Source organism: Sinohyriopsis cumingii, chromosome 16 (assembly GCF_028554795.1).
Source record: "Sinohyriopsis cumingii isolate HCF-2022 chromosome 16, ASM2855479v2, whole genome shotgun sequence".
Taxonomy (NCBI): domain Eukaryota; kingdom Metazoa; phylum Mollusca; class Bivalvia; order Unionida; family Unionidae; genus Sinohyriopsis; species Sinohyriopsis cumingii.
Genome location: NC_142976.1, coordinates 61,034,825 through 61,106,913, shown reverse-complemented (window position 1 = coordinate 61,106,913; position 72,089 = coordinate 61,034,825). Strand labels below are relative to the sequence as shown.

At 34.4% G+C, this 72,089-nt stretch overlaps 1 protein-coding gene across 1 annotated transcript; it reads right to left on the bottom strand.

Annotated features, from left to right (window-relative positions):
- Positions 1-16,732: 16,732 nt before the first annotated feature.
- Positions 16,733-62,822, bottom strand: LOC149780538 (C-type lectin domain family 18 member A-like). Its single transcript, XM_089936393.1, has 9 exons — positions 62,673-62,822; positions 61,875-62,005; positions 46,187-46,447; positions 42,809-42,903; positions 35,682-35,767; positions 34,830-34,859; positions 32,491-32,592; positions 19,968-20,099; positions 16,733-17,269 (listed from the first exon to the last, which is right to left on the bottom strand). The coding sequence occupies exons 1-9, from the start codon at positions 62,785-62,787 to the stop codon at positions 17,148-17,150; spliced, it is 1,074 nt and encodes a 357-aa protein (XP_089792519.1). The 5' UTR covers positions 62,788-62,822; the 3' UTR covers positions 16,733-17,147.
- Between the last annotated feature and the right edge of the window lie 9,267 nt (positions 62,823-72,089).

Below are 72,089 nucleotides of genomic sequence, written 5' to 3'. Positions count from 1 at the left end.
GAAAATTTGTGTCAATAATATTTCTTAGTTCTTTTTTTATAAATGTTGGTACCATAAATGTAAAATCTTTTTTTTCATATTCCTTTTCTGTTATTCTGTAATGATTGATAAATGGCTTTCTAGGGCGGGGAAAAGAAAGAGCACGAGCAGCAAACTCTACTTCTGCATGATAACGTACTTCCTGAATGAAAGTTTCATTAACATAATTATAATCTGATTCCAATTGATTTAAATGTTTTATTGACTCAATGATCTGTTTTTTTATATCATCATTATAATGTTGCGATAACGACAAAAACAAATTTTGTGTATTGTCGATTGATTGTTTGACCTCAGACTTAATAGGGCCGGAATACATTTCATAAACCTCCAAATATCTTATTTCACCACTAAAAGTATAAACTTTATATTCACTAGTTCCATTCCATGTGTATAAATTTCGGTATTTAGGAGTTGTTATAAATTTCTTTTCATCTGTGACAAAATCATCCAGACGTGGTTCTGGTGGTCCATGATATTCTGGCGGGATTTCAGGCCAACCTAGTACTGATCTTATCGACGATTGATAAATATCAACGGCGTAATCAGGAGAATGTATCTCAACCACAGAAGATAGCGTCGGCTCGTGAACGTTAATTGATATTTTTGCTTCTTTTCCGGTTCTTCATCGTTGATTTGCTCAATCTCATAACTGCCAGTGGGTATCCCAACAACGTTCAAGTCAGGTGTTCCATCATCTTTATTTTTATTAGCAAATACAAACGAATTATTTGCTGGTGTACCATTAAATGATTTCGATTTGATATTTGGCCATCTATAATATAGTCGTAATTCTGCCAGTGCGATTTCTTTTGCTGGAATCGCAGTTGGAAAACTGACATTAAATTCAGGATTAGTCGAACTTACTGAGATCATCGTTGTTTTTGGTGGAGTTGTGTTTGTCACGATCTGTTGAAGTAGCTCTACTGACGTTGTCATTACTTAACATATTTGTACCTTTAATACCAGCACAGTTGTATATTTTAATTATTTCTGTAAACTCAAAATCAGATATAATTCCATCATTAAGACCTGTTGATAACAACGAAGATAACTTCGAGTATGCCACCGTGGCCGTGTGCAACTTTATCATGTAATTGGATAATTTTTCATTTATGCACGTGCATATTTATTTTACAATGATATTGAGCACACCTGTAATTGATGTTGTAGCTGAAATACAAATTGTTGCGGCTACTGACGCCATCATTGTTATCGTTGATAATAATACGCTGGTGGACACAACAACAGCGGATACTGAATAAACGATTAAGTCGACGATAACTAGTCGTCGTCGATATTTCTTTACTTTTACCGTGTATTGTTCGACTCGATCTTTTAAGCTTGTTTGCCATTCACGTGCTTGATTGTACCTGTATGCAACGTCGATTGAGGTACTCATTATATTTTATACAGTAACCAATTGAGGTGTTTCAACTACAAATTCTAGACACCACCAATAAGATGCTGCGGTTAATTTCTTATCAGCTGCTTCCAGAATAAATATTTCTTCGCTTCCTTTATTTAATATTATAGACACAACTCCAGAAAACTTGTCGGTGAAATGACGCCATGGGTACGTTGTAAATATCTCGAATTTTGCAGCACTGAACACAGACATTTTTTCGTCGCGGCATCTTCGTCAGATGTTGGATCTCTTAACACTGTTATCTTGTTTCCGTTCATGCTGAGTTCACCCGTCATTGTGTCGCCGGTATCTTTTTAAGCGATTAGCAACACTTTTTGCGATTTCATCTCTGATGGTTGTAAATGATATACTTGAATCCCTGATTCTACCGCCGTCAGTAAACACAGGAATGTTATCCGTGCCCGCACCAAGTACTCGTCGAACTACATCATTCCATTTGATGTTGCTCATTTTTAGTTTTCTGTATCGGTCCTGAAAAACAACAACTTCATCTCGGTCAACTCCAGCCAGGTTTATAACTTCAGCGAGTTCATCTTTAGTCGCGTACTTCGACAAATCAATGTTATCGGATTTTTTCTTATTGGTAGAAGAAGATCTTCCGTAGATATCAACCATTATAATTTAAGATCTGTTTAAAACGAAGCGGTTACTTGTATAATCATGCACGACTTTATGAGGTGCCGCGGAGGACTTTGATATAGCGTCGAGTACATTAATTACTTCACTGCCGCATATTGGCGGATCCGTCATTGTTTGTGTTGGTAGCGTTGAATACCAAACTGCTGCGTGAAGTGGCGCGACATACTTGATAAACTCACGAGGTGGAGCTAACCCGTACGAATCGAAATAAACGATTCCACGTGGATCAACCGCGTATGATACCCAATGAGTATCGGGTCCTGAATTATCATCAAGATTAATAATACCCGTTTCAGCGCTGTTTGGTCTGTCCGGCAATTGATCTCGCATAACAACACCTCTCAAGTTTTTTGTTTTAATTGTTTAGCAGCATCAAGTAAATCAAAATTTGATGCTGGAATAATTAACGAAGTGTTCCTGGAAGTCTCAGATCTCTTCCCCAACGAGATCCCGGTAATCTTAATCCGGTCCCTCTTTTTTCAATCCTCGCCCTGTTGCTTTCTTTAATGCCATTCCAGCAGCGGTTCCAACAGCACCTAATGCGGCTGCTTTTGCTACGGCAGGTGCGGCTGCGACAATTAATGCTGGAATATCCGCGAAAAGTGGAAAAATACCACCTGTTTTAACTGACTCTTTAATTGCACCCACAGAGAGATTAAGTTTGACGCCTGTCTATGATTGTTTAGCGCCGTTGAAATGCTTAAGTTGACGTTCTGATAATGATAATTTATTTTGACCACCCGTGATCTGATCTCGCTTTGATGATATTTTCATTCCGCAGTTTTTTGCTGAATTTGATTGAAGGTTTTTAATCTGATCAGGGGTCAGACTGACACTAACGTGATGATATGGCATTTTATGATAATACTCGTGTTTGTAAATAATATGATTAAAGATTTTCCAGTGGTGCATCAATAACCCTCATTCGTCCACAAACATCCTCAAGCAACATTGATTTGTCGCTAAATATAATAGCAACTGCTCTGTAAGCACCATAAATAACTGGTGGACCAGCTACGGCAACAGGAGGATGTGTTACCTGAGCTCGAAAGTGAATATCAACGACAGATTGTCTAGATAAATCAAGATGTTCCAACGAAAAGTAATAAATCAGATATAATGTTGTAAAATCTGGTTGTGATATTTGTAGACCAGTATCTATATTTTGATCACGTCCCATAAATGACATCAAACGATGATATGCATGCGCTACGTGATTTTGATCAAAATTTAACAATATATCTTCAGCTGGTACTTGATGTCCATTTATCCGTAAAGAAAGTTCATTAACTCCAAGTTTGTCAAATATCATATGACTGCGTGTTTGTAAACTCATTCGCGCAAAATCCTGAAAAGCAACAAATATATGTCGTGGTGCGGAAACACCCTGCTGTTAAGCTATATGCCATGTAAATAAACCATTAACAGAACTTTGGATACTGTCTGTGGTCACTGTCAGCCATGATAATAATGATTTACCGCCTGAATCCATAAAAAAGAGTAATTTTTGTTCCTCAGCAATTGATGGAGTCATTACTGGCATCCACAATGAAAGTTTTGTCAGTATTACTTTACCAGCATCATCAGCAGGTCTCCAGAGTGCATCGTTATCATCACCCTTTCTTACCAGTGCAATTGTATGTCTAGCCCGGAAGATAACTTTTCTAACATTTCTGCAAAATCGAAAGATATGGGATAATGGAATCGCGCATGAGAAATTTCTACGATTACCTCTTAACATCGATCGTCGTGATGAAAATCCTAAGTTGAACTCTGGATTAGCATCATGAACAATCGGCCATACATCAGTATCAGCGTTATTGGCAATAAAATTTTGGTCGTCTTATACTATACTGTCTGTGATCTGAGTGATCAGAAGTGTCTTTGGCGAACATCATTGTCGGACCGGCTGATCTTGTATAATCATCTGAATATCTTGCTAGACTTATTATCGCTGTGGCAACTTCAACGTCTTTTTGAATCGATTCAATATTTCTTCCATCAATCATGTATGTGGCACTGTCAAACAACGCCATAATACCGTTGTTAACAAAACCGATTCTAACATCACCTCCGTACTCAGTATCATCTGCTTTTATAACTTCACCTTCTACTTCAATAAACGCTTCGGTCTGTAAGAAATATCTACTTGTATCCTGAACTTGTAATTCGATTCGACCACGTTGATTTGGTTGTCGTGCGTCGTAGGAATAAAATTGATAATCACGTATCGATTCATCTTTGAGAACAGGTGCGTCTATATCAAACGCCGGATCGGATACACGTTTAAACATCTATTATAATTGCCATGATCTAAATCATGGTCACCTTGACTTGCCAAAGACACGAAGACCGCTTCCTGCTATTAAACTTGAAGCTACATTTTTTCTGCTTCTTCAGATAATTCCGCTAGTTTTTGATTTGCGGCTTGATTTATTATTTTACTGACATTTGCTGGCATAACTTCAGTGCTGGCCAGTTTTATTGGTTGTTGCGGGTTTTTCGTACTAATCGAGCTAGTCTGTCCTTGACTGTCGAGAACGCTTTACTGGCAAGATTACCAATAGCGCCAGGAATTTTATCACGAACAGCCTCAATAGCCTTCATCCCTAATTGTTTTGCAGTCGGTATTGTTCTTGGAGCCATCCTTCTAAATAGACCTTGAACAACATCACCAAGTCCATCTCCGTAAATTGTTTTGTAATTTGGCAGTCGTGAGTTTACTACCCTGACCATGATCGGTCCACGTTGAGTAGTGTGTGCAATCATTTTTATATACTGATTAATTAATTGTTTAGTCGCTGTGATAATCATCAGCAATTTCATCAATAAGAGAACGATAAATACTGCGATCCATAATACCGCCTTGAAATAATCTTCGACAAATATCAGATATTTCATTAACAATTTCTGAAGAAATATTTCCAGCTCGTTTTCCTCCAATCAGTATTTCTAGTCGTTCTACGTCAGAAAGAACATTGTTAGGACAAGTAAAAAGACCACTTCCCAAACCACTTCCGGTTGCTCCTTCTTCTGTTGTTTCCGTGTTTTTCTTAAACAGTCTTAAGGGTGATCTTTCTTCCCCTTCTGCTTTTTTAAGTAGCTCATCAGACTTTTTAAATTTCGACATCAACCTTTGCTGCGGTAAAGAAGATTGTTGTTGTTCTATCTGTTGCTGCTGTTGTTCTGTTTGTTTTACACTCTCTTTATAAAGTCTCCGTACTTCTTCAGAAAGACCTCTGTATTCTAAATCATCATCTTTGGCCTGTTTTTTGTTTTTATATATGCGATATATCCATTTAATAAGATTATTATCATTTACTTTTTCAAAACCGGGTTTTAAGATACTAGATTTATAAATATACTAATTAATATTTTTTCAGGTAATTTTTCTTTTTTAGTATTTCTAATATCTTCGACAAAATCCTCCCTAAATTTTGCAATCAGTCCAGTATTTTCTTTTATTGGTTTAGATGCAAGTTCTTTTTTCACGTTGGTAAATTCAGTACGAATTTTACCAATACCTTCAAGTACTTCTTCGCCGACGGGTGGATGTTGAGCTGCAGCTATGTCAGTTGGAAGGTCTCGTAAAATCTTTTTTGTTTTCTTGCTTCTTTCTGCTATTTTTTTAGTCTGCGCAGAGGTTTGTTTTAATACTTGAAGAATACCCTTCTTCTTCTTTTTCTTCTCCTCGTCCTCGTCATCCTCGTAATCCTCATCATCCTTAAAATCTCCCCATACAGCTTTTTCAGTAATTGTTGTAATGGGTTTAAATAACTGTTCTGTACCCGTAGCAAATTCAACTTGGGATTCTTGACGTTCTTGCAATTTTTGTCTAACAGAATCACGAACAGGAAGAAATGTTTTGATTGCTTTTAGTCTCTCTCGAGCTAATCTAGCAGTGTGAGATTCCTTAGCTGGTGGAATTATTAACATGACAATTTTTAATTAATAGCAGCAGAGGGGGCGGGACCTCAATGAGACGTCCGGTTGGTAAACACAAATTTCGATAAAAACTCTCGGTCAGGTTATACGCTTTGGTTCAGTGACCTTATCTTTTTGTTTCGGAAGAAGCTTATATTTTAAGCAAATGACGTTTCAGACAAGTGGTCTGTTCGCCCCCTCTGCTTCTTTGAGTTTAAGACCATAGAGTAGTAACAAGCAACTGTTTCAACCGTCTGGGATCGAAGTTTTTAAAAATATTTCGGCGCAAGACAAAATGCGTTTGAAATTTAAATCTACTTTGTTTCAAGCTTTTATTTGTACCTGATCAGGAAACTGATTTCACACATTGAAGAAATCTTTAGTTTTACAATCTCATTTAAAGAACTTTCTCTTAAATCCTATCCTGGAAAAGGACGAGTTGCTTGAGATGGCCAAACATTAAGATTTTTCATAAGGCTCCTTTAACGAAGTCAGTAATAATAAAACCATTTTGTTGCAGTGTTTGTTTGAAAAGAATATATATTTTTTTTAAAAAATATTTTGGGTGTGAATAGTATGTAGTTCCTATGTGAAATTAAAAGAATTCCAGATAAATAAACAGATGCAATTAGAGTTAAGACATCTTCAATTTTCAGAAGGAAATGGTGTAAATGCAGAAAAATGAAAGAGAAAACAATTACAGAGAGAGAGAGAGAGAGAGAGAGAGAGAGAGAGATAGAGATAGAGAGAAGTGGCATGCGAACGCACACATCCTTGACACGCAAGTTCAAGCTTTGATGTTATCAGATGCATTCAGTTAGTACTTCCTCTTAACGAAAAAGAAGTGTATTAATATTTTCCTCGTTTTGAGAAAATTGGTGAAAATTTGAAATGGCCAAGATAGCATTGGATTTTAGTATTACAAAAGATACTTATTGGCAAAGCTCGTGAAGTCCTTCCTATACAACAAAGTGCTGGTTATGGTGTAGCTAAGGTATGTATCTTGAAGGATTATGAACTGGTCTGAGGCATATCGAAAAAGGTTTAGAAATTGTAGAAAAGAACATGGACAAACCCATGTTGAACAGCTATGGAAATAGAACAACTGTTTAATAAGGTGGTGCCCAGCCAAGAAGATTCATCAAGATTTTGATAACTTCTGACACATCATATTGATTGAAGAATTCAAGAATTGCATCCCAAGCAAAACGTGAAAACTTTGGAAAATGCTACTCGTATAGAGGACGAGCATTCTTTGACTCGCATACTTTCATTTGTCAATAATTCTTCCTCTCAGCAGTTTTGGTAAAAGGGTCATCTGATATGAGTACTTCCAAATCTCAGTCTGGCACAATTTTGGGAATGAAACTTCTGATAAGTCTGATCAGAAATTATTATCTTTTTCCTCAGCCATTCTTTGTAAGAAAGGGCACATAATGTCCGATTGTTACAGATTGAAAACTAAGCAACAGAATAAAGACAGAGTTATTCCAAATGCCCTAATTTATAATAGGTCATAGGCATAGCTTTGAAATTAAAGCAATATATTTGTTGGGTCCAACAAACCCCAGTATGATTTTATTAAGGAGATTAATAAACCGTTTATTTCACTTATTGGTGATTCTGCCAAGCCTATCCTTATTAAAATATTAACGGACACATGAGCTTTTCAGAGTCTTAAAGTGAAAGTGTTCTTATTCAGGGAGTAGAGTGCGGCATTGTTAATGTTCCTCTTCATTGTGAAAATGTTCCATCGGAGGTTGTATCAGGACCCGTGACAGTGAAATAGTAACTTCTTTACCCACTGAGGGAATTCACTGGTTGCTGGGCAATGAACTAGATGAAGATAAATTTGTGGTTAATCTACTTGCAGCTGACAAGTCTTGTTTGAATCGATAGCTTGATGGTATTGAAAATGAAATCCCTGATTTATACGCTGCTTGTGCAGTTACTGGAACTATGGAAATAGGAGCTATTTTGAATGACGTTGATCAGGAAATTATTCCATTATCTGACACATTTATTGGTTAGTGTTTTGATTAGGTAACGTTTGCGCTTAGTATCGATCAATCAAGAGGTAATACCCATAGGATCCTCTTGTTACTACTATTTCTCTCTATTCTAATTAGGGTAAAAGTGACGGGTTATCAGTGATCTATCAATTTCCTGTTCGTAAGTCATATCTACAGGAAATTCTTAATTTAGCGCATGAAACTCCGGTGGCTGATCATTTAAGATTCATTAAGATGTATCACAATATCTTGAATCATTTTTATTGACCGAAAATTAAAAGTGATGTTTCTAAAACTGTAGATCTGGTCACACTTGCTAAATGGCAGGAAAAACGAGCCAAATATAAATCTAGCTCATCTGCAGCCCATTCCTGAATTTGGTAAACTATTTAGCAGGATAATCGTATACTGTTTATGTCTCTTACTAAAGACAATCGATAATTCTTGACCATATTGTGTGTGTCCACAAGATTTCCAGATGGAACTGCTTTGGGGAATATTAACAATGATACCGTAGTATAAGTTTTGAAAACGAGTTTTACACTTTATGGCTATCACCAATCTGTGCAATCTGATAAACGGTCCAACGTTTATCTTTAATTTAACAGCAAATTAGTCATGAATCAGGCATCCAAACAGTTTAAATCTTCGGCCTATTACCCTAAGACTCCAGGTGTGTTGGAAAGAGTTCATCAGACTTTGAAGAATATGATTCGGCCATATTGCTTTGATACAGGAAAATATTGGAAAGAAGGTGTTCGTTTTTGTCAGGGAATCAGTTTAAGATTCATTAAGTTTAATTCTGTTTGAACTAAAAACCAAAGATTCAGAAATTAATAATCTTGGCTATGTCTCTGAGTTCAAATATAAGTTGTCAAAGGCTTGTAAAGTAACGATCTTCACGCTCTACTCTATCAAAAATGAAATTAAGGTATGACAGAAATAAAAGAAAACAACTTTTCAAGCTGGTGATAAGAGTTCTGGCTCTCTTGCCCATACGTCAAATTCCTCTTCAAGCTAAGTATTACGGTTTTGATACAAATAAAATAGAATGTAAGTTACTTAAATTATATCATCAATACTCATGGGAGGAGGAAACAGATCAATTCTCCCGTATAAATGTGTCAAAGGAGTACGTTTATAGAAATACCATGTTAATCATTGATTCCATTTAGTGATACATGTCCCTCATAATAAGGACTACACAATGACATGCAAAGGAACTGTAGTGACTTTGGTTTAACCGATCTTCGGAATGCAGAAAAAAATAAACGATCTGGACCAGACACTTTCACATTTACAACCAGAAGAAAAGAGTGAATTAATACAGCCATTATTTGGATATGAGCAGTTGTTTTCAACTGTTCCAAAATGAATCAATAAAATCTACCATGACGTTGAAATTTTGGATTCTACACTTGTATAACAGCATTATTACAGGATGAATTCTACCAAGCAGAGACGTTTGAAAAAAGAAAGTCAGTATTTGCCGCAGAATGATTATATTGAACCAAGTACAACTAAATAGAGTTCACTGTGTATTATTGTGCCAAAACCAAATAGTAGTTTCCGTATATGTACTGACTATACAAAATAGATTCATTTTCTGCATGAACAATTGCACTTACATCGATTCAAATATTAATTAATTCTGTTTTCCACATAAATTAGACATGGTACACAATTTAATCTAAATCGATTCAGCTTTTATTTTATCTCTCTTTCTTGTGCCTGAGGAAGAGAATATGTGGAAATCTGTGGAGTGAGAGCGGAAAAGTATTTGAGCGTGACGAAACACGTGAAATTGAAGTTGCACCATGTAACCTAAGCGAACCTGGGTTGCCACATTCCACGGGACGTATCTATATTATTCACAATTCCAGTGATAGTGTAATCTTACATGACTTATATGTGTGTAATATACAATAATTCGTGATCTGTTTGCAAGAACACTTCCACGTGTTACACTTTCAAATTTCAAAGTATGCTTTCCTGATAAAGAATAATTTTGTTTTATAATAATCGTTTTCCTATCGCGTAGAAACATATACATATATTTTCAATTTTGGGAATATAGATAGGAGATCTGAAAATAAAACAAGCAATATGACCGTAGAAAATGGTGACAGCAGCAATGCAATACACAATTATGGAATCAAGTCCGTATTTTAAACTGCGGAGTTATTTAGAAAGGCAAATGACAAGTTTAGCTTTCGAAGTCCGATATATAGTTTAAACAAGACATTCTCTCAGTGTAATTAAAGGCATTATGTTCACCGAAATACACACGGAATCAGGGAAGACAATATAGAGATTAGATAATATTTCATCCGTATGATGGTCAGACAGACATATATAAGAAAATATCTCAATTCATTACAAATATAATGACTGGGATTATGATCCAAAGTCACTGGTACAGTTCGATACTTAATGAAACTGAAAGGGAACAGACAAACTGTGCTGAAACTGCAAAATATAAGGACTCAGCTTAATCAAGAATGCATCAAAATATAGAACCATTGCTTGAACAAGCACGACATATCCAGAAACCGAAGAAATGGGCATTTCTTGATGAAACTAATGAGATGATGCAATGTTATCCCATTACTACACTATTGTTGCATTGACGGACGCTAAAACCAGGCTGAGACTAATAACATGTGGTTCCATAGTTTTAATTGTGCCCAAACAATAGCAGTTAAAATGGAATCTCACAAATTAGCTGATAAACAGAAATATAAATTCAAAATTCCCTTTCTGAAAGAGAAAATGTCCATATAAAAAAGGACAATTTAGCCCGACAGGATAGACAATCGCTGAAATCAAAACTGCGGTAGAGAAATTGACAATCCAGCAGGCATGGGATCCTGCGTTGTTCTCACAAATACGTCTAACGACATTGCTAAGGTGAACGGACAACTTCAAGACGAAGTGCACATTCGACGTCACTGGCAACTCCTAATGCAAGTCACAACTCAACAATATATACAAGGCACACCACAATTTTAGAAAGTCGCGATTCTGATGATGAAGTTTGTAATGGTGTTTGTCCCCTGTGTACTAAAGGATATAGAACAGACCCGATGAGCACTCCTCCATGTCGCAATAAACAACAACAACAAACGGAACTTTTGGTTGTTGCTGATGCTTTTTTAATTCTACAACATAATCTTGTCCTGACATTAAATGCGTTCTCTACATAATCTTTTATGTTCTTTTAATGTTTCCATTATTTGAAATGTCCTAAACACTTTTTGCACATGAATGTTTGGGTTATGTGTTTATTTCCTTGGCTTGAAACGAGCCTGGTAACTTTCATAATGCCTACATGATGATATATTTCAGTTCCATCGACAATTATCAATGTATCATCACGCCGATTCCATTCCTTTTCTGAGACTGTAACGGGTTTGATTCCATTTCCCTTCAACGATCTCATGCACATTTACTCTTCCCCAAATTTACCGATAGCTTCTATTTCCATATGACATCTATTAAGCAAACGGCCGTATTTGTTTAAAAAAATGTGGTAAGTAAACCTTTGATGATAGTTGTTGTCTTTTTTTTTAAACGAACATTATTCATTCTGGTGAGCTTTCTTTTCAACCATTCTTTCTCTCATTGTCATATTTCATTATATCTCGGTTACTGCTTGTAAAAACTCATTGATTTAGCATACGTGAACTATTTTAACAGCTAAAAGTTAGAATTTTTTCAGGTTCTTTTATATGTGAAATTAATTGCACTTATAATGCGAAGAAATCGATAATATTTAAGTCTTGGAATCCAGTTAGTGTTGGTTTATATTGGTCACCAATAATATAGGACCTCACAAGTGTAACACCTTGTCGCATTTAAGTCTCTATCTCATTTTAGAAGTTAATAAAGTTGATGTGCAAATTATGTTCACCATCAATCTAGCAACTATCTGTTTTCAATCTAGACACAGAGAGTGAAGGTGAACGATTCTTCTACATTCACATACTGAATGTTTTCTAGTAATAATGTACCTAACAACTTCCATTTTATTCAGCAGTTCGCTTTTTAGCACATTTTGTCTATTGAATCCAACGAACATTCTCTTGAAAACACATCAGGATATGTTAGACTATTACACATCTTGCACACTTGAACAGAATTTCTAACAGTTCGCACAACGGTTTCTTACGATAGAAATACGAAACGGTATTTTCTTACTGTTATTGTTATTTAATTAGAGTAGACAAACAAAAATAATATACTGAGTGCTAATTTAGTTAGATTTCATAAGTTCAATATGTTTACGTTTTGGTACTTTTTTACGATCAAAACATTTAAAAATCTTAAGTATGAACACCCACATTTATCTGTGTCCCGGCGGCCAAACAAGAGCACGCGAGTTCGGAACTTGAGACCGCATCCATTTGTTTTACTTCTCCTCTTTTTATGTTAAAACTTTCTTTCAAACTCGCTCATTCAAATTGTTTTCCTTTTTTAATTTGTATGTTCAAACGTTCTTTTCATATCATTTATTTCATACCTCACTACTAAAAACTAAGGCATACAGATTACATTCTGATAGCATAACAAAATTTATAAATTGTAACGGAACTTTATAATTCGTACACATATTTTCCAGTTTCTGTTTTATAAACAAGAGCTAAACTTGTCTATACCGACATCATATGCACCCACATTTGTCATGTTTGTGTTTCCCGATTGCCACACAAGAGATCGCAAGGTCGAAACTCGCGGCAACATCCCAAATGTTTCTATTTTTTACATACTCTTTTGTATGTTTATGGTCAGGCTTTCTTTAAAAGTTGCTAGTCCCAATTTTGTAAAATATTTTTTAAATACATTTTTTTTGTAAAAAAAATTCCAGAGTTAGCATGGGCACTTAACCTATTACCTAAATAACGTCCACATTAGTCTCATAGAGATCGACAAGTACGGAGTTTAGTCATGTATATGACAATCAGACATCATGGCAAGTGACGTCAATAAACAACGAGCTTTAATGACAATCAGGCATCATGGCATGTAACGTCAATGAACAACGAGCTTTAATGACAATCAGGCATCATAGCAAGTGACGTCAGTCAACAACGAGCTTTAATGACAATCAGGCATCATGGCAAGTGACGTCAATAAACAACGAACTTTAATGACAGTCAGACATCATGGCAAGTGACGTCAATGAACAACGAGCTTTAATGACAATCAGGCATCATGGCAAGTGACGTCAATGAACAACGAGCTTTAATGACAATCAGGCATCATAGCAAGTGACGTCAGTCAACAACGAGCTTTAATGACAATCAGGCATCATGGCATGTGACTTCAATGAACAACGAGCTTTAATGACAATCAGGCATCATGGCAAGTGACGTCAATAAACAACGAACTTTAATGACAACCAGGCATCATGGCAAGTGACGTCAATGAACAACGAGCTTTAAAGACTTTGTCAGCAGTAATAGCAGTTGAAGATAAAGAACGAAAGACAAAACAAGGCCTGCTGCAGCAACAATAAGAGAAAATTAAACTACCAATTCTCATTACAAAAAAAGTTTTGCGAAAAAGCTGACAAGAACAGTACAAGAGATGAAGCTTATTATCAATTTCAAAATCGAATGTGTTAAAAGTTTGTTTTTAAAAAGTTTTTTGTACGATTTACTGGAACATCACTAGATCAGTGATGCTTTTGGAATGTATACTTTCCGATCGGGAAAAAGCACATTTTTTTGAAAACATGTAATTAGTTTCTTTTTATTTCAGAGAACAAACTCAACCCCTGGGTAAGTACAAAAACGCACTTTCTAAATACTCTACTATCGATTTGATTAAATAAATTTAACCAAATCCGATTCTGGTGTGTGTCCGAAAATCTCAAAATTCTACTACTGACATACATCTTTGATAATTATTGAGTGTGTGCGCACGTTGACTGATGTAACGGTATGAGCAACATTTCCTAAAATGTACAGGTGTCGATGCAACAATAGCATGGCCACTTGAACATTACGTACTGCTGGAAAACCGGATTGCAGAACTTGCCATGTTTGCTTTGTCGACCATAATACAAGGCCATTGATTCAATGATTCAGTTAGTATTTAGCATACTCCTTTCTCCTTTCTGTGAATATTGTCAAAGGTATATAACAAAATTTATATACTTATCCCAATGCATATTTTTATGGGATGTACATATGACAGCCATTAACCAAGTGAATGATGGCCATGTAGCTTTTCTTTCGTGGTCGTCTTTGGAGATAGATGCCTTCTCTCATGGGGTTATGCTGAAACAATGCAGGTCATATAGCAGCATGCAGTATGCATACACTTTGTACAGATGTCATCTTATATATCTAAACATATGAATCTAGGATTTTCCTCTATGTCCATCCTGACTCTCACAGACTTATCCAAGATACTTCAGTTGTTCGTAGTGTGAACGCGTAAACATTGAGGTATGTGTTGTATCTAACTTCGATTTTCAGATGTATTTGAGAAAAAAGGAATGTTTAATTTGCAGTTACCTTCATGCTTTAAGGCGATCTGTCGGAGGTTCCGCTTGAATATCATTATGGGCCTCCATTAAGTCTTTCTACGAGTTATTATTATCATTATTTTCTTAAAGATAATTCTTGAAATGCTTATAATTTCACATTTACAAGTAAATTTCCCATAAATGTATTCTTAATAGGTAATTAAAACTATATATGAAAACGTGACCAAAAGTGCCATGTTGTGGAGGCGACGAAGGGTAACATTTGGTGGAGGCGAATTTAATAAGTGACTTATCAATAAAGTTCACAAGGTCAAGTCGCCCAAAGCTCATTTATAACAAGTCATATAATATGTATAGCAGTGATTCCTACGCATTTCCATATGTTTAGAAATGGAAACCTAATTACGAGCACTTACTGTATAATTAAAGAGTGCCTATGTTTTGTTTAAATTGATAATTACGATATTATTTTTCGAATGCTTGTATTTATTCAGCACAATTTAATATTCTTTTTTCTGAAACACAATTGTTCATTAACCCATACAATTCTCAAACGCCATATGTTCTACATTAATGAAAAAACATTTCGCCCTTTACTATTTCCTTGATAGACTCAAGCTTGGCTAATTTTGTAATGATTCTGCAGTTGATTATTTTTATTTTTGCATCGTGAATCTCCATAATATGCCTTAAAATTTGCTTAGCAACGAAGATTGATATTAACGTTAAAAGTATTGAATTATTATATGGCCATCGAGATATGACAATTTACAGGGATTTCAAAATTATATTCTGTTTCAGTTGCGTCTCATTCCCAAAGTAACTAACAGGAAAAATATTGAATTGCCTCGTGTGGGCTTTGATTTGTGTTTTATATGCAATGTATAACAACATTTGCTTCAATATTTCGTGCTACATGCTCCCTCAATAAAAATGTTACATGAATAAAATGAATCTAATGTAAGTGACAGTTGCTCAAAAATGTTGTATATCTGCAACATATCAGACCGGAATCCATTTAGGCTTCGTTTGAGGCTTATTTTGGCTCCGTTCTTGCATCAATATCAGCTTTAGATGGACGTTTAATTTAACCGAATCCAGGTTAGAATTTTTTTTATCAGGGCTAGACAAGTGTAAAATTTCTCCAGATCAGGTTAAAATAATGGAATGGGCAAGATTAGAATTTGGATCTGGATCATGTTAGTTTAGAACTGGGTTGAATTCCAGTCTGACACGCGATACATATTTACTACTGCATGTCTGGCGGAGTTTGTTCCCTTTCTTCTTGACACTAGGAAAAACACCAATGGGAGCCTCTTGACACACTAAGGCTATACAAAGGGATAGTAGTAACAAAGAATGAGGTCTGTTGAAATGATTATCTAAATTTCTTATTCTGGATGTTTTCATTCAAAAGTCGCTATAGTGCTTTTGTGTTATATACGTTTTTGTGGTTTGTTGACATATCATCTTGGTACCCAAAGCTAATACTACTTAAACACGAAAAGTTATTATATGTACAGGTGATATCATCGTAGTACCAAGGCGAATACTATTTAAACACACGATGTTATTATATATACAGGTGATATCATCGTAGTACCAAGGCGAATACTATTTAAACACACGATGTTATTACATATACAGGTGATATCATCGTAGTACCAAGGCGAATACTATTTAAACACACGATGTTATTATATATACAGGTGATATCATCGTATTACCAAGGCGAATACTATTTAAACACACAGTGTTATTACATGTACAGGTGATATCATCGTAGTACCAGGGCGAATACTATTTAAACACACGATGTTATTACATGTACAGGTGATATCATCGTAGTACCAAGGCGAATACTATTTAAACACACGATGTTATTACATATGCAGGTGATAAAATCGTACTACCAAGGCAAATACTATTTAAACATACAGTGTTATTACATATACAGGTGCTATCATCGTAGTACCAATGAGAATACTATTTTAACACTCAGTGTTATTACATGTACAGGTGATATCATCGTAGTACCAAGGCGAATACTATTGAACCACAAGATGTTATTACATTTATTGGTGGTATCAAGGAATTCAACTTGCCTATCCCTATTTTAGAAACCTGTTTATGTTACCATATCAAAATATACTCTTTTATAAAATTCTCAAATATAACATGACACAAACGATATTTCAATGAAGCTTTGAGACAATTTTTATTTCCAAAAATTACATTTCATAGATAAAATTACCCGAAACAGACACCCAGGTCTATCCACAACTATTCAAGTGCTCTAAACATGGTGCGCTTTGTGGCAAAAAATAAAATTCAAATACCGACACAGAAGCGACAAAATAGCTCTGCACTGTCCTTTGATGTCTAGCAGATGTCCTCTTAAAGTTCTACAGCTCTGTAAAGTACACGAGCATCAGCGGAATCTTCTTTTTTTGTTATTCTTTACAAGTAAATTGGCAAGAGATCAAAATGTATTTTAATCGCAGTTCATTCCATTAACCTACAGTCACTGTTTATATATAGCCAATAAAGAAAAAGATGTTCCACAAATCTGACGAATAGTGTGGATCAACTTGCTTTTTGCCTTGCTTTATTTCAGTTCAGGGTACTCTTCATTCCCTTCCTCTATAAAGAGCGTGTCCGCTGTCGGATGGTGAGTTTCATCCTGAAAGTCTGTTTTGTCCTGATGCGTGCCTTCTTGTGGATATTTCCCTTTAATAATAATAATAATAATAATAATATATGTACGGTAACAACGCAATTACAAAGAAGTTTCCCAGCGTCTTCTTTTCTATGGCTAAAACAAAACAAGCAATAAACGCTAATGAGACAAAAGTCTTGTTCATTTCATGTTTGTATGAAAAGGGAATATATAAACAAGAACTAATTAGTGCTTGGAAGGGAAATATTGTTGTACTTGTTTACCGTATGAAAACCACATTGTTTTGAGCTATTTTCAGGCAACGAACAAAGGACGGAAACCATGCGTTGAGAAAATCAACGCCATCTGACACCAGGTACTACGATATATACTAAAGATATTTTATCCGGATAAAGTTTTGTAATACTGAATAATAATAATAATAATAATAATAATAATAATAAGTCTGGGAGGGTAAAACAAATCTTCCTCAATCCGCCACATATTTTCAAGCGAAATAACAACAAACAGAACACTATAAGTCCATATTAAACAACATGAAAAATTTCACATCAAATAAGACCATGAGTGCAAACTTTGTGGTAAGGATTTTGCAGTATGTGAATATATGACAAAATCTATCCACTGCTACTGCTCTAAAGGGAGATAATACAATGCCATGGCCAGAATGCCCGTCAGTAGGATTTGTTTACTATATTGTTGTAGAAGAGATGAAAACACAGACTATGTTCGCCATTCGGTTATTCCTTATACCAAAGAATACAATCAAGCCTGTCTAGTATTAGAACTAGAAAAAATTATGATCTTGTAACAATCATGCTGCTGCAAATAATAAATAAAAACACACGTGTGTGACAATACGGTGATATTTATTGAGAAACCATAAGGTAGAAACTCATATAGGTTGGTAGAGTAATGAATGTTTGATGAAAGAGCAAAGCAGAATGAGATTGTCAATGTGAACTGTATTCATATTCTCGCCAAAGTGACACCTAGCGTACATTTGTGTTTGACATCATATTGTACACGTTACAGCACAATCCGGTTCATCACCATTTTTGTAGCATGGCACACGATAGTTGCTAAACAAACTTACTATCGTTTATTGTATACTTAAGTGGGAAATATAGAACATTATTCATAAAATAATTTTGATGTTTTTTTTATTCCTGTATTTTCACGTGCGAAATATATAGGCCTATCCTAAAATGGTCACATGTGAAAATTCAAGATTTTTCACCCTGTCATGGGACGCTCGATTGTTTGTTTCTGCAGAAGTTATACCTGCAGGAAGAAAACAAGCACGTTTTGAGGTAGATCAAATAAATGGAGACTTCATTACCTTTCAGATATGGAAGTTACTTTATCTTGAAGAAATGCGACTCGACACCGTTAGCGTCCCAATGAAGTTATTTCCCTTTACCGCTTTGACAATTATGAAAACCCTTTGGTGATGTACTGCTGAATCGGACTTACTTTGGGGTCAGATAGACTGCACAAACTGTCACAAATGTAATTTACTGCAAGAGACTAGGTCATCATAATCTTACCGCCCTCTTGAGTGTTCGATATTTATTTGGTCAGCAAATAAAAGGAAGGTGAATTTACGATCGGGGTGGGGTGTGTGGTGCACTTAAAAGTGAGTTTCATCTTCTACGCTTCGATTCATGAACATGTGCGGTATAGATAAAAATGATTATTTTCGGCGCTAATGCCGAATATACTTCATCTTATGGTACAACAAATGATATGACTAAATCTTGGCTTGGTCAACCGTTAAAATATCACGTTTTTGTTCCGCACGATATCCAATATTTACGCAGAGAATGTAATATCCTTTTTGTACTTCCACATCGTCAGATATATTGATATATAACTTGTGCATACAATAAATTCTCGAAATCTTTGTGAAGGTAAAGTCAGTAATTAACAAAAGTTCAAAAAGCTGACTTTGAGATAGTTTTTACAACGATTTTGTTTTATTCAGATCAATAACTTTATTTGATGAAAAAACATCCAATTACTCGATATGAGAATATAAGACATTTTTTATTTGTTTGTTATCACATTTTGTTACTCCCTTGTTCGCATCCTTATTTTGCTATCATGGATATTACGCTGCTATCGCAAGTTAATCCTGAACTCTAAATCAATTGATTAGCATACGTTAATTATGTGAACTTGTGACGTGCAAATTGAATAAGGTTTTCTAGATTTCTTATTTTGACGGAAAGAAAATACGCAAAATCCCTACCCCCCCCCCCCCCATTAAATCACCGTACCTTTTTCCCATCGAAAGATTTTGCAGAAACTAACGGTCTTTTACTTGCTAAATAGTTTGCATTGTTTCTATTATTTTAGGGAAATCTTTTGTCACTGTGAACACAAACACTGCATAAATGTTTTTAGGATTTAGAATTTAAGTATGTTCTGAGATAACCAGTAAGTTGAAATCAACATCCAGTAGACTGATATTTAAGTCGATATCTACATCAAGTAGACAGATACATAAGTCGAAGTCTACATCAAGTAGATTGATAGGTAAGTCGAAATCTACAAAAAGTAGACTGATAGGTAAGTCCAAACCTACATCAAGTAGACTGATACGTAAGTCGAAATCTACATCACGCAGACTGATACAAAAGTCGAAATCTACATCAAGTAGGTTTATATGTCGAACCTAATAGAACCATCGCATGTGATAAAAATGATGCAGTGACTATTTGTATCTTATTTTTCTTTACTTACGACAAGTACATTGCTCTGGACAGAAATGTCTAAACATGTCCCTTGTTTCTATATCTGGAGAGATACAGAGGTCCGCAGCTATGTCCGCACAGATGTCCCAATTTTCGTACATTTCCGGATTTTTACATTCCTCTGAAATACAAATTATGTTCGGAATTTAGAAAAATAATTGTTTTATGCTGTAAGAGAGAAGAAAAATTGTGGTCAAAAAAAAAAGATGCTCAAAAGGAAACGATTGTCATTTTATACTTATTTAACATATAGTACATTAACCAACACAAGTGTATATGTATGGAATGTAATATGTATGTTTACAGTCTGAACCGTATCCTCTCACTCAGAAAAATACGTGAATTGACACTTTGACGGCCATCCTGACCATGCTTCTTCTTCACGAATCGAAGAACTTCAAGATCAAACGCCAATGAAGATGAAACGGTCGGTCTTTTAGCAGCAATAGCGGCAATTATACGTTGCAAAAAAAAAAAAAAAAAAAAAAAAAAAAAAAAAAAAAAAAAAAAGAGATAATCAACAGAAGTTTATGTGAGTTGAACAAAAGTTTGAAATGACACAGAATATTTGCATATTTTGTGGATTTAATTTTTTTTAGATGCATTAAACTGATCACTCGATTGAGCAAAGTGTGTCATGTTAACCGAATTATAGGCGACCTATGGCAAGGGATATAACTCGTGTATCGCTCCAGAGATAGACTTCTAGACGAACGGTGGTGAATAATAATAATAATAATAATATCAACAACACTACACACTGGTCTCTGGTCCAAGGTTAGAATCCCGGTGATAGGCAAGAAGATGTGTTTAGAACACCTCCGTGAGCATCTTTGGCGGATTCGATGCTAAAGAGTGTGTAATCTATCTGATGGGGACGTTAAATATCGGTTTCTTGTGCAGAACAATCACATCCTGTGCAGGCAATAGATTCCTCTAGTAGTATTAGAGAAAGAAAATAATAGGTGCTTATCGCTACGGAATTGTGTGACGCATCTCCTAGTGTCCGTAAGCACCTTTGCAGGTACTACTTAGGATGCGATCATGTGGTACTAATTGATAGATGGATAATTCTGTTTAAAGATGACATGTACGCATACAGTGCACTTCTATGCCATTGAACATAACGTATTAACTTTGTACAAAAAGCATCGCTCTGAAACCATTTTGATTAACCTAGGCACTATATGAATAGATCCGAGTGCCACGTTTCCTTCATTTCGCCTGCGCTTTATACTCTTTACATACACATTAGACATTTCTTTCCCTATTACTGCAACATTTAAGTCCAGGTCAATTTTAAAATGTGTTTTATCTACATTATTTGTATTTGAGCTCTTACTGTTGGTTTGTTTTAGTCAATGATAAAGGTATTAGTAGACAGAGATCTCTCTGACAATCGCAATCGTTCTAAGATCTGATGTTTTTTAATAGGTTTAAGGTTTCGATTATTTGATGAAAAGAATAAACATCTCTAACGTGTTGGATTATAGCGTTGCAAGTCTATTTAATTTTTTTTAAAAAATCTTAATAGGTAGGGTCCATGGATAAGTGCTTCCACTCTGTTTGGCAAGTAGGTGTTAATTTATATTTATAAATTACGAATACATGTTTATATTTGTAATTTATGAATACTAAACCTAACATTTGTACATGTGTTACTTTCTAATTGTTCAGAGAGTTATTCTTCGTGCACTTCAATCTCTTTTGATCAGACTTTTTTGTTCGTCCTTGTTTTGGGTTATGATCGAATATCAGTCAAGCGACATGTATCGTTCAGTGCGATACGTGCTCGATTCCCGGTTAGAACGGATTACATCCCTCTTACCTGTCTAGTACTATCGGTGTCATGTAATATAAATATATTCATCTAATCATGTATTTTTTCTTCTTTCTTTTTACTTTCAATTTCGAAATCTTTCTTAAGTCGAATTCAATTGCCATGTACTTTCCCATCATTTTCTAAGGTCGTTAACAAGACACGTGTCGGTGCCAAGAAAAATATAATGTACCAGGCTTAGTCAAGAAATTGAAACAGGTTTAGACAATCCTTCGAAATCCGTTCAAATTGTTAGTTTGTGTGGCAGCTGCGCAAATTACGTTCATTGATGATTAAATCGAATGGGATTGACCTTTAGCGGACAGACTTATACCAATTTAGATTTCCTGTGAAATAGTCTGCCCTATTGTTGGCTGGATCAGACAGTATTCCATCTTGTTAAAAATTAGGAGTTAGGCGAACCTTGGCCTTTATTTCTGGATATTCTAGTTCTAAGATTTTTGTTCCAACAGAGTGTAGAGGACTTAAACATGGCTTGATTAGACTTGACAATCCATATTTTAATTGCACAGAATAATGTTGTTTCGACAGGTCACGTTTAAAACACGATCTATAATGTTGATATAAGAAAGTGAAAAACAGATTCCACTTGTGAAGTAAGAAATTTTAAAAATCTATTCATATTAATATTGCATAATGCAGAATTATATACTAATTTTGGGTAAAGAGATTATATTATTTATTTTTTAATCCTAAATTACAAGGTTTACTAAAAAATAAGAAACAAATGCTCGATTTTTTTTAAAGAGTCACAGTAGCTAAGTTAGCAACCTACGTTTGGATCCACCTGATGGCAATATTTTTTCTTTATTTCTTAAGTTGTTTTTTCTATTTCTCCGACAATAATTTCCACGTTCTACGTTCATTTGCATAACCTTTTTATTTCCTGGTATTTGTCCTTTGCATAGTTCTGTATCGGTTCTGTTCGAATGCGTGTTTTTTTAAAATTATTTATCAGTTGCTGCTTCAAAATTAATCACGTTGAAAATATTATTATTTGGAGGGCAAACAAAGAACCTTTTCGGGTTTTAGAGATCCGCCAGACTTAGAATATTGGGAGCAAACTGCTGGGTGCATTGACAGGACCTGTTAAAATGCGGAAAAGTTGACAGTGAGTGGTCTAAGTGCTAGGACACAATTGACTGCAAACTCTTGTTCGGAGAAGAAGCGTACGAGGTTTCATTTGTAAGAAGTATTGATATGTACACTCAGGCCCAATAATTAATTAACACTATTATTTACAATCGAGGATTCACGCAACGGATATATAGATACAACATTACCAACATAAAATATTCTGGCGCACTATAATTTATTTTGCATCGACTAATATATTGTTCGACAACAATACTAAAATAAAAATGGCGCAAATAGACTAAGCTATGCAGTAGTCCGACAAGAAAAATCAAGCAATAAATGTCACATGCAACTGACGTTACATAAGGGAATATTGAAGTAGTACATTCCACAGACACTTCATGGTTGATAGTAGATCAAATCTTTCATCTCCTAAGACAGAAGCAGGTTACAGAGAATTACAATATTAAGACGGTATTACCACGTTACATTTATAAGTCGAAAAGTGTAACTTATTTTGGTTTACATACGAACAAAGGTTTTTACATTGTGCTGAATACTGTAAAGAAATAAAGCCTAAATTATATGAATCAGTTAAGGAACAAATCTGTTGCGTCATTGTCATATCTGACAAGGACGAAAGTTCTTGAAAGCCAAAGGCAGGCAGTAATGTTTGATCATGGACATGAAAAGTAATACAAATTCAACTGTATACGTACTAAGATTAAAGGAAAGTGTTCTTATCAAAGAAAAAAATTCCACTGCATTGTCTAAACGGCGAACACTTGCACAAGTCATATGATTTAAGGTAATTTGCTTATCGCTTTACGTGCAACACACACGATTAATATAATATTTTTTGTTTTTATTATCTCGAAAGGAAACTTTGATGCTGTGTGACATTGATGACGACACTGGGAACATCTATATTTAAAAATACAAACTAGACCGTGCTTGTTATTATAGTGCACTAAGACTAAGTAATCATTGTAAGTTGAAAAATATCAGGTGCAGAATGTTAACATTTGAGAAATTACGGTATATTTTCAATGATTGGGGGAGAAATTAAAGGTCCAGTTAACATGATGCCACATAGAAGAAATGATATAAATCATGAATAAAAAGTGGTGAAGAGAGTAAGCACGATGTCGATGTCCACAACGTGGAGCGCAGAAAAATTTGAATAAGAAAGATGAATGGTCTATGAAGAGAAGATATGTCAGTTAAAAATATTGGCAACTGATGAACTAATTAGAAAGACAAAGGAAAATCTGTCAAAATGCCAGATAACTTTGATACTGGGTACATATTTTAAGAGAATTTGGATAGGGCGTTACATTTCACGGCCATTTCAAGGACTATCTATCTGCACCAGAGAAGTAAATTCCGGTTGCATTGATAGAGTAGCAGAAGAAACTAATAGGTGATTAAAGGGATGCAAAGCCAAAAGCGCATATATTATATACAAAAATGTTTGAGAAAAAGTGAAATGTACTATTCTCTGTAAAAGCTTAAAGTTTTAGATACTGTTAGGGTTTAAGCTGAAACTGAGTCGTTTCGTTTGAAGATCAGCAGTGGCTTAAATCACACACTGAACTGAATATACATTTTAGATAAACCACAACTAGCTGATTTAAGGTAGATTATTTTCAAACCGATGAATATCAGTTTGGTTGATAAACAAAGGAAGAATTTGAGGAAGGTCTAATATATGCCAGGAGAACAAACTCGACAATGAGTTGTTTGAAGAAAAGAAAACCCTCAATTTATCAAAACCAATTTCAATTTACGATTAGTTTATACTTTTAGAAATGTCTAAAAGGTAGGTGCATGAATTTTACTACAACTGAAGAAAAAAAAAATTCGTCATCGAATAATATTAATACTGATTAGTTCTGGATCTACGCTGAGACAGAAGAGGATTCTTTTACATTGATATATAAAGGTTAAAAACATTTAGTAAATCACAAACATTTTGCATGATATTGTTTAATCTTTTACGAAATAGAAATCAAGGAAACAAAAAACACGATAAAGAAAATCACGATCAAAATAGAAACGTAGGAGACTTCAACTCCGTTAAATATAGATATAAAGAAATTCAAATAATCTTTGTTTTAGGAAAATGTGAACAATGAAAAGATGCTTGAGAAACTTACAGGTAATCAGACATATAGAAGCTTTATGACTTAGAGAAAACAGCGTATGCGGCTAAACTCATACCAATCGAATTTTAAATCCCCTCAAGGAGCTGTTCCGGAAGAGTCCATCTTATGACTACTACTATTTCCTTTATATTTAAACGATATTGCTCATAATTTGCTTAGTCTTGCTGGATTGCAGTCCTAAGATCTTTGGCATATCCCAAAAGTGTTGATAAAACTGAATAGGACACTAATGCTGAAACGCTAACGGCTTGACCTAACCAGCGGATATTCAAATCCCAATAAAACATCAACGGCTTGGCATAAACAATGGCTATTCAAATCACAATAAAACATTAACGGCTTGGCCTAGCCAATGGTTATTCAAATCCCAATAAAACATCAATGGCTTTGTCTATCCAATGACAAGTCAAATCTCAACAAAACTCTAAAGCCTGACCTAACCAATAGCTAGTAAAATCCCAACAATAGATGCAAAACTGCTTACTACTGAATTGTCCCAATTCTAGTCTCCGAAACTAAGGCTTCGCTTTAAACAATGGCATACACATGTGGGTCTTCTTTTTAGTAGTGTTGAAAATTTCCCTTCAGATAAACTTGATCTGTGTGATTGTTCATAACTAAAGATGTGACGATAAAAGTCACTAAAATTCAAATTAACCCAGACGTCTTCAGACGATTGTACTCAAGAAGACGTAGTTAGGTTAGAAAACAAGGTCAATTTATAGGCAGCATTAATTGTTACTGGACTTTACAGATTTTTTTTTGTTGTTCTAGGGTTTAACGCCATTTTTCAGCACAAGATAGGCTATACATGGCGGCCAGTATAACTGGTGGAGGAAGAACCCTGGAAAACCAGGGAAGAACCACCGACCCACGAGAAGCTACTGGCAGGCTTTCCCACGTACCCACGCTAGCCGAGCCTTGGACTCGAACCCACGCAGACAGAGGTGAGATGGCAGTGATCCGGAACGATGAGCGCTTTAGACCACTCGGCCACTCGGGGCCGGACTTTACAGAAGTTCCTGAACTAAAAAATTGTACTGAGAAGGAGGTAATTCAAAATTATACGAAGGACAAAAGAATCCATAAATTATGTACCTTGCATACTATGATAGTTAATGCGCATTTTATCGTTATAATCTATTATAAATTGCTCACTGTCGATCACACAAATTATAATGTACGAAACTGATTTTTTTAAAATGTTCGAAATTACATATTTTAGAATAGAGATAGCCAGGAGGCCATTTATTATTTGAACTTCGTCGTTGTGGAACAACCTTCATTAATATGTAAGATTCGCAACATCCTTCTGGAAACTTAGATGACTTGTAACTTGAGAAACATGTGCATACTATGCATATTGTAAGATGAAATATTAATATTCCATGCAAACATTGAAATGATTGTAGTATTCGCAACAATGGCTTATTTACTAATGACGTAATTTCAATCATCATTCCGTAGTTGTGGAGAGGCAACTGAAACTGTCTCATTATTTTTGAAAAATGCATAAACAGTTATGACGATCAACACGGGATTTTATTTCTTAATCTTATTCACCTACTTTTGCCTGTTTCTAGAGCTTAATCACCTACTTTTGCCTGTTTCTAGAGCTTAATCACCTGCTTTTGCTCTTTTATAGAGCTTAATCACATACTTTTGCATTCGACGATTGACCTGCTACTTCAAGGTTTGTCTCACCTATCGTATTATTCAAACTGTAAATTGTTTAATTCTGTTCAAGATTTTACTATGAAAATCTGCATGGTTTTTATTTATTGTTCTCACATGTTTTGTAAATTATTACTTATAATACTGATGTAAAAAGATTAAGTGTATTAAGCATGTTGATTCAATTGTTGTTCTATCCAATGATACTACCCATCCATGTGACAGAGTAAGAAAAAGATACCGTCCCTACCAACAGTATCACAGCCCAGTATCACTTTTCATACCGTCACTACCAACAGTATCACAACCCAGTATCACTTTTCATACCGTCATGCCAACATTATCACAGCCCAGTATCACTTTTCATACCGTCACTACCAACAGTATCACGGCCCAGTATCACTTTTCATACCGTTATACCAACAGTAGCACAGCCCAATATCACTTTTCATACCGTCACTACCAACAGTATCACAGCCCAGTATAACTTTTCATACCGTCACTACCAACAGTATCACAGCCCATTATCACTTTTCATACCGTCACTACCAACAGTATCACGGCCCAATATCACTTTTCATACCGTCACTACCAAGAGTATCACAGCCCAGTATCACTTTTCATACCGTCACTACCAACAGTATCACGGTCCAGTATCACTTTTCATACCGTCATTCCAACAGTATTACAGCCCAATGTCACTTTTCATACCGTCATACCAACAGTAGCACAGCCCATTATCACTTTTCATACCGTCACTACCAACAGTATCACAGTCCAGTATCACTTTTCATATCGTCACTACCAACATTATCACAGCCCAGTATCACTTTTCATACCGTCACTACCAAGAGTATCACAGCCCAGTATCACTTTTCATACCGTCGTTCCAACAGTAACACAGCCCAGTATCACTTTTCATACCGTCACTACCAACATTATCAGAGCCCAGTATCACTTTTCATACTGTCACTACCAACAGTATCACATCCCACTATCATTTTCAAGCACGCGTCTACTTTGAAAGTCCTGTCGTTCTTACTCACGTAATTTAGTTGATCCGATAACGTTTAACATTTCTAGATAAATAAATTGTTTTACTCTGATCTTGTAAAGTTTAGACGCAGAGTACAAAAAGCTTTATAGTTTGATTTAATTTGTCATAATTTATTTAACATAATTATAATTCGTCAACAAGAATTTTTGTTACATATAGTAATTACTTTCATTGCACAACGTAGTCTTGGTTAATTAGATGGTGTAAAAAACACTTTAACTGGAGATCAATATATTTGCGACTATAGTTGTATTTTCTTTAAAGTTATTATGTATTAGAGAATAAAGATTAATAAAAGAAAGCTAGATGAGACAATTGACAGGAGATGCATTTTCTTAAACGAAAGTAATGATCTAATAGATGCAGATACCGACTGGATGAAATATATCCTTCATTCACTCGTTATATCATCTCTACAGTATACTGGTATGTGCGCCAGAAATGTTTTATTTCTAATTTTTGTTGGCGTGTTCGTATTCCCACAAGATCTGGGCAAAGTCTCTATTAGAATTAATAGCGATAAGTAATAAACTTCATCATTGTGCAAGCTTCAATGATTATACACCTCCGTAACTTTAAGAAGTTGGGAAAAAATCTTCACCATAAAATCCATTTGTGTCATACAGTCTATTATCTCAAAAGTATACTAAAATCATTTTCGTTTGATATGTTTCGACACAGATGTGATGAAAACATTTCATTTAACAAAGTCTGAATGATGTCTGAAAATTCAATCACTGAATTCTATATGATTATGTTTTATTTCGTTGCTGTAGTGATATTACTGTCATGTAAAATTGATTGTATTGGTCATATAAACACTGGGACATCTGAGACGTAAATCGGAGCTGTTTCCTATGACAATATTCCATCTGCTTTTAGTTTATGATGCCCATATTAATCTAGCTTGGTTGGCTTTATTAAGCTCACTGCTTTTTTTTTTGTTAATATGAAGACATGCAGACAAAATCCCTTTTATCGTTACATGTCATACAATGAAACATTAAACATTAATTTCAGATTGTTGATGACGATACAAATATTGATACATTCTGTCGTGATTTATTCCATGATACAAAAATCTCAAGAACCTCAAGAACCCAGGTGGTGATATTTCAAAAGAAAAATATCAGATTGATGTAGAACTTGGTTGTCTGATACGTGCAGCGTCATAAGTCTCTGGTATTTGTTTTCTGATCTAAGATAAGACATTTTCAGTTTTTGTCTAAAACTGATTTTTATTATGTAAATTATCTTTTATTACGACATCAATATTTGGCAATTATAACATCGAAAAAACAAAATCCATTGTCAAGAAAAAAAATTAACCTGGAGAAAAGACTCCTACTATAGCCTACGGGTTGCCAAGAATGTTATTTCACGGATGCCGACAAATAAAACGAGGAAGTAGATAACTGAAATTTATTCTATCCTTCGCATTTCAGTGGTGGAGCCATTGCTTTTTCTTTTCGTCGTTGTATCAAAGGGTTAGAAATTGATAAATATCAGTCTTCTCTATGCATATTTAGATCAATTTAGAATAAATAATTAGTAATTTATTATAGACTTTAACGTTTATATAACCTAAACTTATGCCTGTTCTACATTTACTGGGTAATAGAAGATCGAAACATAATTTGAAAGGGTAAAAATTGTTTAAGTCTTTTTTGATTTTTTTCTTCATCATTGTGGAGTTGTAGATATAAATATTTTTATTATTCCCAATTGTCATATATTTTATATTAGCATGACATATGTTTTCACATGTATGCTGTTTACACGACATATGATAAATAGTTGTTTTGCTAAACATTAGGTATTTATTTATTTACATGTAGCCAGGATCAAAATGATCAAAACTTCCTTAATAATCAATGAGTATGAAATTGAATAAGTTGCATTTTTTCCCACATTTATTTATAATGTGGGACAGCTGTTGATCTGAAAACATGTTGAGACACTAAACATTATAATAACGGAATGATATACAGTCCCATAATTCAATGTTATCTTTCGCTTAACTTATTTTTAGATGCTGATAAAAGTACGAAGTCATTAAAAAATCAAATTTTGATATCATTCAACCCTCTCCAATCAACACGTAATACACTATAGTCATAAAATAAATATGTATTTCAAATATTCACATTTCGTTCCAATGCATTTTGTTTCCGCTTTTCATGGCACGACATTAGAGTGTTTTAATATGGCTTTTTCGTCTTTGTAACATTGTCAACATGGTTTTATAGGATTGTGTGATGTAAACTGACCCGGAAATAAGAAGGTATTTTCAACACTTATTCATAAAGGTATATATCTCCATTGTTCGCCAGCCTTGTATCAATTTATTTTAAAATCATTGGCAAAAGCAGTAGTCAGGAAAGAAAGATAACATGGTTAAGTAACCCTGGAGCTGTATAATTGTGAAGGTAAATGTTCCAATGTATCATTTGTTATGTACATTTAATTTGCATTGTTTGCTGACATTTTTCCATGATTATATGTTATGTATATCTGTATTTTGCAATTGACCTAGGTCCAAAATCAAGTCAATGGTCTTCCTGACTAGTGCCAGTTATTTTGCAAACAATATAATACAATGCTAATATTTCTCTATGATGATAATTTGTATTGTTTGTTGGCTGTTTATCTTATGTATATCGGTATTTTGTAATGGACCTTTGTCCAAAATAAAGTTTTATGCTCTGCATGACTAGTGACATTTATTTTGTAAACAACATTATATATAGCTAATATTTCTCTATGATGATAGATTCAATATTCAGATCATTATTATTGGATGTAAACATGATTATTTGAATCTGACACTAGTTTAACACCATAGAGTTGTAACGCAATATACCGTCGATGGAAAAAACGTATACAGGGATTAAGTGTGACATTTCATTATCATTTATATAATTCGACTTCTTTCCAATCAATTTGTAATCTACCTGAGAGAAAGAAAAGTAGGTCAAACACGTGGACTTTTAGACACCTAGTCATAACGTCATTTCTATGGTTGAACCTAATTTTCAATCAATTTATTTTCTGTCTATAATGATGGAAGAGCTATAGGAAAAACAAACTTCAAGGCATTAAGATATACAGAGCGACAGAGTTCTTTATTTTAATTCATCAAATGTATTTTCAATTACTCTTTCATTTAGTTATTAGAATTTGAAATATGTAGACATATTAAGGTCCATCAGGAATACTAAACTGTTAAAGCGCCTAAAGGTCAATCGTTGTCTCTACGGCTGGAAAATAAAAGGATAGAGGAAACAAGCTGATCGTTTTCTAGTTGAAACTGAAGTACATGTGTATTCAAGTTTTCATGAACGAGAAGACCGTCGGAATTGTTCCGTGTCAAGCTGACTATCAATAACCAGCAGATAAATAGCCGAGGAGGAAGAAAAAAATTGTCCGTGAGGTATAGAATGCTCAATAGTGTTTAAAATGTCCGTTAAAGAGTAAGAAAATGGTAATTTTCCCCCAGTAATTTTCATACCCGATAGACAATAAGCAAGCACATCAGAAGAAATATGATCGCTATTGTTTTAAACACGAACCTCGTCAATACATTTAGAGTTCTCTGCAATCATTTGGCTTTTCGATATATTTTTCCTAAGAAAATTAAAATAAGTTGCAAAATTTTATTAACTACTAAAAATGCTTGAATTGTTCACACGTGCTTGGAAAGATTTAAGGAGGACAAAGTTCGTTCTTATTTAAAAATGAATATAGCGGGGTACAAATAAAGATTTTAACAGACTTGTACACTTAGCTCATATATTTGTTGAACAAATAACTTCCTTTGTCATTTTTCCGTTTAATTTATTCTGTGATGTGTTCGATGTAAGAGAAAGATAATGCAATACTCATGCATTATTTGACTCGATGAAAGACAGGTAAATGATATATCACTTTCACTAAATAAAATCATTAGGTCCCTGATGTAAAGCAGATTTATTTTTCAAGAGAACCTACCCTTGCTTTGAGATTTTATTGAAATATTAATAGCTTTTCTGTCACTGACAAACACTACCAATCGTGCATAAAACTGATAGACCTCCTACGTATTTTATTTTAATCTGTCAAAAGAATACCCTAAAAAGCGTAATTTAGTATTAATAACACAAAAAAAGTTCTCAATCGTACTTTGCAACGAGAACACGACTCCTTGAAATGTAACCAGTCTTGATTTTAAGTACAAGATGTTAACGAAATTTATTAACCGGCCGTGTCCCAACTACAGGAAAGTTTTCTGATGTTGAACGAAATTTAAGTTTCATGCTACATGAAAAGACCATTCTGGTTGCAAGATGAATGCAACTTCATCGCGTTTCATAGGTTACAGTTGTTAAGTGCGAAAGAGAGAGTTTAATGAATTAAATTCACATCTAAATACATATTTACTTTGCCGAATATAAATTAGCATTCAATTCCACATCGTTTGCCAAAATATATTTTTAAGCAAAATCCGATAAAATGTTATAATGTATGTTGGACCTTGCACTTAGTTTGAAAAAGTAGAACCAAGCATGGTCCTAGGTAATTCAATTAGTCCACGCCTTTACCTATTCTTTTCTTCCGACTGATATCCTTTGGTGACACTTCCATTTAAAATGGCTATTAATATGCAAGGGGGCAGAAAAGACAGAAAAGCTAGACAGTAATACATAGCAGATAATACCATCACAATTTGGGCCGAGTCCATACTGACACTGGCAAGTACAGGTCGAATTGTCAAGATTTCCTTCACCAACATTTTCTTTACGACATGTCTTCCTGCAGTCTATAAAATAAACATACGTTATACACATATTACCGTGAGTATACTTCTTTCATTAAGGGATATCGGTGATACGAATGGGCTTAAGATGGGGGTGGGATGGTGGTGTATAGCCAAATTTCATGTATAGTACATAATAAGAGAAATGTTATGAAATATTAACATAAAAAAGTGTCCTTTAAATATTAGTGGATAATCTGTTTTGAGAAAAATGTGTTTATATTACTTACATTAGGCAATTTAATATTGCACTGTACGCTCAATAAATCACGACATGGAAATAGTATTGACCTTTTGCAGTGTAATTTATGGCGTGTACCTGTATATATCTTTGTCTTGTTTGACAGTGCGATCTACGGCGTATTGAATAGGCCACGCATAGGGAAAGAGGTGACACTTTTTTGCACGATTAGTTATATCAATATTAGTGGTGATTTAGTGACGTTTTTCTGTATTTGTGATAAATAGTTATTTATGTTGTTTTGTGCATTATATTTGAACACCGGGTAAACGTATCCTTTGTACAGTGCAATCATGTGAAAAGACGCGGTGCGTTAGAAAGCAGGATACAAGAAGGCAACACGCTGTGGCTAGCGGCCTACATAATAGGAGAATATAAGGCTAAAGTCTTAGATTTCGCACATTTAGCCTTGAACCCATTACTAGGGTATCAGGAAGGTGTTTAAGATATAAACTCACGATTCATTATCTAATAAAGTATAGAAAACTGAATTACAAGCTGTGGTAGGATAGATAGATAGATAGATAGATAGATAGATATATAGATAGATCGATCGATCAATCGATCGATAAATAGATACATCGATAGATAGATAGATAGATAGATAGATGGATAGATAAATGGATGGATGGATGGATGGAGAGATAGATAGATAGATAGATAGACCGCATGTACAAAAAGACATGCGAGCAGAGAATATGAAACTATTCTAGACTGTTCATTCTGGGGATTATCGAAATGTTTAGGACTAAAACTGTTTCATTATTATTATTATTACCAATATATATGGAAAACTGTGCTATTGTCTTCATCATAAATGCTGCTTATGACGATTACAGGCCTTTCTACCTTTTTTAGTAACTACTATCGAGGTTGTTCCAGACTGAAAATAAACTATTTAATTTACACACAATATTCGTAGCAAAAACAGCTCATTTTCAATTTGCCCAAGATTTATACAAAATCCACGTCTCTTCGCTACAATGTGGATTATTCACAAGTGTCAGTGGCATTTCGTTTTCACTGCATTCAGACTCCATATTGCTGTAAACTGCATCAAAATCTGTAGACAAATATGTATGGACATTTTGTTAATTATAAGTTATTCTTTCACACACTCACTACTAAATGTTGCATGATACTATACTGAAAGCAAACGGGATATCACTTTTAACATAACTTTTAGCCATTTCGTCACAATCAGGGTACAATCCCATCGACCTGTACTGAATTGTCATGGTGGAATTGTGGATTACCAATAGCCATCAAAGTGAAGGCGTTGGTATAAAAGGAGAATGCACACATTTGAGTTATTTTCTCACAGGCAGTGGTAATATACATCACTCAGGAGGTATATAATTTGTCAATTACGTTCCTGATTGCTTTTATATACAAGCCTTGTCCCATAACACAATACGTACATAACCGGGCCAGATCATCAAACTTCCATATTTAGCAGTGATGGTTCCCGGTTAAAATATAAAGACTTATGCGTGTTTACTATTAAACATTCATTATATATCGGATAGAAACATAATTCGTTGAAGTGTAAGAGGTTAGCGATAGATGCTAAGATTGTATGTGAATGCTGCTAATGTACAGCAGAAAACTTGTATGGGGAGTGAACCATTTCCTGGAAGTAATGATCGACAGAAGAGGCTAGGTCTCTCATGCATAAAATAAAAGGGTCATATGACTAGTTATTCGGAACAAAGTTTGAGCAGTAGAAATACATAAACTTAGTGTGGACTGGACATTATTACCATGCAAGCAAACTTGGTGCCATTTTGACCCATTTTTGAAATGCATAGCTTCGGCTTTATTAAATCACAGCACTTCACTGCTCCAATATATTTTGCCAGCCAGCGCGATATCGCGATGACGAGTCCCTTGTTGAAAAAGCAATATTTCTCGTACCGAACAATTTTCTACAAAGTAACAGTATTTTCGCTTACGCCCTTACTTAATAATAAAGCCCTCAAAATGTTATGACACTTACCACAATACTCTGCTTCTCCCATGCATGGAGCTGAAAAAAGACGAAGAACGTTAGAGATACGATTGTTGCAAATTTTCAAAGACTTGGATAGTGTTATTTCTTAACGATGAAATTTTTGCTGTTGTATGAGATCAAATTCTATTTCTCAGCGCATATATTTGAAACTAATGCTCTGTCCTAAAATAGATATTGTGCTGTTTACAAAACTTAACACTGTATTTCCGTTAGAATATTTTGTGATTCGTGAAAGGTAAGTAAACGGATCATACCATCTATACCCTAGTTGAATTAGTTCGCAAGTTATACACATCTCTTGAAAAAAATAGTTCGCTGGTACCAAGCCTCAACTGGCACGTCAATTAGCATAGGCCGATAACTACTAGTACAATGAGTTTCTATCGTTTAAATAGTAGTGTAGCCGAGTGCATTGCGGGTTGTGTATCCCAAGTACGGACCAAAAAACATGGGCACGGTAATGCTTTGGGAAAAATTGTACGGAGATTCCTTGCTTGAACCTAGATGAAAGATGCTAATAAATCGGCGGCCTCATAATCACCGGAAGTGTGATACAGTTATCTACGCATTTTCAAAGGAGATTGCAGATCACATCCGGAAAACAGTGTATTTTCTAAATGGACTAGCATGGTTTTTGAGTTCGTGCAGTTAAGGCCTGTTGAAATTCGTGGAAGGACTTGTTTGTATTAATAGATGGATGAAAATATCCAAACTTTATATCTATCTGTCCTTCTCTCTCTCTCTCTCTCTCTCTCTCTCTCTATATATATGAGTCGAAAGCGCAATTTCAACTGAGAAAAATGAGATTTAAAAAGTCACGGTAAAAAGTATGCTTACCACACAAGCCATCATCACAAAAAGAAGATAAGCCGTGACATTTTGTGCAAGGTGGCCCTGCTTTGAAGAATGGTATCTCCATAACCCTAGAATTGGAAAAATGAGTTAGAGTTGTGATTTTGAACATCATATTTTTACCTAAATAAAAAAGCAATAATTTATGAAGAGCAGATTGGCAAATTCCATATGTCATTTGTTGCCAGCATATATACAGCCTTTATCTGCGATATCATTTCTTTCTCATCAGCCATTTGTTTCTTTTAAAAAATTTTACACTTTTGTCATTACGTTACACTCGCCATGTGACAGTTTCATACGAAGGACTTGTATGTTCTTTTTTGCATTTCTGTATCAAATATATTACCGTTAATTATTGTTTTAAATGTATTTACACTAAACTGAATATGAAATGCAATCTCTTTGGACTGTTGAAGCATTCTTGCGATTAGTCTTATTTCGATGTGCATATTGTAGTTTTTCTTTTGAATGTTTGTTGTGTAGTATTTTGTTGTAACTAATTTGTCTCTTTATAACACAAAAACGTTATCGTCTGCTCTTGGATACCCATCAAACGCAATTATCTCCACTATTTGCATTTCCTGATGATCGTGTCCATTAAGGAGTGGACAGGCATGGAATTTGGAGATTCCCAAAGGCCAGTAGAGAACAAGGAAAGATGGAGAGAACTGGTTGTAAAGTCAACTGTGGTACCTCTACGACCTCTTTGGTTAAGGGTTTGGTGATGATGATAATAATGATGTTGTTGTTGATGATGATGATGATCGTGCGTCAACTCAACGTTTCAATATTTAAATTACTATTGGACATAACCCTTTATATTCTTTTCCATAAGTTTCAAAGGTATACGGTGTATTTTTGCCTACAACTGCTTTTTTTTTCACAAATACGCTCTTTGCAAGAATTACCAAGGGTGTGTTACCTCGTTGCGTTGAACGGTACAGGGACAAGTTGTATTTCGCTACTACCCAAGATTAGCATATCATAACGTGCACGTGATTGTAGTTCTGGACTCTAGCCAAGGCAAGCATGACACGACGTGCATCTGACGTAGTGCTGGGCTCTAGCAGAGGATAACATGTAAAGACATGCATGTGACTGTCGTGTTGGACTTCAGCCAAGGATAACGTGTAAAGACTTGCATGTGACTGAAGTGTTGGATTCTAGCCAAACAAGCATGCCACGACGTGCATGTGATTGTATTGTTGGACTCTGGCCAAGGATAACATGTAAAGACGTGTATGTGACTGTCGTGTTGGACCCTAGCCAAGGCAAGCATGTCACGACGTGCATGTGACTGTAATGCTGAATTCTAGCCAAGGATAACATGTAAAGACGTGCATGTGACTGTCGTGTTAGATTCTAGCCATGGCCAGCATGACACGACGTGCATGTGACTGTAGCGCTGGACTCTAGCCAAGGATAATATGTAAAGACGTGCATGTGACTGTAGTGTTGGACTCTAGCCAAAGATAACATGTAAAAACGTGCATGTGACTGTCGTGTTGGACCCTAGCCAAGGCAAGCATGTCACGACGTGCACATGCTTGCAGTTCTGGCATCTAGACAACGTCAGAATTTAATGACGTGCAAGCGATTCTAGTGATAGACTCTGTATAAAGTTGACACGTTATGGCATGCATGTGATTGTAGTGCTGGACTCCAGCCAAGCGTAGTATGTCCCTTTTCTACTATATTCAGAAATTGTTGATAATAGTTTGAGGAGGAACTTCTTTTGAATAGACATTATGCAGATTGTGATGTACTAAATGAACCTATATTTGAAGAGGAAGTTGTAAACAGTATACTTGGACTAAAATCTGGAAAGACTTGCGGTCCAGATGGGGCGGGAATTGACATTTGTCATGTGTAATATGCCGCTTATCACACAATGTTTAGAAGCACTTTTTAACAACACTGACGTTTTTCCTAGTTCATGTGGAGAAAACGTTATATGGACACTAAATCAAAGGCTCTTTAGAAGAACCTAATAATTTTAGGGGTATATCCTCGATTAATGCTCTTTAACTCTATTTTAAGCAAGTGTTTATACGAATGAACTGAAATTGATTGCACTACTGAAATAGCTTAAGCTGGGTATAGGCGGGAATTTTCCGCCACTGATAAAATATTTACTCATACAGTCATACAGAAATATATGTCAAAAAGGGAGGAGGGTTTGACTGTTTGTATGTAGATTTTTTCTAAAGCATTCGACAGTACTGTATTGCCTTAAAAGGTATAAATGGGAATTTTTTTAACCGTTATAAATTCAATGCTCTCGAACTTCGGTCATGTGAAACGTCCAGCGAAGGCTTAATCTTATACTTTGTCTGTACGCTTGGGATTATGCAAGGCTGTGTTTTGAATCCACCATTATCAGTTTTGTTTATTAATAATTTGATTCGGTGAATGAGAGAAAATTGTGGTTGAGGTATTATTATTTCGGAACATATACCGGATATTTAGCGCTCTCATTTGCTGATGATGTAGCTAATTATTTAACATGGATAGGACACCCCCCCCCCCAAAAAAAAAACCGGTGTTTTGCAATGGAGGATCTTTAAGGAATTATGAAAAATATTTTTTATATAAAAAAAATGGGTTATGAATTGATATTCTTTCGGCGAGTGGTCTAAAGCGCTCACCGTTACGGATCACTGTCGTATCACCTCTGTCTGCGTGGGTTCGAGTCTCGGGCTCGGCCAATGTGAGTACGTGAGAAAGCTTGCCAGTAGCTTCTCTTAGTTAGGTGGTTCTTTCCGAGATTTCCCGGTTATTTTTCCTCCACCTTTAATACTGGCCACCATGTATAGCCTATCGTGTGCTGCAAAAATGGCATTAAACCGTAGAACAATTACTAATACACGAGTCTTGTGTTTACACCCAAATTTTCTTGGACGAGGGCTAAATAAATAATTCAGAAAATATTGAAAGTGTTTAAATCAATGTCTGCAAATATTTCATGATATATAAATAATTACATTGCCATGGAGAATGTGTCAGACTACACTTGTATGTTACATATTATTCTAGATGTGTTAATTATTGGCGTATATTGTTACATATGGATAGGAACAGATACCCAGCACAATTATTAAATCATCAAATGATAACGGTTGTGTTTCACAGGAATCAGATGTAAGATATTTGTTATCTAGCTTTTATGGATGTCGCAAGATGTTGGAAATGCTTTTTCAGTTGTAACAGCATTCTTTCAAAAAGTGAAGGATTGCACTAGTGAAAACTGGCATGATTAAATCACGTAGTCTTCAAAATGTGGGCATTATCAAAATTATAAGACATTGCAAACTGAAGAGAGGTATATTTTCATAAGAGTCCTGCAAAGCTTTTTCGAGATTCAGGTGTTCTAGCCATAAAACAAACTGACGGACATGATGTTGCTACTACTTCAATATGGTTGGTGTAATTTATGTTATCGCAGAAATTTGGCGTTTGTAGAACATGAATATCGCACAGATTTAAAAAAAATATTTTCAAAATCTAAAAGAAAAGTAAAATACATGCTGCGTCTAATGTATACACAACATCTATATGTGCGCGACAGGTGATTTTCTCTTTGTATGCATTATTGTATATGGGCCGGTGACCTAGATTAAGAACTAAAGAATATTGAATCTTAGTAGCATGACGTGCATGTGATTATAGTTCTGGACTCTACCGAAGATATGCATGTCATAACGCGTGCATGCGCATTGAATGCTAGGCTCTACCTAAGGTAGGTTTGTTATAACGTGCATGTGATTGCAATGATGGGGTCTACCCAAAGCAGGGTTGTCATGCCGTGCATGTGTTTGTAGTGGTAGACTCTACCCAGGGGTGTAGCTACGATATATCAAGAGTATGCAGAGGGGCCCACGAATTATTTTTTCACGCTATAGATTCGGCAGGGGCCCATCCGTAAGCTTTGCATAGGGGCCCAACTATCTTAGCTAAGCCACTGACTATACACAGCGTAAGCATGTTATAACGCATACATGTGATTGTGGTGTGATTGTAGTGCTTGATTAGAGCCTTTCCAATAACTCGTCTACACTAAGCATCTCACTGATATCACTATTATACGTGGGAAGTCATTGTTACCATTGTATTATTTTTTTTATATGAACAACAGTTGTGATAGAAGCACTGGTAAATCATGATAACATAGAACAAAACTGTAAAACTACAAATTCCAAAATTCGAGCAACTGAGTTTGTACTGATATTCACCTTACACGAGCTTGAAAGGGGTACGTACGTACGTACGTATGTATGTATGTATGTATGTATATATGTATGTATGTATGTACGTATGTATGTATATATGTATGTATGTATGTATGTATGTATGTATGTATGTATGTATGTATGTATGTATGTGTATGCATGTATGTATGTATGCATGTATGTATGGATGTATGCATGTATGTGTATGTATGTATGTATGTATGTATGTATGTATGTATGTATGTATGAATGCATGTATATATGGATGTATGCATGTATGTGTATGCATGTATGTATGTATGTATGTATGGATGTATGTATGTATGTATGTATGTATGTATGTATGTGTATGCATGTATGTATGTATGCATGTATGTATGGATGTATGCATGTATGTGTATGCATGTATGTATGTATGTATGTATGTATGAATGCATGTATGTATGGATGTATGCATGTATGTGTATGCATGCATGTATGTATGTTTGTATGTATGTATGTATGTATGTGAATGTATGCATGTGAGCATGGATATACATGCATTATTAGTGCAAATTCTGCATATAACGAGTTCAGATGAAATTTATCTATGGCTGATAACACTACACACATGTGAATTCATCAAATCCATGATGTAATTTCAGACATATTAAAATGACGTATAGATTGATTTTGAAAGCCATGTCCTCTTTTGATATTTACATTCATCGATTGAACATCCGACCAAAGACATTTAAGGTAGAATTAACGAATTCTGCTATTGATAGTCACTATTTTCATCGCTGAGTATATATAAAAGTCCGAATATCACTAAATTTGAAATAAGAATTTAACATGAATAAAAGAAAATAGAGTTCACAATGATAAAATGAAAATGAAAATTGAAATTGAATAATACTAATAACATAAACGAAACAATTAAAATTAAATTGAAAATGGAAATCAATAAAAAAGAAATTAGGCAAACTAGATTTGAAATAAAAATTGGAAAGAAAATTAAAAATTAAATTTTGGAAAAAAATCAAAATCAAAAATGAAAATTGATAATGAAATTAAGGAAACTAAAAATTGAAAACGAAAATTTAAACTGAAAACGTAGTAACGAAAATGTAAAACTCCAAAATAACTACTTTTAAAATAAGTTTAAAGTTTGTTTGATCTTTAAAACATGTCTTTTAAAAATATGGTCACTTCAATCTGTAATGGCAAATATAGAAAAGCACCGAATTTTTTAATTACAGTTACGTTCTTGTGTGACAGCATATAAGTAAAGAGTGTACGTATGAACACTCGTATCCTTTTCGTTAGATCCTATTGGTGTGTGTTTGGATTGCATTCATAAACTAGTGCTGGCTATTTTGTTTTTGTGATTTCATCCCCATTCTTTTATACGAGTTTTTACTGGATAGTAGATGTAGGTATTTTTAATCACCGGATAGAATATATGGTGTGTTGAATAGTAATTGAAAAGTAGGTGTTGGATAGTACTCAGAAAGTGGGTGATGGATAGCATAACAAAAGTCAAAACGTGTGTTGGATGGTACACGTATACTGGTATGTGTTGGGTAGCATGTTTGCGTGGTTTCATCCACTTTATTTTATATCATACGGCCACACTTGTGTGAAAGTATCATTGTTATGTATGTATGTATGTATGTATGTCTGTCTGTCTGTCTGTCTGTCTGTATGTATAACAATAACGCGCGCGCGATTGTGTGTGTAAACATTCCTACCCTTTCCGTTAGAAGGTAGGGGTGTGAGTTTATATAGTATTAAAAAAGCGGGTAATGGATAGTATATGTGGTGCGATGGATTGTAATGAAAAAGTAGGGAATGGATACCACGTGTGTGTGAAGAAATGTAATCAAAGCGGTTGCTGGGTAGTATATGTGGTGCGCGGGATTGTATCTAAAACGTTTTAAAATTATCATTACAAGTTGTACCCCTAAATTTTATAGTCTTAGTTCCCTTTAAACTATCGAAAAACAATATGGCAGTCTCGTTAGACCTTAAGTCTTTATGCCCTTAGGGATAAAAGAGATGTATTCCGATTTTTACATTAAACTTAAATTCGAAAAATGGAGATATTGCGAATTTGTCATCTTCTTAACAATGCAAATAGAGGTTATCCGAGCATACATAACTTAATGGTACAAACTGATGTTATCCTAATGTTACATTGTTTAGCGATAACAAATGAGATATTCTGAATCTTGCATTATATGAAAGGATAAATATCTAAGTATTCCGAAATATCATGTCCTAACTGTACAATACGAGGATATATGTAGATCGCGGCACCCCTATCTTAAAACTAGAAGTGGAAGAAACAATCGGAATACGTTTGCACTTTTCGTTCATTTCCAGTTAGGTACTTAATCGTTATTCGATGCTACTATCATCATATAAAACCATCGATTATTCAATAAAATTGCAATGCATTATTGCAACAACAAAACTCACAATAATAATAATAATAATAATAATAATAATAATAATAATAATAAAAATTCTTCTTCTTCTTCTTCTTCTTCTTCTTATTATTATTATTATTATTTGAAAACGAGTCATAAAGGGTTCGGAAAAAATATTTTCAAGTGAACTTGAAATCCTCATCTGTTTTAATGCAGCGAAAATTAAAAGGCAGCGACATGGTAAAGGTGTATAACAAAAAATGCTTTCTCCAATGTTACATGTGTTTTCCTCAAAATATTTTCACTCCTTTTTGAAAGAAAATGTCTTCCAGACTTTTCTGTTTAAAGAGAATCGTTTGATTGTCATTGCTTCTTTATCTTGGAGTACACTTGGTTTCAAACTTTACGAGAAAAAACGATCTTTCAAAACATTTCAATCAAATGAAAATTAGCAGAAAGTACCTACCCTCCTGTATATAGACATACAAAGGCATCGTCATGTTGATGTGAACAAGGCGATCTATAAGCACAGCCAATCTGCGTATGCCCTGCATTTAACATCTGTAAAAGTAAATTATTGTAGCATTTAAAAGTCATTTACGTGTCTAATAAAAGACTATCGTTTGAGACCTCACTGTAAATAATTTGCCCCTCCCCCAAAACAGTAATAGAAACAAAAGACCAATAGAGAAAAGGAAATATAAAAAACAGCATAGCCATAGATAGGAGAAAAACATTATATTGCAAAGATTCAGTTTAAATGTAAAATCTTTGTCATTTGCATGTTTTGAACTAACTTAGTTTTGTGTTTTAATTTTTTTTCTTAATAGAATATATTCATGAGATGTTTGATCCCAGAAGAAGAAACAAGTACGTGTTTAATTCTGTTTAATACGTGTTTAAATATGATTAATATGTGTTTAAGTCTGTTTAATACGTGTTTAATTCTGTTTTATACGTGTTTAATTCTTGCAATTAAATTTGATATTCAATTCATTTCAATGTAGAACTGCGATACATAGATCTTACTTTTTGGAGTGTTATTTGTGATGGTTTTCATTCGCCACATTGGGATCATCTTTATCTTGTACCACACGGAAATCTGGCTTTGTATTTTCTGTTTTGTTCCCGTTACTGTACAGTTAGCGTAGCAGATCCAAGGAAATACAAATGCTTATAATCGATCAGTTTTGCTACTTTTAATGTATAAATGTGGGAGATTACTTTTTTGCATGATATCACGTATGATATTCTTTCTGCATGTTACATACTACTGATATTACCCTTCGATACAACGTACATAAGAAACATACTTTTAACAGGAAATGACTGAAAAGTGCAACTACATGTAAACGTGATTCGGTTGACTCAACGACAGTTCGGATATTTGAAAGCCATACACTATATAGTCGAAAACAGCTTTTATATATATTTTCGTATTAGTTTATTTTGAAAGGGAATCACGTTTTGACCTCTGACTAAATGCTGTTATCAGGGATTGTTTCTTTTGTTCTTTTTACAGTTAATTGCCTAATTATGCCTTTACCAGATTCTTAGTTTGGTGCAAGAACTCTCGAAAAAATATTTACCTGCGAATAATGGAAATCGTCAATGTCTTACGAAGGTATCATAAATTCTAAACACTTAGGAAATTATTTTCAACCTCTTTGATGTTATCACGCGTTATTGCTTAAAGCAGAGAACATCCAAAAACTTGGTGGAAACCATAGCTACCATATGGACCTCCGCAAAACCTCACCCTTTATCGATACTGGGACATCAAGTGTGCAAGCAGGATCCTATCCGCTGCTGTATTCAGGTTCTTAAACATGCGCAATTAAGGCTTCAAAACTGATGTCAAAATGACTTCTGTGCTGTTTGTAAACCCACCCACCCACCCCCTCCACTCCACTCAGTGGCGTCACTAGGGTTGGTGTCACCCAGTGCGGTAACCCATGGACTTCCTTCCGTAACATACCGATGTCTAGTAAATGTTATAGACAGTCATTTTGGTGTCACACCTATGATGGTGTCACTCAGCGCGGTCCACACCCCTGCACCCCTTAGTGACGCCACTGACTCCACCCCCACCCCCCCAGAAAAAAACTACCCGCAGGAAGAAAAAAAAACCATATTGTTGAAATGAACATCAGTCAACAGGGATAACATTATTGTTCAGATAAAGTACTTTGATTGTCCTTGTTGAATATCATTCTTTAGTTCTCATCTACTGAAATTAGCAAAGAGTGAGCATTGGTTGAGAAAAGATGGACGGGTGCTAGACTTCTTTTCTCTTGATCAACATTTCTTAGGGAAGTTCTTGAGGATATATTTAGAGCATTGCGTTTCATATAACATGACCTGAAACTTGGTTCTGAGTATGAACATGTTGAGGTCATGTGAATCGATTAAAGGGGTTTTGATGAAACTCTGAAGGGTATATGTAATTCATGTGTTGTTGCTGTTGCTGCTGCTGCTATGTCTTCGTAACAATATTTTTACTATAAGAATTCTAAATTATTAGATGTGTTATGTATATCTGATTTGCATTGTTTGATAGTTACGTGTTTTGCGGTTCTTTATATATGTCATTACATGCTATTGTAATGTAACATTGTATTCTGGACTTGACCTTGTCCAAAATTGATTTCATTTCTGTTTGACTTGAGTTGACTGTATTGTGTACACAACTAATACATAGCTAAATTAATCTCTATGTTTATGGGTTGAAAATCAGTTTTATTGTTAACAGAGGTAATCATGTTTTTCTGGGGCTAGGTCTGGGTTTTGAAATTTCCTTAGTGTATTTTATTTGCACAGTCCAGGTTCTGGGTTTTTTTTTCCAAGCATAAGGATCATTCTAGAAGGTACGTTTCCATTATGTAATATTTTTTATAGAAAATACTAATTATGACCTGAATTCAAGTAGAGAAGTATATAATCTTGTAAATGAGAGGATGTTTCGGCCCTGCTTTAAGATCTAGCACCTTCAAGTTGTAATATATGTTGTGTCCAGTATTTCATGTTTTGGGCTGGAAATTATATTTCTTCAAATTATTGAATTCAAATGATTATTTTCTCTGGAAATACAAAAGTGCTCTAATAAAATTCTTAAATAGAGACATTCTCTGGAAGTTATAGTGAATTTTCAAACCTGGAATTATACATCAACACTCTACAAGCTACCACATATATATCATCGCCTTCAGTTTTGGGATTTATTCTGGACTTCTACTGAATTTTTTTCAGGACTTTAAATTAATAGGACTCGTGTCTGCAATTCTTGATTATTTTGGGATTTAATTCGCAACACCGTAAGTTCTTTTATTTTCATTTTCACTTTGTCTCCTTGGGAAATAAATTATTTGTTGAATGTTACAAATCTTGTAGCTTTTCGCTCTTTTCTGTTACTTATTTTAAGAGCATAGACTCGTAACAGATTCTAAAGGTATATCTTGTCAATTCTTTGGTGCTTCGCTAGAAAAGCCTAAAGGCAGGTTGTGCATTTTTAGGCCCATCCAAGGCTTCTAAGCTGTAAAATAAACGAAAGCAATGATGTAAAAATGGCAAGAAACGTGCAATGTCACTAGTGTTTTCTATGATTTTGATCATTAGTTGAAGAAATTATAGTCACGAATATTTTTGACGCCAGTACCTGTAACTATCCAATTTTGCATTACATCTATGTTAACCCTGTATAGGGAAACAACAACTAAAGATACTAAAATAAGAGAGCAACGTTTCTTTTATTAACAAATAATTTTCATAGTAAATTACTTCGTCCAATTGCAGGTACAACGTAGTTGGTTTTGCAAATAACTGTTTATTTTAACCTTCAACTTACGTGATTCAGATTTGAGCACCGCCTGTAATATGCACACGAATTAAGACTGGGGACAAATTGGTCTATTTCACTAAACCATTCCATAATAGCTTTGGTGAAATTTCTGTCTTCGAGTCCAAAGTAAAAATTGCTTTCCACCATCAATGGATTTTCAAAAAAAATATGCAGTTCTTCTTCATGGACATTTTTTGTTGTGTCTTTTTCGACCGATGTACAGGCAATCCTTTCCTCTGCTTGCAGTTGTAAGAACGCGCTCCATTTCTAGAACAGATATAAATGCAATTTAAATTACATATTAAACGTTTTTTTTAGTCTTACGTTTTCTCTGAAAACCTTTATATAATCAGCGATGCCCAAAAATTATTTAATCAGTCATATACAACAATTGAGATAGAGTCATCTAAAAGTTATTAGGAAGAGTTTCAAAAACAAATATTTGATGCAGATTTCGGTGTAATAGTCGTCAGGAGATTATTAAGTAATGAACTTGTAATGTTTGATGCAAATTTCAGTGTAATAGTCGTCAGGAGATTATTACGTAATGAATATTTAAGGTTTGATGCAGATTTCAGCGTAATAGTCGTCAGGAGATTATTAATTAATGAATATTTAATGTTTGATGCAGATTTCAGTGTAATAGTTGTCGGGAGATTATTAAGTAATGCATTTTTAATGTTTGATGCATATTTCAGCGTAATAGCTGCCAGGAGATTATTAAGTAATGAATTTATAATGTTTGGTGCAGATTTCTGCGTAATAGTTGTCGGGAGATTATTAAGTAATGAATATTTAATGTTTGATGCAGATTTCAGTGTAATAGTTGTCAGGAGATTATTAAGTAATGAATTTGTAATGTTTGATGCAGATTTCAGTGTAATAGTTGTCAGGAGATTATTAAGTAATGAATTTGTAATGTTTGATGCAGATTTCAGTGCAATAGTTGCCAGGAGATTATTAAGTAATGCATTTTTAATGTTTGATGCAGATTTCAGTGTAATAGTTGTCAGGAGATTATTAAGTAATGCATTTTTAATGTTTGATGCATATTTCAGCGTAATAGCTGCCAGGAGATTATTAAGTAATGAATTTATAATGTTTGGTGCAGATTTCTGCGTAATAGTTGTCGGGAGATTATTAAGTAATGAATATTTAATGTTTGATGCAGATTTCAGTGTAATAGTTGTCAGGAGATTATTAAGTAATGAATTTGTAATGTTTGATGCAGATTTCAGTGTAATAGTTGTCAGGAGATTATTAAGTAATGAATTTGTAATGTTTGATGCAGATTTCAGTGCAATAGTTGCCAGGAGATTATTAAGTAATGCATTTTTAATGTTTGATGCAGATTTCAGTGTAATAGTTGTCAGGAGATTATTAAGTAATGACTTTTTAATGTGTGATGCAGATTTCAGTGTAATAGCTGTCCGGATATTATTAAATAATGAATATTTAATGTTTGATGCAGATTTCAGTGTAACAGTTGTCAGGAGATTATTAAGTAATGACTTTTTAATGTTTGATGCAGATTTCAGTGTAATAGTCGTCAGGATATTATTAAGTAATGAATATTTAATGTTTGATGCAGATTTCAGTGTAATAGTCGTCAGGATATTATTAAGTAATGAATATTTAATGTTTGATGCCGATTTCAGTGTAATAGTTGTCAGAAGATTATTAAGTAATGACTTTTTAATGTGTGATGCAGATTTCAGTGTAATAGTTGTCAGGATATTATTAAGTAATGAATATTTAATGTTTGATGCCGATTTCAGTGTAATAGTTGTCAGGAGATTATTAAGTAATGACTTTTTAATGTGTGATGCAGATTTCAGTGTAATAGCTGTCAGGATATTATTAAATAATGAATTTTTAATGTTTGATGCATTTTGCAGTGTAATAGTCGTCAGGAGATCATTACGTAATGAATTTGTAATGTTTGATGCAGATTTCAGTGTAATAGTTGTCAGGAGATTATTAAGTAATGAATATTTAATGTTTGATGCAGATTTCAGTGTAATAGTCGTCAGGAGATCATTACGTAATGGATTTTTAATGTTTGATGCAGATTTCAGTGTAATACTCGTCAGGAGATTATTAAGTAATGAAATTGTAATGTTTGATGCAGATTTCAGTGTAACAGTCGTCAGGAGATTATTAAGTAATGAATTTTTAATGTTTGTATCAGATTTCAGTGCAATAGTCGTCATGAGATCATTAATTAATGATTTTTAATGTTTGATGCAGATTTCAATGTAATAGTCATCAGGAGATTATTAAGTATTGAATTTTTAGACAGCCACATAAAATGTTAAATTAAAAGCTGTAAGAAATATTAGTAAAATGTTCCCTCTATTCAAATTTGTACTCAGGAACTCATCATTTTCTTCCATTATTTTCACGTTTTTTGACTTGCTAATGATGTAACCTTTAAACATTTTCGAGAAAAACAACAGGGATATTTTGGATAATTGTTTTTAGATTTTGCATTTCGTCATCCGTTTGGTGTGATGACAGAAACTTCTTTTCTAGTTAGGCTCATTTTCTTGAAGAGTGGATAAAATAAAGCCAATTTTCCCTGTTTACTCTAATTGTATTAATTACCTCTGTCGGTAATAATATTTTCGGATTAAATCATTTTGTTCGCAAAGATAAGCCCAGAAGAAACATTTAAGAATGTAAGGTATATACACAAAGCGACGCTCAGCAAAATTTCATAGCTGAAAATAGTTATCGAGCATTAGATATAATAAGTAAAGCTATTAATATACCGTAGCCTGCAGACTTTTCCAATTCTGTTGACAGTTTTTGTTTGTTTGTTTGGTGTTCAGATAGGTAATAATAATTATAGGTTACTGCATTTGTATGGGAAAATATGAACGAATTTTTCGAATGGAAATACTGCACGACTCCGCCTAGATAAATTTGAACTTAGTCGCGAGCTCGACATAACTTTCGAAAGAAAATGGCGTGTCTAGTTAAAATTTAAATTTGGAGTCATATTGTGAATGAATGTGCATTGCACAACTTTTCCATTTGATCTGGAATGAATAGATTTTGGTATTTTTTTTCGATTGACAATTCCACATGAAATACATGGGATTTAAGAAGCTAGGGAGAAGCATATTGACATCTGCAAATGTGTTTCTGTTTCTGTCATTGAATGTTTGAAATCATAATGTGGGAAAAATATGAAGTCTTTCAATTGCAATTATCCAAAAGACGCTATGGAATTTAATGATTATTTCGTTTTGAGTGCAGTAAGGAAGATATAATTGCACTTTTCGAAATTACAGTACAATTTCGAAATGTGTAATCAAAATTGAGAACCTTCGACATGGCTCATATAATTCGGATTTGCAGAACTAAGAAAGTACATTCTGAGGAAATTCAGGATGTAAAACTGTAAGCATATTTTTTGCCGATCTTATCGCCAGCTAAAGAAGACAGTATATGACTTGTCACTTGTATGTTATTTGTAAGGACACTTTCTTGCGTCTGTTGTATATTGTAGCTAGCCTAAATCCGAAACATTGTATCAACGCGGAATGTGTCAAAGTAGCTGGTATGTGGCAGTCCACGAAACATCTGTTTTAGTTTATTCAGAAACAAATTTAAACAACCGCAACGTAAAGCGCTTATTACGTGAGTGTACATGATTTGTTTACAAATCAAAAGTGCTGGAGTCTGCGTCCATTGTTTGTTTACAATAGAAAGTAGTTCCTTTATGCACATGAATGCTATATGCGTATTGGTGCGCGGGTTCAGTATCGGGTAATATTGCACGATTCTGACAATGTAAAGTTAACGGGGAAAAAAAAGCATATAATAATATACAATATTATTCACTTTTGTCTTAACCCACCCGGAAAGAACATTGTTTATTGCTTATTTTGACAGGTCATAGTTTTTTAAACAAAGTAAAGCATCTTTTCAGTTAGCTGCAAGCCTGTTGCTGATTAATATACGTTACTAGTGTGATTAATTAGATGCTGATTCGTGAAGGCTTTGCTTTATTAGATGTGCTTAAATTAACTAATGGCATGATACAAAAAGGATGGAAGTTGTTGAAAATATCTGTACCTTTGCATACGTGACAATATACGGGTCTGTCCCTTGACGCCTATATTTAATACAGGAAATGCATTCCCACTCTGTAATCAGCGTGATCTAATTGTCTTTTTGCCTCATAAAATTTGATCACTCAAGGTGATCCGACAAACCAGCGGAGAGGTGAACGGTTGTTGTTGTTGTTGTTATTGTAGGGTTTAACGCCATTTTTCAGCACACGATGGCCTATACATGGTGGCCAGTATTAATGGTGGAGGAAGAACCCGGGAAATCCTCGGAAAGAACCACTGACCCACGAGAAGCTATTGGCAAGCTTTCTCACATACCCGCATTGGCCGAATCCGAGACTCGAACCTACGCAGACAGAGGTGAGATGGCAGTGATCCATAACGGAGAGTGCTTTAGACCACTCGGCCACTCGGGGACCCGAGGTGAACGGTCATGTGAACAATAAACATGACAGCACAAGAAAATATACTGTAATAAGTAAATAAGTGACTAGTATCGGGAGTACCGTTGATTTATTGCATTGTTTCAAATTATATATTAACTCAGTAGTTCCCAAAAAAATTTCGGACCACCGCCTCCTTGGTTATCCTCAGCCCTCCCCCTTTACCCCGTGTAAGGCATTATTCAGCATTAGAGCGCCCCCCCCCCCCCCCGGTAATCCCACCGACCCCCAGGCTGCGGTACCGACCACTTTGGGAACCACTGCATTAACTCAACATCGATTTCATGACACCCTCAAATAATGTTTAACTTTATGGAAATAAAATTTACAATAATTTCACAAAGAAAAAATATTTTTATGAAATGATCCTCCAACAACGTAAGCATGTTCAAAGCTATTGTGACATTTTACTGTACTAATCGCAAAAAAACCCCGATGCAAATATTAAATAACATCCAAATGTTACTAAGACACGATCCCGTTGTTATGTATGTCTATCCTTTTGGTAACTCATAGTGCATGATTTTGCCTGATGTTTGCAATTTGTATTCATGGTTGTAAATTGTAGTAATTGTCTTTAGTTGAAGTCGTGTACGTCTGTTTTAAGATGTTACATTGCGTACAGTTACGTATGATCTGTAAATAGATGCTTGTGTACGTATTGGCAATTACTAATACAAAAACCTGTTAGTAAATAAGTTTACGAGATTCGGCCTTAAACTCATGGGACAGATCGATCAGGTGGTATCTTAGAGGAATAATGTTAATTTCTATTGGATGAGTTAAGATTACTTGAATAGGCATTTTTAATTATTAAATTTAGTAGTACGATCTGTCACTTAGGGTATATTGCGATATATAGTCGTAATAGACTATTGAAATCTTATATAAGGAGAAAACTGAGCAATCTGATTTATTGATATTTTTGGAGTTCCTGTTATATCATCAGTCTGCAGACATATTGTATGTTGCACTTAGATATTATTTCAAAGGGAAACATTTGTTTAGACTGCTCCGTCGAAATATAAAGTGCCCATTTATTGATAATTAAATTGTTTGTTAAGTTTTAAAAAAAATCTTGTTGGTTTTGCTTCTTCTTTATGTTAATGAGTTCAGACCATAGACAATATATGGGTGGGTAGGTATGAAACAAACATTAGAAAGCATAGAGCAATACGGCTTAGAAACTGGCCAAGCGCTTTTAAGTTATGGAAATTTGTGTTTCAAGGCAAATATACAACATATGCAAATAATAATTGCAAAACGAAAAGCGTAAACATCTGTTTAATACGGTTCTGCTATTGATTGCAAAATCACAGAATCTAACTCTAATGTATTCTTATGAAGACGAAAATAATGTACACTTACTGTTTATATTTTTAGAAATCAGATATTTCAATTTGGAAAAGACTAATACTTTTATGTTATGCCCACATCTTTTAATGATTGAAACAAAGAAAGGTAATACAATATAGCAATAATAACCATCCAAGACCCCAATAAGATAATATTTATTGTACAGTTATGATCCAAACAGTAATGACAACATACTTTAACCCTTGAAAATATGTCATCGGCACTGGATTTATCAATTTAATTCTGAACCGAACTGGATATCAGTCATAGGAACATAACAGCTTTGTTCTAAATGTGTGACTGTTGCGCAGCTGAGATTTGAAACGGAGTGGAACTTTCTGCCACAGCAATCATCGACCGTACCTTTTCGGCCAAGATAAAAATTACGAAGATGTTTTAACAAGTTGCAAATAATTTTATTTAGAATTTCAATCATCCAAAATTAGATTTGCTAAAAGTATGGCCAGTAGATCGTTTTGAATAATAAACGGGATTGAACTGAGGCTATGGAAACCACGTAACTCAGAATAAATTAAAAAGGCTGAGACCTCAGTTTTTTCTGTATAAAAATACATTATAAAGATTTAGTCCTTACTAGAAGATAGTGCCGGAATATCCTAGTGTCAAAATTAACGTATGCTACGGGTCCCGCACTTTCAAGGGCCCCATGCTAAATGCTTTCAAACTATCAGTTACCTATAGGTAGATAATACTATTACTGAAATGCCAGACATATTTGTCGTATTACCTGGCTGTATAGCAAATGGAAAAATACAATTACTTTATTATGCAAGTTAAAAATGTATGTATTTTAATATTTCTGTGCGTTGTTTTAAATTTAGGACCCCTTTATAACATATGCTACAGGATCCGTACTAGCCTAATCCGGCACTGCTTGAAGACAGTACATTTTGCAAGAAGTAAATTGTCTTCAAAATCTACTAAATAGATCTGTAGTGTTCATCAAGCCTAATTTTAAACATTCGGTTTTCACTTTATCGTTTCCTAAGATGCCTTTTGCGGATGCAACTATGAACGACTTGCATTTTCCGTACACGTCTTAAATAGATCCAGTCTTTAAGGAAAATACATTTATGGAAAGACAAAACGTTTATTCTGAGATTAGTGATTGGTGTAAAAAGGTACAGGCGATCTGTGACCCATGGTTGATCGTGTACATCAAAAGACGACGATTTCCATTCAGTGTCAAATCAATCAACATCCATAAATCAGAACATTATCATGGTACATGTACTAGGAGCAAACGATGACGATATAGTGATATAATGGACGATGATATATAAGATACAAATATATTTACAACGTTAGGGATAAAATCGCACATTTAATATACAATACATGTATTCACATAATGGGAAATGAACTAAAGAGTAAGTGGACAATGCATGACAATAAATATAAGTTAAGTTGTTTGTTTTGTTCGAATTATGATTCAGTCATGAGTTCAAATTTATAGCTGTTTGCTCATAAACACAAATCCCCTCACCAACAGCGGCGCGTTTGAAGTAATCAACAAGGTACAGACAGAGGAAAATACAGAAATCACTCGAGTTTGAAAGCTGCTGTGACCTTCATTTAATATAGCTGAGTTACTTTTCTCAAAAGTATTCCCTATATAAGTTTTAACGGGTGCTGGTGAAATAGGGTCAAAGATTTAGATGACGTAAACAAAATTGCTCAAATTACAAATGCCATTTTAAAACAACAGGTAGATGACAAGGGCTATCGTTTGATAATGCTCCGGTAACATCTTCGATATGCACCTTCATACCAGTGGTGATGAATGTAGGAGAAATAGGGCCAGATATAATGACGATGCAACTAACAGACACTTTAGAATGCAAAAATCGTTTTAGAGTGACACTTCGTCACAGCTCCTTAGAGGTTAGTATGAATGAGTTACCTTCCTGGAATGCACGCACGTGGCACATTTAATGAATGTTGTTGAAAGCGAGTCCAAGATACTGAAGGTGAATCGAACAAATAACTGAAAAAATTCATTTAATCGTGAAACTTGGGTCAAGGTGACCTAGTCCAAAGTTCTGGTATAGTTGAGTTACTATTCTTGATATGCATCCGCATGCCAAATTTCATAAGTAAGGGTGAAATCGCGTTCAAATTATAGAAGGTGTAAAGAATAAACAAATGAAAATACAAAAATCATTTGAACGTGGAAACTGGGTCACGTTGATTTATATTTGGTATGTTAAGTTACATGCGTAAATCTGTTTCCGAGCACCAGTTTTCATAAGTGTACTTAATCTAGGGTTTTAATATGATCTAGATGTAACGAACGAATAGCTGAAAATACAAAAATCACACCAGCATACAAATTAAGTCAAAGTGACCTGGTTTTAGAATACTTTAGTTACATGCGTTTAGATGCATCTAAATATAAATTGTTATAAGTGTCTGGGAAATAGGATCTATATTACTGAAGTTGAAACGAATGAGCAGCTGAAAAATACAAAACTTAGGCCAGCGTGAAATGTCGGTGATATTGACCTAGTTTTGGTATGGTTGATTTTCATTTGTCGAGCGATGTATCTACATAGGAATTTTTAAGACTTCATGTTAAACATGATCGAATATATTGACCGTGATTTATGAAACAATGAAACTGCCACTTCATATACCATTGTTTTCTTTCTATAAGAATCACACAAAACGACCCAAACAGGGTTATATTCCGCAAAGCCGCAAGCTTAAGAGACCGATTCTTGGATCATATTTACAACATGATGGCCGAAAATTATATTTTACTGCATGTTTCCTCCTTGGGAGATAGAGAATGAAAGCAAATACTCAAAAACAAATCTTAGGATCATTATATATCAGCAAAAATATCAGATATAGTACAAATACACAAAACCATTTCATGATTGCTTATGGTGCAACTTACAGTTCTATAGCTAACTGTTATTACAAATGTAACGCCGGGACTCCAAATGGTCTAAGGCCCAGGGTGACCGTGTGGTCTCAGGCGTTCTTCTTTACAGATCACTCACGCATATCACATATGCACTCGTATGTTCGAGTTTCAGGCTCGACCAACGTGGGTAAGTGAGAAAACTTGCCAGTATTTTTCCGTGTTGGTTCTTTACAGACTGACTGGCTTCTTCCTGCTACAAATTTACTAGCCGCTATATATACCACATTAGGGGCTGAAACATTTCGCTAAACCCCGACAAAACCAAACCCATCTTCAGAGAGCCTCATTTTAAGCCGAGCATGTGACTCTCTGATGCGTAAATGCGCGCGTGCATATAAAGCGTGCACTGGTCCTTTGAGTAGTACTAGAGGTGCACGGTATTACCGGTGTACAGATTTACCGATGTCATTTATTTCATGGTGGTACTTCCCACGACGCTTTTTCACCGGATCAGTAAGTCAGTAGTTTTCGTTTAAAAAAAGACTATGGAAATTCTCGAGTAATCTCGTTGCGAATTCACTAATTTTAAATGTTACAAATATAAGCTGAGTTATGATTCGTTAATCACATGTTTGACACGTGTCGCATAAAGCAACGTGGTGGCCAAACGGAATCTTGTGAAAGAGTTTTCAGGGCACAAACAACTTTGAGAGTGCGGAGTTTTTTTTTAAAAGGAGTAATTTTTTTAGTTATTTACTAGCATATGTGTTCATTGCTTTGAAGGAGTGCGAAACGTCGTAAGATTTTCAAGAGAGGAACTGTTTAATGTTTTAATTTTATGTAATTTCTGAAGTCTCTTAATGTCTTCTCGTTTGTTGAGTAAGTGTGTGGCATGTTTACTGGCTCTCTCTCTCTCTCTCTCTCTCTCTCTCTCTCAGAAATATCTTGCCCTGAAGTTGGCGTCTCATTCAAAGTTTTCCTGTCTATTATATCAATAGAGCAGATAATAAATCGAAGGCTTCGGTGTCAACACTTCCTATTTTTATTTACGATCTTTCTAATGTTAACACAATGCCTCGTGAGTTATAATTCTTTTATTACTAGTTATACAACTATGAATGTACACATATCACATTTGTCTATTATTAGGTATTTTGTTCTGCGGGTGGGGTGGGGTGGGGTGCGATCTTCTTTTGAGCTAGGAAATTTTCTTCTCATTTTATTTCAAAATAATTTTTTCCATATTGCAGAAGACAAAACGTATTGTTATTTTGCTAGTAGTCGGCGCAGGATAATTGTTCCATGCAAGGCAAACAGATATATGTTTTTTTAAAGTGTCACGCCCCTGCCCCAGAACAAAATTGTTGGTGCCTAATATAATTGTGGTATACATTATTACGTATAGCGGTATGTAAAAAAAATAGCACTGTGATAGACTTTTTTTGCTACACAGCTCTAAGTCATTCATCAAAACACCCATGACATACATAGGACCTTTCTATGGCCTCTTGCTATCTACAGGTACGTCATAGTATAGCACGTGGCAATTAAGTGTATGTAAATATATTGATGAACTCTAACTAATTAAGCTGCTGAAGAACGTGATAATTCATTTCAGAAACCCGATCATGATTTCCATTGCAAAACACCGTTAGACAGACATATTGGGTTATGAGGAATTTGTAATGTGTACGGATTATGGCGCATTGTCATACACTACAAAAAAATTAAAAGCATAAGTTACTTTGAATTTTGTTGTATTTGTTTTGCATTTAACACTGTTGATTATATAAATGCGAAATATTCATGCATTATTTTGCAATATATTTTATGCATTGTAATGTAGTTGAAAGCATTTAATTGACATAGATACATTTACATGGATTATTGTAACTTAAAAGAACGTTCATATACAGCGAATGAGTTAGAATGTTTTGATATACATCTGGTCCCTGACCGTGTTCTTATTTTCATTTTTTTCAGTTAGCACACCATTATGCCAGCACAGCATCCTTTTTGCTGGCAAAGTTACAAGACGCTTTCTGACTTTCAGATATTTAAGTTGAAAGCCGTTGAATCCAAACACGTTTATCGCATTTCACCGATCGATGTCCACTTCTGTTGGTAATATAGCCCACTTTTAGTGCCCACAATGCATGGCTAATAGTGACTCTGAATAATAATAATATTTGTCGCTTCCGGTTTGACATTATTACGATAGAAATCTCCCTCAAAGGTTTTATTCACTAAAGACCTTTATATAAAAAAAGAAGATACTATTTCTGAGCAGAACGCCTTTTAGAGAGAACAATCGGCGACGACGCTTAATTTGTTTGCTTAACAAGCATTTGCTTTGCCCTAGTTGTAGTTGAAGATAACTATATCCGTTGACCTGTGTATAGTTGCACGATTCATAAGTAGGCCAATGTCACTGAGCCTAACCCAATAAATAAATAAATAAATAAATAAATATATATATATATATATATATATATATATATATATATATATATATATATATATATATATATATATATATATATATATATATATATATATAATGAGATTAGTCATTTTTTGAATATTTTTCGAATATTTTGTTCTCTTATAACATGAACCGAGTAAAACACATGGTCTACAATATATCCTGCCATCGTGCAAAATCTAAATTCTTTGCTGAAATGTGGTATCTGTAGGACGGTCGTTCCATTTTTCTTATTGAAGGGAAGCTAAAAAAAATTGGGCTTGCAATTTAATTAGACTTGGCATGTGAAATACTTTAAAGTAAATTCAAGCTTCTTTAAAATAGTTTAATAAGATTATTGTTCATTTCTATGAATTAAGGTAAATATAAAATCAAAATAATTTGAACCAAACGCAATATTTCACTCCTTATTGTATGTCTATTTTATTCTAATTTATCTTGTATCAAAATTATCTTCCAAAGTGCCATATATCGGACGCCACCCCAGTTTCACTTATATGGAGCCGATACTTCTGTTCCACGAATATGGGACCGATCGTCCGCTTTCACGATATATGGTACCGATACCCAGGGTTCACTTATATGTGACCGATGCCCGGGTTTCCCTTATATGGGACCGATACCCGGGTTTCACTTATATGGGACTGATACCCTAGTTTCAATTATATGGGACCGATAATACGGTTTCGCTCATATGGGGCTAAAACCCGGGTCTCACTTATATGGGACCGCTACTCGAGTTTCGCTCATGTGGGCCTGAAACCCGGGTTTCACGTTTACGGGACCGATACCCGCGTTTCACATATATAGGACCGATACCCGTGTTTCGCCTATTTGGGACCGATACCCGGATTTCACTTTTATCTTACCAATACACCGGTTTCACTTATATTATCAAAACGTCTCCTCGGATATGGGAGTTTACATATTTTTTTTTCCTTATGATACTTTTGGCGATATCAATATTTCTGTTAACAGTAGAGACAGCGGAAAATATAAAAATTATGTTATTTTTTAAAATGAAACACATGGAATCCTTGCTATTCTTGAACAAAGCAGTTGAATAATTATTCACATTTTGTAATTTTAAAGACTTCTTTAAAGAAAATTCCAGACTGTACAGTTGGATCTTAGTTCTTGACGACAGATGAATATTTCGTTACAAAGTCATTGACACCAGCATAGCAATAAGAAAGATATTCAGAAAACCCAATTTCTTGAAGAAATTATTAGATGTTTTTGTGAAGTTAGTACCTGATCTCCGAACTGTCATATTGTCGTTCTATTAAGAAATATAGTAACTTGAGGAAAATGGCAATTGCTATGAAGGGTCGTCCTTCTATCGAACAATGCTCTTTAAATGGAATAATAATCTAGTGTGAAACGCTAAGTCATGTACAATTTGTCACACCTGAGCAGACTTATTCGAAGGTCTATTCAGAATGTGAAGTATACTAAAGCTAATAAATAGTTAACACTTTTTCGGAATGAATAATGTAAAGAAAACTTGCATTCAAAATCTGTAGTTTCTTTTATTACCCGATAATAATTTAGAAGTAGTCGTAGAAACCTAGAATGGTGTACCTAATTGACTATTGTGTCCATGCAGCTGTCGAACGAACAAATTCAATACATGAAATGGATTCGATAGAGCGTATTGTAAATTCATGTACTTTGGCTCTGGATTCGGGTTTGAAAAAAAAAACGTAATATTTTCTGAAAGTGTCATTTCAATGTAGAAGGGAGCTTTACGGTATTTAAAGAGCTTCTTTAGATAGATTTGTTACTTTAGTACTATATATGTTCATATAATTCTGGCTGAGGCAAAAAGCATCACGTTTCCAAAATATTTTCTTGATATTTTCTCGAAGCATCTAAATAAGGCAAATACAAAAACTAATAGGAAGAAACAGGATATTCAGGAAACAAGACTTTTTACACTGATAAGGTGTAGATATAGTTTTTTCCCCTTCAGATTTAAACATATTTCATACTCTTAAGGCACTTGGCTAGATACATGTACTTCTTGGACGCTCCTCTTATCTAACGCTTCTTTCTTTGTTCTATTTATAGCACTTTTAATACACAATTTACCATAAAATTGTTAGCTCAAAGAAATGAGATACCGTGGCTCTCCTAATCTAGTATATAGTAATAGGTAAATCGGACAGAAAACCAGCTGCTCATGTTATTAGCCTGCCATTCTTACGCTGTTGTTATAGCGTTTAACGTCATTTTTCAGCATAAGATAGGCTATATATGGGGGCCTGTATCGATTGTGGAGGAGAACCCGGGAAAACCTAGGAAAGAACGACAGACCCGCAAGTTTTCTCATATACCCACATTTGCCGAGCCCTAGACTCGATAATTCGCAGACAGGTGAGATGGCAGTGATCCGTAACTGTGAGCGCTTTAGACCACTCGGCCACTCGGGGCCCCGACAGTCTTACGTAAAAATGCGTGCGAAGCATTATCAGATAAAGTATATTAACATAGCAGTATCTGTGTATCAATATCGGACATCAAAAGTGCATTTAAGTATTTGTAAAAGAAACAACAAACGTATATATGTATCATGCATGTGTTTCTGGTATCAAATTGTGCCGAAACCCTTCGTTGTGTTGAAACCCCAGTCCTTCGGACACAAGATTCGATGATCGATTGGGGAATTAGAAAAACGCTGATGCCAGGATAAAAACACGTATGGTCTCAATATTTTCAATCACGACATTTATGCACGAACCGGTATTCACAAGCGCAAACCTTTGAATCCACGCAAAAGGAGAGACAAAGATCAGGATTCATAACTTGATACCTGGATTAAATGTTTTAGTCTGGACATTTGATGCCGGAAATAATTTTTTCTGCACTGTGCATGTCTGGTATGCAATTTAATATAGCTAAAGAAAGGAGATTTATTCATCGCCTTCTCGCATAAAACTCATGCAATAAAAGGCTAACTGAAAACTATTTTAGAAAATAAGAACAATAAACAAACTGTAGAGTTGCTTCGTACAATCCAAAGCAAGAAACAGAGGCTTTGGAGACTAGGTGCCATGAAATTTATAACTTGAAAATGCCCAAAAATATTAAGATATATCACTTTGTCTGCACGAGTCAGTATATTTTAATCAAAGTTAAATTAATCGAAGAAGGTAGCTCACAAATACGACGTTTAACTGCGAGACACACTTCACCATCAATGCAGGCTTAGCGGTAATAGGTAACAAAAGGTTAAAGTGTCTGAATAATCACATCGAAATTTTAAGCAATGTCGAATTAAACTGAGAAAGATCACAGTGCACCAATTTAAGCTGGCACAATAATTTCCTATTGATGCAGCCCAAGCTTACGCTGTATAACATTAGGTGACAAGGTTTTGCAAATACTCCTTTTGAACAATTTGTATCACAATCCAGTCTTGAAAAATATGAAACATCAACCCACGTTTGTGTACTCATAATTTGTATTGTGCAATGGATAATTTGATATGTATTAAATATACTGAAAAACACAATCCCTGACAAATCAAAATTATTATTTTCAAGTTTTATTTTATTTTCTTCGGATGAATATCATATGAAGTACGTTCTGCAAGTGCAGGAAAAGGGAGTGGCTTTAAACAATATTAAGCAACTTATGAGAACATCCTATGTATTAGCGTAGCCACGAAGATTCTATGTTGTGTTAGGGTTGTAATAAAAACCAAAGTCTTATGAATGTTTGTATCAGTCATTTCATAAAGACGGAATTCACCTGTACACCAATTAGCTCCATGACAACAATTCTGACGGTGAATTAAGAAGAGAAGTGACAAAGTACAACAGTATGTTATCAGCATTACTTTTCCTTTTCAAATGTCATGATTTGAAAAAAATATATATGTATAATAAGCTAAATATAAACATTTTAATTAACTCATATAATTACGATTTACAAAATAAATAGTATTAGGTAAGAACGCCATATAGCATTTCTGAGAAAGCAAAGATATGTGAGCGTAAACATTCTGTCGTAATTAAGCCCCAATTTATTCAAAACTGAGTTAAAGACGAACTCACCTAAGAGTGTTAAATGGTGAATAGAAAATAACAGGTGATGAAATAAGAATATACGGGACATGGTTTTAAAGAATTGTTCTGAATATCGGAACAAAACATAACAAGAAACTGCTTTACTTTGTGCCAAGAAAAGTCTCATAGAACTGAAAATAAACGAACCTGAAGACAAAAACGTGTGAGGACATCGGTATAGAAAGTCAGACATTGGAACGTCTGAAATGGTATCCCGCGTTCATTGTCAATTGACAGCATTATTTGAAGATTCGCTACACTTTCTTGGTTCCGCATTTACTTATAGTACTTTATATCAATCATCGTTAGTTCCATATAAGCTAAATACAAGGATTCATTGCAGTGTCAAAAACGGTACTTACGAGCCGTTCCATGTTAGCTGCCGTAACATTGAAGTAGCCATTGGCAAATTTTCTCCTCAGCTCGTTGTGAAACGCAAGTATCTCGTCTATATCCGCTTCTTGGAAAGTACCATCATCATTCGATCTAGCAGCTTTGCAAATAAATGAAAACGTATATGGCATTTTCCGCAAGTAGAATTTTAACTTTTTCCACAACATCGTCATGAAATATAAAAAGAACCTGTCATGTCTTCCGTTAATTTGTTTTGATCCCACCTCGAATGGACCGACATTAAACTCGAGATCAGAATATTTTTATAATTTTTCATTATTTTATATATTACCTAAATTCTCTATGATAATAAAATGCTCTTTGTGTGTGTGTGTGTGTGTGCGTGTGAGAGAGAGAGAGAGAGAGAGAGAGAGAGAGAGAGAGAGAGAGATGCTAAACCAAACTGTACGTTCGCATTATCACCGTGTCATCATTTGATATGAATCGTTGAACAAAGACATTACATTGTTTTATAAATATACAAGGGAATCAACACAAACAATACAAATGGTACGGTAAATTTCTAGGTTTTCTGCAGACAATAGACCCAAGAATTAACAGCGTTTACGAAATATGACTCGAAACTTTTACTATAAAGATAATGAAAACAGTTTCAGAGTGTTATATATATATATATATATATATATATATATATATATATATATATATATATATATATATATATATATATATATATATATATATATATATATATATATATATATAAAGACAGATACGAGGAAATGAGATATTGAGGTACTACTTACGTCCTGTTAGTGCAATAAATAAGAGAAATGCTGATAATGTTAGCATCTTTCCATCCCAACAACCACAACATTTAATGTCGCTGCTCGGAAATGACAAAACCCTTTTGGTGGTCATTCATGTTTCATCCTAGCCTCTAGTCCAAAACTTCGGTATCGATGCGATGTGACAAGATACGGAATCGCATGTGTTGGAACATCTTTTAATTAGAATATATACGTCATGCAAGGCCATGGTCACGGCGTGGGTGTTGATCAATATCAGCAAACGACTCGTAACAGTTCAGGTAAATTAATCGTCTATCACCTCTTCTAAGTTACTTTAATATCAAACAGTAGGCAAAGCGATACTACATAATGCAAAGAACGTTCGTTTTTGTCATAACCACAGTATCTCTTTCTTTGAAAAACCAATATTTTTTTCTCTTCAAAATGACCTTCCATGACTGAGAGATTCGGTTACATTTGAAAGGCAAGATAATTGCTTTCCTCGCATGACAAAAAATGTTTGCAAACCTGCAAAAGTCGATACGGAAGCGCTGGAGTTAAAACAACGATCATTCTATCAATATTGTCCAATAAAATGTACATTTTCTAATTATATATATAGATAAATATTATTTGTAAATGTGAGACAAGTTTGTGACTGGGTTACATATTCCTTTTAATTTGAAGTCAAGGCTTCGTTATAAATCACCGCGCCACACCTATCATCAGATAATCAAGAACCGCCAGGTAAAAATCAATTATAACTAAAATGTTTACGCACGGTATGGAAAGTAATGGATAATGTAAAGTACACGCATCTTGGATTTATGTATTCTTTTGTAAACTAAAATTATGTGAATTAACGTTTCCTCGATAGATATATATGTGTTTGGATATCATGCTTTTATCAACTTTTTACTTGACGAAAAAATATATATTTTAAGAGCCAATGGTTCCAAAACCGCGAAACTTAATGCGTACCAAGCAAAATATGGTAGATACAAATTATGAAAACATTTGAAAATAGGTTTTTCTTTTTGATATCCGAGGATAATAAATTTGATCTATATATTCATTTGATTTTACATTAGTTTTAAATATACTCCGTATAGTTATTGATAAATGAATATAGACCATAACAAATCCAAGAAACTAGGGATGAAGATTGATATATAAATTCCATCATCACGCATATTTTTGAACAACTCGAATGATTAATTATGACGAGATCTAAAGGCCATTTGAGACCAATCATTTTTTAGACAACGGTTGTGATTGACCATTTATCTTATGCAAGAAATAAACCTGGTCGTTACCGTGCAGTTAAGGAACTGTTTGCTGGTTACTCACCATTGAAGTTCTTAATATATGTCCCATACAATTATGGTGACAAGAAGAGCAAAGAAAAACACTGAATGTAATATTTTTTGATGAAACATGGTTAAGACAGACCCATCCGTTGCCATCAATGAATTCTGCCAGACAATAAAACATTATGACAGTCTTATCCCCGTTAATATACTACACAACAGTTTGTGCAAAAGGTATTCAAGACAAATATATATATATATATATATATATATATATATATATATATATATATATATATATATATATATATATATATATATATATATATATATTCCACTCTGATATTAACTGCAAAAAGTATGAGCACGGTGCATTAAACGATGTTTTTGCGTGGACTAAATAATATGGTCGCCAGAACTTAACTGCTGCGCATGTTGGTACAAAATGCTTTCCAAACTATATTTTATTTTCGAAATTGAAGCACATGATAAATTTGGTTGATGGAATGACTAATACTTACTACAGAACCGAGATAATATAATCAACGAATCTCGCCTGTTAGGGAAAATATGTCCAACCTGATAAAATCCAGTATTGCACGCTACAATACATATTCGTTTGGCTGTACTTTTTAGCGGGTTCTTGACACGTGTTTTAATAATAAATATAAAAATGATAAACCATTAAAAAAGGTTGTAAGAATAAGTAAAAATCAATGACAATCAAAGAGGCATTTGAAAATCATTGTTTAAAGTATGCATTCATTGGAATATAAAGCATGAAAAGTATAGATCAGATGGTGTCATTGATACTTTTCCATCACAGTAAAAATCAAAATTATTTTTGCCGAGTAACTTGCAAAATTGTATTTGAACGGATTTTAAATGGATCTACAAGACTCTGTTGACTTTGCACTGACGTATTAGTGTGCTGTTCACGTCTATTTTGTAACCTATCCTAGACTGATATAACATAACAATGAAATTTCAGTATCCCTGAGGTCTTTCTCTTGCACATTACAAATATGCCAACGGGATTCAAATATGTTGCTCCGATCGATCATGATAAGCATGTATCAACAACTTTGTGAGATTCGTTTGGCATGAATGTTGTTATCTGAAATATGATTGTGAGTCATGTAGAAGATTTTATTTCTTTTAAAACATGCAATGATGAAAGGGATCATGTTCGTCAAAATGGTTACATAAGGTTGGTAACTGTTTCCTGACCATCTATCACATTGCTAACGACCGTGAATACTGGCTAATTTCAGATCAGTTGAAAGGATTCCCGTATCTTTAGCTGCATTTATCAAGCTACTGAAGGAGCAGTGTTTGCATTTTTAGTGAGATTTCAAGTCCTTTTGCTTTGCTGCCATCATGTTTCTCTCATATACCTATAACATCTTGAACACATCATGAACATCTATAACATCTTGAACACATATGTAAGCGATCTGTAATAATATGTGATATGGGTCTTCCAGGTGTCAAGTGCATCCGATGAAAAGGCATTTAGATCGTTTGTAATATATAATGGCTGTGTACTAGCATGATGCCAACTGTTAATTCTAAAGGCAAATCATGAAATCATGAAATTGAATTAAAGTTATAAAAATGCTTCCATATTTCTCTGCGGTAATCTTTGTTCTTAATTAATCTTGAAAAGTCACCCTTTAGCTATAACAATCAAACGTTTTCACTAAATTTCTGTGGATTTGTTTGTAAATTATTTGTCACGCTGTTTGGGACAAACATCACGCAGTTTCAGGGCTAAACAATCCAGGCTGGTTCTCCTGATCCTTCTGTATGTAATTGGAGCACATCGATTTAGGACTACACGGAAATACACAGTCTAACGGTACTTAATAGTGGCATGGGCTTTTCCCTTATTTCCCTTCTTCATCATCGTTTTCCTCTTCTTCTTCTTCTTCTTCTTCTTCTTCTTCTTAAATTTCGTTAAAGGTGAAATATGTCTGTCTAAATGGAAAAACAGCTGAACAAAATTATTTATACCCATAGCCATACGAAACGTTACTTTCTATTATGATCTCCTGAAAATATAATTGTACACCTACATAATGTTTGTTTTTGTTTTTAAATGGATGGCAAGTGAGAAAGGATGAAGTCTGAATACGGTAAATCTATGAATAGTCGATGCCAGGAACAACATGATAATCGTCGGATAAACAAATTTTAAGTTTTTGACTTTGTTACATTATTAAGTCAGTTTCTCTTTTAATTTTGTTTTTAAAACTTATACATAGAAGTAGACACTGCAATCATATAAGAGGACTTGACAGACCATGTTTGCGAACGTTTACTAGGATAAGATCATTTGAAATAACTATTAAAAATATTTGATTTAAATTTTATTCTATGTGAATGATTTCGTCCTTTCCTTACTATGTTTGTCAGATCCCGCATAAAATATGAACAAAATATTGTTGAGATATATATATATATATATATATATATATATATATATATATATATATATATATATATATATATATATATATATATATATAAATTGTTTATTATGAGTCTTGTCTATTTAAATGGACACATATTCTGCAAATGTCAATCAATATCAAGCATTATCATACATCCGCGGTAACTGGAAAGGATTATTTTGAAATCGAACTCTTAGACACGGTTAATCCTTTATTATTATAAGTCGACAATTCCTGATCTCTCTTAATGCCGGGTTAACTCTTTGATTATTGATTTCATTCTTTCAAATGTGTTTCTGCGTACATAACATCTCCAGCAAGATCTTTACATACTAGTGATGCGGAAAATGAACAATATATTAAAGAGTAATGACGCGCGAGTCATAAATATCAATAGAAATGCATTCATTTGTTCAGTCTTATAATTGGTCTTCTTGCGCTATTTCGTACGGTTAAGCACATCAATAAAACAAAAGAAATTAGTAAAAAATTAAATTCAAGACTTTGCATTCAAACTATTCTTAGATTTTAAAAAAATGCTATCTTTCCAATGAGATAAATCATGCCTTTTCTTCGTGGGCTTTGGAGGGATGAGGAATATTACATGCGTGTGTCTGTTATTCTGGCCGTTACCACATATCCCCATAACTGCTGGGTGGAGCGTTTTATCTATGTGGTCTCCATTGGCCAGAGAGGAATTGTGTCTGAAACCCTCTCCATGGTATGTTTTCAAGAAGGTGAAGGACAAAATATTCCAAAATGTCTTTTCAGCTTACCATTTTAAAAAGTTGCGCTTGCCCAAACTTTGTACATAATTTTCTATAGTTGAGCACATAATATATGCAAGTATATTTTACACAATACAGAGGTTGGTCCGGGTCAGATGGGACATGTCATGAAATGCCGAGCCACGGAAGTAGCCCAATTTTTTCATAAACCTGAAGTTTAGAATAGAAAACATGTGTCTAAACACAAAAGAGTTTGCATGATATGATCGTCTCTTAATCACATGCGCTTGTGATACCTTCAGATCACTGCGTCTACGTGCACTAATGCATTATTTATTGCGTGTTTCTTTGTTGAACAGATGAAAACATATGTCAAGAAACTAACTTACTATTGGACAGATGCCCGTTCATTTTTATTAAAAGTAAAGGAGCAACAATAGTTAGTATATATATATATATATATATATATATATATATATATATATATATATATATATATATATATAGTTGCTCTGTTCCATTAAAAATCTCGAGCAATAAAAATAGTTCGTAATTTCACATGTAATGGACGTGCTGCACGCAAAATAATTATCAATAACGTTCCACGTTACACATTGGAGTTTGAATGAGAATATTGATTTTTTTTCAATTTCCTCGTATTGCAATGCAATAAAATCAAGAGAGTGCCTTTGTCCAGTTGATATGTTTACAGTAATTACAACTGATTCAGATGTGATGTCCTGTTTGTAAAGCACTTCGGCTTTAAATTCTCACAAGCGCACGTATTCTTTAACAGTTGTACTTCTCCTTCCTGAAAATGAACACATTTCTTCCTAAAGTCATTAACCCAGTATGTTTTGTCAATCTACTACATGCATTTCATTTCAGGGAACACGTGTTCCTCGGCCACTCTTTTTGGACACTGTTCCTCGTAAATATTGCAGAATACAAGTTACATAAAAGTTGATCTAGATGTTTCTAAGGCATCTTTACATTGATATTTGCTGTCCCTTCTTTTTCGTTTGGATTAATAAAAGTGATGTTGTTTTGTTTTAAATTTTATATTTTGCTCAGCCCTCTCGACTACACTGCTATAATGCTGTACTTCATACAACTTCTTCTGTGATTAAAACACGAAAGAAACCAAATGTTAATGATTTTCCTTCATCTATCACCAACTCTCGGCAAGTAAGCTGATTAAACCACGATGTCGAATAGAACTTTTAACTACTTGTAAAATGTTATAACAGTTATTTATTACCATCTACTACCACCTCGGTGAGGAAACAAAGCAAAATAAGTGCTGTTTATCAGAGATGTCAATAAAAGGGAGCGTTTGCTATGTTGTACCACAAACGACTCGTTGTTAATCGTGTTAAGAAAAATATTGGCATGAAAGCAAAGGTTTATTGACTCAGTTCAGTATCATCGTCATTAATCTAATATTCGATAGAAGACTGTGATCTGTAAAATAGAGAGTCAATAAGTGCCACCTATCAGCAAAATGTGGCATTAAAGTACTATTCTGCACGAATAAAACACAACACGTGTTTGCTAATTTTAAGTGGAAGATATAAGTGCTAAATTCAAAAGAACCATTCTGCTGTGGATTGTTTAAACATATTGTATTGTCACACCAGGATACCATGGGATTGGGCACAACCACTTAAATTAGCCCTCATCCTACGTGATACAAATGTTACAACAACCAAATTTCGAATCTTTCAGATGTTTGCAAAGTAGCTTTTCAGAAACCCACACCAAGACGTGGCCTTCGCGACAGTTTCTATCTTTTTTAAAAGGTTCTTTAAAACCTTCGAGTTTTAAACAGTCCACATGGATGCTAGAATTTAAACGTGTTTCATTAAAGCGTACAATTGAAATTTCTCCTCCTTCTAATGTGGTTCTCAGTGAGGTCCATAACATGAGTGACCCACCTTAGTACTGCAAGTATGCAAGATACACTCAAAGCTGTTAAGAAAATAACAATAATAATATTGCTTTTGAACGTAACCGTTACAATCTACACGAATAAGTAGCTGTCATATTTATTTACAACCCAGACTGGTCCTAATTTATACTATTTTCCAATCGATGCTCACAATATCAAAAGAGGCGTGAGGGTGGCGTAACCAAACCAAAATCACTTCTAAAGAAAACAACATAAGTCATTTAGACTGAATTTGAATGAGTGACATTGAGAATATATATATATATATATATATATATATATATATATATATATATATATATATATATAATTCTTCAGTTTCTTTGTAGCTTTTCAATTGCGACCTAAGGCTTTCATAAATTATCGATTTATTTATAATATTCTCTAACTAAGTTAGGTATATAGCTAATTGGAAATTCATAATTAGGTTCACTTCAAAAAAACTTTATCAAAAATTGGTAATAAAATGCAAACTAGAATTTAATTTTGACATTCGTCTACTGTCTAATGTCCTTAATTTAGAAACGCTGAAATAGACAGAGCATGGTCAGTTCCTTTCATATACTGCACCATACTTTGTGATTGTTTCTCTTCTCCAAAGTGAGACTGATTGTCCCCTACGAAGACGGGTGCTGATAAGAACTTAGAAGTTTTAAAATATTTTTGTATTTAAGACCTGGACAAAATCATTTGTTTATGACACAGGTTCTGTGGGCATTCATTTGGTATAATGTTCTTTATACTGTCATGCAAACAAAGATAACTTTTTTGAAAGTTCGTAAGGATATATAACGATCTGAAAAGTATTATGGACAGACAACGTTAAGGTATAGCGTTGAACAACGTTGTTTGCCAATGAAAGGTTAAATAACTCTGAGCGTACTTTGGTTGTAAGAGGGGCATACTGACCGAAATGGGAATCGAATTTATTATGATTTAAATTGAAGTCAAAGCTCGGGGATTCAAGGAAATTAAGAAATCATTAACTATTCAAGTTAGGCGCGTGTGAAATGGCTTAGTACCAATGGTGTAATTTGTGACAATTTGTTTCATCCAATTCTGTAAGCGTGGCCACGCAAATCAGTAAATATTTTCTGCAGGAATAATCAAAGTATTGAAACAGAATTAAAATGATCGTGATCTTTAACGAGTACTGAGCATGCACAGCAACATGCGTAGGACGTTCATGGCAGTAGTTATCCAAGTCGTGTTTTCGTAAAATCAACACTAATTTTTCAATTACAAGAAAATATTGTGGAATATTAAAATAAAATGAAGACGACTGACTCAAAGAACCATGACATATCTGTAATAATAGAACACTTTATATTCGTTGTCATGAGCAAAAAAAATCCCCTCTAGGACTATGACTAGTTTTCCTTAATTCAACTTCAGATCAACCTAACACTCGATACTTGAACATTAAAAGATACTCTTACTGAGATGTATTGCCACAACACTTAGTAACAGTTAGTCTTGCCACAAACGGTTCTCAGTTAGCCTCTCTCTCTCTCTCTCTCTGGATAAATAACATAGCTTTAAAATCACTACGGTGTCTGCTGTGTGGCAGTTTATAGTGATGTATAGCACCGTGGCATCATGCCGCAGACATGTAACATGATATCCAACCTATTGACATTATTCTGACACCAGTCCGACCAGTCCTGACACTAACCTGTTAATGCTGAGCACCTAGCAAGACAACTGTTAGTACCATTTTTATAGGTATTTGGTCGACTCAGTCAACAAATCCGAAAACGGAAACAATACCAGTAGTTAAATTACAGACCTTTTATCTAATGAAAATGTTTAGTGAAAGTTGTTTTTGATGGTAGTTGACATTATACATTTGTTTCTTTCTTTCTTTGGGAACAATAATGACATTTATTTTCAACCAAAGATGATGTCCTATAAAAAGGATTTTTAGGTTAACCGATGAGTTTTTGACATAAACAGTTTAATCGATCATTAACACATCGGCTTTTGACAGTACAATCGATAATTTATGTATCGGCTTTTACCAATACAATCGATAATTTACGTATCGGCTTTTGACAGTACAATCGATAATTAACACATCGGCTTTTGACAGTACAATCGATAATTTACGTATCGGCTTTTGACAGTTCAATTGATCATTTATGTATCGGCTTTCCGCCAAAAGTCTCAAATGCGTCTTTGATAAGAGTTCTGTGACGTCAAACTGATGAATGAAATGTGTAGAACTCGCATGCTATCACCTTGCTGAGTGATACAAAAATTAATAAAATTAAATGATGGTGGACAATTTGTGAGCAATAGAGCAGATCACTGCTTTTATGTGTCCTTTATTAACCGTTTCTAGACCTAAATGTTGCGCCAGCAATACAAAATAAACCCAGAGATAAATTACCGGTAGGATTTAAGCGATGCGTACAGAAGATCCGACAGGGATGTATTAACTACTATGGCGGCTGATTAAGTTCTTTGATAACTGATAACTGATAATTGATATAACTGATAACTGATAACTGAAGCACTTAACCTCCCGTGACCACACTTTCAATGATATACCAATTTTTGCAATTGCTCACAACCGCAAGTGGAGTTCCGAAACCATGAAAGAAAAGGAATCTTTCCTGGATACGCCGCAGTAGAAAAATGAAACCAAGCGGTTTAAACCAAGAAGACTAGAAAAGAACAGCCATGAACAAATAAAGTTATCTTTTTGCAGCCGACTCATTTTCTTTTAAATAATTCTCTAAATTTGCTTATTAGTCACCCAAGAGCCTATAATTACTACTATAACAACGAAACATCCGCGATATTATCTGCACTTATATAAATATACTAAAACTAACAGATGTCATTACGGCTCATCGACTTCTAGGTCAATATAAATTATTTTCTTGCATCCGCAACAAGTTGAAATAAACTAGTCGAAACATAATACATTTAAAGGTTTAATTCCTGTAGAAGTAGTCATGTAAAGTGTTGTACAAACAATG

Bases quoted from the DNA above. Each gene is read 5' to 3' on its own strand.
- LOC149780538 (XM_089936393.1), bottom strand. From the start codon at position 62,787: ATGACCACCAAAAGGGTTTTGTCATTTCCGAGCAGCGACATTAAATGT. The intron at 46,448-61,874 runs GTAAGTACCGTT...TATCTGTTCTAG, and splicing joins CAGCTAACATGGAACGGCTC to AAATGGAGCGCGTTCTTACA. The intron at 35,768-42,808 runs GTAGGTACTTTC...TTCCAATTCTAG, and splicing joins GTATGTCTATATACAGGAGG to GGTTATGGAGATACCATTCT.